We start from the raw sequence: 64,231 nt of genomic DNA on the forward strand, positions 1-64,231 counted from the left end.
AACATAATTTTATTTTATATTTAAATTTTAAAATTTGCTCCTTGAAAAATATCCCTAACATATCCTATAAAAATCCTTAGAATGTTCCACAGGATCTCCCTGGATTCTCCAGAGGTTAATATACGGCTATCATTTACTCTTCCTCAGGACATCCAGAGGAGATCTGAGGATTACAATGGGATATCCTGAGGATATCCTACATGTATGTCCTGGATATCCTTTGGACGTCCTAAGGACATCCTTGTGCTGTCTGGATTAGGTAACTTTTTTTAAAAACCAAGACTTCTTGAGAAGATCAAGAATCTTGATAATTTATCTTGGTATTGTCTTGATAATTAATTTAAAATCTTGTCTTGATTTTGTCTTGAAATTCAAGACAAGACCAAAACTACTATGAATGCTGGCTATTGTCATCTAAAATTAAATTTATATTACCACTTGATGTAGTGTTTGTTATTGCCCTATAATTTTTGTCTGAAAAAGTTTTTTTAAAAATGCTTAGTTTTAAAAATATTTTTTCGCTTCCAGACTGTTGAATAACCTGGCATAGTAAATTCTATATTTTTTATTATAGATGCCTTATGTTAAATATATAAGAATCTAGAAAAAAATTGATTAATGAATTTGTTGCTTCCCATACAGCACAGAAGATTGCAGTAACATTTGCAATATTGCCGCAATGTTGCAATGTTGCTGCAATGTTATTACAACATTCTATACTATATAGGTTATATCTTAATTATTAGAATAATACCAATAAACAACTTTTTTACAATACTATAAATATTGCATTTTTTATTTTATACTATACTACCTTCAGATCCCTTTCAATGTGCGAGGGATAAATTAAAGAGAGCAGAAATGGTCACAGATGTAAATACTGATACCGACGAATTATTTGCAAAGAAGCGAAGAAGAATTACAGCAACTAAATGTTTAAGCAGTAGTGATACAAAGGAAGAAGATGAGTTTGCTAAATTTTTGCCAGCATTCCCGCATCAAACAATTGTGCGACAAAAAAACTGTGAAAATAATTCATCATTATTTGTATATTACAACAAAGGGGATACAAGTTGTAAGAAAATTATATTTACATTAACGTTGCTATTTACAAATTGATTCTAGATTATTTATTAATTAAAAACAAAAATATTACAACCGAAGCACTGGTCAATTAGAATAGATTTGGCAATTTCAAGCATTATATTTTTAAATTGTCATTAATGTTACAGCTAGAACATCATCCCAACAATCACACTATTCATCGCAATCACAATTGCAATCCGAAAAACAGAACTGTTTACCTCATTCCAATTTTTCTCAGAATAATAGATAAATGTCAATAACAAATAAAAAAAGTACCAATAACATCTACTGGTAACTTACATTTTTTAAATAATTTCTAATTTACCGTTCGGAAAGTAGTTGCCAATTGCTTTGGATAATCGAAATATTGAACTGTTTTTACTCTCTTTTTAACCATAATTATAGCTTTAAACATCCAAATATTGATTGAGATTTTTACTACATTTGTTATCAGGTACTTCACAATCGCAGACAATAAAAAAGAATGTTAAAGATCTTTCGCACTTAACCGATTTTATACGACGCAATAACTTTTCTTCAGATTTTGAAAATGAGCCTAGTAATTTGGCGCAATGTGCTAAGAACAATGTAAAGAAAACTGCACATAAATCTTCACCATCCATTGCGCAATATGATAAGCATAGGTAAATTGAAAGTCGGTCATAATTTTTATAATAGGCTCGTATATGTGTATTATATTATCAGTAATTAATAATTTATTTACATGATTGCAAACGATGCTTCATTCAAAAAGTACATTATAAAAGCTTTAACGGATATAAAATATAAAGTAAACATTATTATTGCGAATCAAAATGATGAACGAGACACATGTACAACCTGTAAAAAGAATCAAGCAAACGACGAAAATGAAGAGCGATAGAATCCATTCATTTCTATGTTTCCTATAAAAAACGACGAGGAGTTATAAACATTAGAGAGATTCTTAATGGACGAACAAAATCGCGCAAAATTAGTAAAATATTTGTTAATTTTCATCCATTTATGTTTTTCGTGATGGTTTAGACAAATATATTTAATTATTATAATTTTGCACAGATAAAACAATTACACAAACTTGGTGGCCAAAATATAAAACATACTGTACAAAACATGATGAAAAAATGCTTTGCATTCGAACTAACGCAAACATTCAGTTGGTTTGGAAGAAGGAACAAAAAACAGTTTTCCAAACTGCGCTTTTGCACAATTGTAATAGGTAAATCTGAAATATTTGTTACGTCCGGTGGACTCCACGATTATTTTCTTTCATGTAATATTAAACGTCTACGCTCTGGAACTCTTTGCACTTAGCATAAACAATAAACTAAAGGAATATCTAGCAGGCGAGACTAATATTTCAAAATCTAAACCATGCGTGATAAATATTCGAACAAAGGTCCTCTAGAAGACCAAGAATTTTAAACAGCAACTAAAAGATACTTGAACCATGAGAAAGGTCGAAATCTAAACAGTGCGCATGCAAGAGATAAATAAATAGATCAAATAATATTTTTTTTCTTGGAAGTCGTCTAGTGAAAACGCGTTATAGGAAAAGTCTCGAACAAAGGCCCTTCTAAGAACTAGAGTGATATTTTATAAATGTAACTATGATCCGCGATTGACAATGAGACTGGCGACATTCGACACCACGTGTTCGCCTGCTAGATCACCCTTACGCTTGAGATAAAACTCATGTGAATAATAAAACTGTCAACTTAGCCGATCATGGCGGACTCTGCAGTGGACGAGACTTAATTTTTTAAAACAAAAAGTCTACACCAATAGGCGCAACCTCTTGAATCTTCTTTTGGAAGGGAGACACCCTCAACTCATGAGACGGGCACCATTTAAAAATTGATTGGTTAAAAAAGAACATTGCTTTCCTAATGGAGAGGGTACGCGAAGAGACGCCAAGATTCGATATACGCGAAATCCTGGCTCAGAAAAATCTTTGTCTTCGGCTCTCGATATAAAATACCCTTACATCAAGTCTGGCTACAACTCACTCCGACTTATTGAGTCTTCAAGCCTATTCTCGCAGTTCTATCCGCGATTGTGATAGCCTTAGGAAGTTAAGTTGTGAGTGAGAAAGAAAACTAATCAGTGTATTAAGACTCTTAATTGTGTTGCAAAATCACCTATAACTACAGCGATCTCCATCCAACCTGATAGCACGAACCAAGATCTTCTCGCCCCGCAAACCATTTGTGATTTAGTTTAACAACGCTCTCAATAAATAGTAAGTCATTAAATTTTCCCATCTCTTTTATTTTTATTTTCTTTTTTCTTTTCCTGAAATGATTCTTGGATAATAAATTTAACCCCTTAGCAGAAACATTACTTCAAGTCTCTTCTCTCACATCCTCACTCGTCATCGAGGATCACCTGCATTTTGTGAAGCGATCCGTGACTTTCTTCACTTCACCGAGGGTCATCAGTATTTCGCGGAGCGACCCATGATTTCCTTCACGTCACCGAGGATCACCTGCATTTCCCAGAGCGACCCGTGGCTTCCTTCTCTTTACCAAGACACATATATCTTGCAGAGAGATTCGCTATTTCATTCAGTCCTTCTCTATGGGTTTCATCTCGCCTAACTATATAATAAAAGAGAGATATAATAAATATACTAATAAATAAAAAAAAATATATATATAACAAAATATAAAGCACATCTACTTTTATATACCTAATATTTAAATAACAACTTTTATTACCCGGATATAATCTTTAAAACAGAAACGCCAAGAATTATTTCACATCTCTTTCCTACCATACAATATTATTGTTATTATTACTCATTCACAAATCTTTCCTTAGTGGAAAGAATAAAACGGTCTTCCCGAGCGGCACTAAGTTCACGTAATCGTCGCAATAGGCGGCTTAAGAAGGAATTGGCTCGAGCGTCCGTAGACCCGAATTTTGTTGGAAATTTCATTAAACTTAAGCTAGTTCCGCGAGACTTACACAATATACAAGTACATGATACACAACCTTGCCCTATTTTTTTTGCCCCCTATCCTCTTTTCTCTCTATCTTCCAATTTTCATTTTCCTAATAACTTATATCAGTAATTAAAACTACATATATATATATATATTTTTTTTTAAATAAATGATGTAAAAAAAATAAAATTTAATAAAGGAACATTTAATTCGATTCACGAATTTTTATTTTAACAATACATTTTCTTAAATTCTAATGTGTAGTTGTGTTCGTGTGCGTGAGTGTAGGTGAAGGAAAATTATGTTCTCGCGGGTGTTACAATAAATACGGAGGACATCAACCGGAATTAGACGGGGAAACTAAAGTTTAAATTTCGGTTGGAAATTTACAATATATATTCGTGAATCGAATTAAATGTTCCTTTATTAAATTTTATTTTTTTTAAATCATTTATTTCCATTTTCTTAAATAAATGTAACATTAAAATTTAAATTCGAGTAATTTATTAACCTGATCTCCTTCCTGTTATCCGAAATCGCACAACATCCCGTCCCGGGTAATAAGGATTCAGTTCCTTTACCAGAAAAGGGACCGCCGAGCGAACGGTCTTTTGATAGGGTAAGAGCGGTCCTTCCGATCGTTGACCTATTTGGGGCCCTAGTCTGTTCGTTCGACTCTAGGAGATGCATCGTTTAGCGTTTGACTAGTGGTAAGTAGGTTACGCCCTCCCGCTGATTCTTCCTTTCATTGAGTCTGGATGTAACATATTATAATATACTTCCTTTTATTGAAACAGAGTAATTAGTTTACAAATGTTAATTAATTGGTGATAAATTTAATGTATTTTTTTTATCTCAGATGAAAGAAAATTTTTGTATGTTGAATCCGAATCAGTTAACTGTTTTCCTTTATCATTCACCATTTTCCAGATATTTAGATATTTAAAGCCGATTATGATTAAAAAATGATTCAAATTATTGGTAATCGAAAATATCATCTGGCAAACTCTGGCAAACGCTTTTTAAAATTGATTTTGATTGCTAAATTGAAATGCGTTCCAAGTTTGTTTCAGTATCCATACTTTTGAGTTATGTTGAATTGCATATTTAATTTGTTAAAAAATATTATTAATCCCTTGGAGCAACTCATAAGAATTTAATGAAAATGAAAGCTCTGTGGTCTCTTTGGTCACTGATTTCGAACCTGAATGTCGAAATTTTCAAATTGGAAATGGTGTAATCAATATAGCAAAGTTTTGTAGATTTAGTCAGTATGACAACACTGACTCTGTAATTGTACTATTTAAAATTCTGGCCAAGATTCGAAATCAGTGACCTAAAATACACAAGTCATTCATATTCATGAAATTCACTTGTATACAAAATTTTGCTTCAAAGAATTAATAACATTTTTTAACAAATGTAATGTAATGAAGTGTGTAATTCAACATTATTTAAATAATATAGGTACTTCAAAGAAAATTGAAACGGATTTCGATTCAACATGCAAACTTAAATTTGAAAAATGCTTGCGAAAATCTAATATGTTTTTGATTATCAGTAATTGAAATCGTTTTTACCCTTTATTTAATAAAAATTGATTCTAAACATTGAAAAATATCTCGAAAATTGTGAGTAATGGGAATAAACAAATATCGAATTTGAATTAGTGTGAAAAACTATTTTAGGAAAGTATTGTTTAATTGATGATTTATTCTCTTTATTGAGCAATATTTTAAGATACATTTATTATTAAAAAACTCGACAAACTATTTTGCGCATCTTAATTTGATTACTGAAATCTAGATCTAAAACTCGTTCTCTTATTTTTCAGATGTAGTTCAAAAACATTATCCCGATGCTACAAATACATTTATTTGTACTTTTTTTACATACATTTATTTGGCTAGAAAGTATTTTCAGGCTGTATCTCGACTGTAAAACAATACGTTAGAGCAGACCCATACAGCACCGAAAGATTGCAGAAACGTTGCTTAGACCTTGCATTGAAACATTATAATATTGCATGGAAATTGCGAAATGTTTCTGCAATGTTACTGCAAGTCTGCGGCAACGTTGAAATGTCCGCCCTTAGAAATATTACAACCCAGTCAGCCAGGTCTGTTCTAACAGATATTGCCAAGTGCTTGCTACAAATTATTGTCAGCAAAAAGGCTACAAATTTGGTATAAGAGTTGTTATTACCGATTAAGCTGGCAGATTGCCGGCAAGAATCAAGCAAAGCTTGCTAACATAACTACACAGCAAATTGGCGGCAGAAACCGAGCAAAGCTTGCTGACATGACTGACATCAAATTGTCGGCAAAAACTGAGCAGGATCTAGAGTGCGCAATCTGATGGCAAATTGGCAGCAAAAACCGAACAAAATCTGCAGCTTATTACAAAGTATTATAAAATAGTTCAGTCGCTTATCGCTATGCGGCGCGTTATTCATTATCTATACCCGTATTCAAATTCTTGTCATGAGTGTATATAAAGCCTACAAAATGCTAATAATATTATAATATATATATTTCTATCAGTTCAATTTTTGACACAATTCTTATACAGGAAATTCAGATATTGAATTGATTTTTTGCAAATCGGACAGAAATTGTTCGATTTTCACTTATTCAAACAATTTCTGTCCAAAAAGATCTTTAATTTTATAAATTAAGTTATTTGAATTTACCTATATGTTTTAACATATTAATATATGATTTTATATAATGTCTAATTATCTAATGGTCATTTTATGACCAAAACTTATCATCATTTTGTTACTTAGGGTTAAGGCTTTAAATCTATTTAAATATATACGTTTATATGAATGGCCAAAAGCTGCAGAATTTGTACGGTTTTTGCTGACAATCTGCTATCAGATTGTCTTGCGCAGATCTTGCTCGATTTTTGCCATCAATTTGACGTCAAATCATGTCAAGCTTTGCTCGGTTTTTGCCGTCAATTTGCTGTCAGGTTATGTCAACAAGCTTTGTCACCAAAACACAAGCTTAATGCGGACACAGATGGCACTGGATTTGTTACCAAGTTTTGAGCGAATTTGATGCCAATTTGGCAACAATTTGTTATCAAATTGCTTACTGGGAATGTAATATTACAGTAATGTTACGGTGCAATGTATTTGTATAATATTGAAATGCGTTGCTACAAATATGCAGAACGCTTTAAATTTGATAGATAAACTTTGAAAATATATAAAGATATCCAAGAGAAATAAGAAAAAAAGATTGAGAATTTACGCAATTACGAGTTTTTTCTCTCTTGGATGTCTTTATATATTCTCGAAGTTTATTTATTTAAATCTGAAATATCGTGCATATTAAAAAATTATTATCAAATTTTTGGTTTTATATAGGAATGGAAACTATTTAACAATTTCCTGTTATCTAGTTAACATCGCTATTTTATAAATAATTTACAAGTTTAAGAAAATAGTAATGATTAAATAATTTCATTCATAAAAGTTAAAATTTTACTTATATAGATATTAGACTCTATTTTACATCTTAAGTAGACAATTAACGAATAATTTTAACTTTTTTGCATATTTATGTATCCGATTACTGAACAATCAGTTCAATATCTGAATTCCCTGTGTTGGGATTGTATCGGATAAATTAAACTGATAAAAATAGTTATATCTTTAATCTTATTAGGCGCTCTTTGCAAGCTTTATGTAATCATCGTGACTGAAACTTAAATGCGGGATAGATAACGCAACGCGCGCCGCATAGCGGTAAACAAACGAACTAGCGATTACCGAAAACTGTTTTTTGTAATGTTTTTGAAATATTGCTGTAACATTCTCATAAAATATTACAATTATATGTTCCAATAATGTCTCAACAATATTACATTGCAACTTGCAAGATTGTAATATTACTGCAATGTATTAATTGCAATGTTCTGTGCTGTATGGGGAAGGACAGCACGCGATTGTCGCTCCTTATCTAGATTTATGTCTCAACGATCGCATCCGTGTGCTGAACGTATCGGTGTGTGCTTTCACGGATACTACACACATACGAGATGAAAGAGAGAGAAAGACGGCGCCAACATTTCTCTTTGTCAAGCAATCAGTGTACTACCACCATAGACATAGTATATCTAGATCGAGTGTTGAGAAGTGGGAGCTGAGAGCCGAGGTGCACGTAGGAAAGGACATAGGATCTGTTCTTTGCAGCTGAACTGGCTGCACTGGTTCAGAGTTTATCTTTTTCTGTCCCCATTGGAAGGAGAATGATGGGCTCTGAACTGGTGCAGCCAGTTCAGCTGTAAAGAACAGACCTATACTCTATGTTTCGTCCCGCATGCGTTCTCTCTCGCTCGCACGTAGCATGACACAAAAGAGAGCGCTATGCTTTGTGCGAGCGAGAGAAAACGCAAGGGGCACAAAATAGAGTATGCCCTTTTCTACGTGCATCTTTATCCCCACTCCTTAAATAAAGGCAAACGCTCGGTCTAGATACACTATATCTATGATTATCATTATCGAAAAGATCGAAAAGTGGATGTAGCATGGATATGAACCAAATGACCGACAGTATCGAAAAGTGGATGTATCACGGACATGAACCATATGGAGATTTGATCGACAGTACCGAAAAGTGTAGGTGGGTAAGTGTTTCCAATTCCTAAAAGTAGATGCACGGCGCTGCTTTACGGCCTAGAAAAAGCATCCCACGAAAATCGCCGGCATTGTCTCTTTCAGGCTTCTCTCTGATATCACTTACAGCACTACCACGCATGCACGCCTCTCGGGCGTGTAAAGATGCCTTTACATGGCAGCGTTAAGGTGCCTTTACATTGCAGCGTTAAAGTGCCTTTACATAGCGGCGTTAAGGTGCTTTTACATGGCAGCGTCAAGCATCTGCGCAGAATATTGTTTCCCAGAATTATATTTATTTCATTTATTTCATTATATAATAGATATATGTGTATGTGTTATTATTATTAATCAAAAATATATTATAAAACGTTATTACTCTGGCAGTGTAAATTAAAATAAAATAAAAATATAAATGCAGCAAGAGATTTTGAATGGTTGAAATATTCAAATAAATAAGACACAAGAAGAGATTCACAAAATGACACAGTTTGAAAAACTATTGTTAAAAGTAGGAAATGATTTAAAGCAGTGCTCGGAATTAAATGTCCTTTTCGGGCTGATATCTGAGGCAACGCCTACGATTCCCCCACTATTGTTCGAGGCTCGACAGCCGCCGATCGCGCGGGTAACACTGTGCTTCAAGAGAGTCCCTATATAAAAAATATTCTAGGATCGTATCTTTTGCCAAATTGTCATTAAAATTTTCCTTGTTAGATAATTTTTATTTTCATAAATAATTAAATATCAAAATTTCTATTATTAATATATTACATATATGTAATCTATTATACACTTATACACATATATTATATATGTTATAATAATATATGTTAGATAGTAATATATAATAATTACAATTTTGATAGTTTCCACATCACCCATGAAGTACTAATAGTTGATGCGTTTTTCTTAAAATGGTTTCTCCAGTAGGCCTACTCCTAATGGAAAGATAATAGCTTTTGATGATAGCTTTTAGAACTCTATATAAATCAGTGTAGAGTCCTATATAATCAGAGAAGCGACATCGTTACCCTCTCCATGCTACCCATGATCGCCATGTTGGTCCCGCAGCTGTTCATGTGTAATCTAAAATGTCTTAAAAATGTCTCAGAAATATTCAAATTTTTTTTTTTTTGGAAAATAATATTACAAATATTTTTTCTCATCTACGGTACGCCGGTTGCGATTAGTTTGCACGTAGGATTCACTACATGCAAACTAACCGCCAACATAGGACGCGTTCACTTAACGACCGTAACGCTCGCGAGCATTATCTTTATTTAACTTTCGGTGAACAACAAAGATGAAATGATACGTGAGCGTTGCAGTCGTTAAGTAGAACGGGCCCGTAGTGGTCAGCCAATCAGCAAGCAGAACGCCATTGTCGCTTCTCTGATTATATAGATTATAGATATAGGACTCTAGATCAGTAGACTGACCAGTGAACTCTATACATACTGGAATAAACAATCCTTTTGATTGGTTGTCGCCACTATTTCGGCGAGAGAGAGGTGCCTATGGCCAGTATTCATAGTCAGTTCTTATATTTAAGACCGTCTTAAGCACAATCTTAAAATGCCCTAAATCAACAACAGAGCCGTATTAGCATCTTGAGACATTACTTAAGATGATCTTGAAATAAGAACTGACTATGAATACCGGTCTATGGATTCTGGCATCTCTTTTTAATATTACCTGATTGGTCCATAGCATGCATCATTCTGATGTCACGTGCGCATGTATTGTGTACATACTTTTCGGGGCCATGTATTTCGTAGGAGTTAGCGGTCTAGTAATATAAAGTTTGTGGTATATTATCTGTGCTGATATTTAGTTATCATTATCTTCTTTTTTGCTTACACGTTTAAAGAACGATGTTGTGGAACGATGTCGTGTATGTGTCGCTGCTTTTACTCTCTATGGCGTTCGGATGTTTTTATCGTACAATAAAAGAATCTCAAGTGAAACAATGGATCGCAACCGTTCTTGGCTTTGCCTTAGTGATCTGTGTTTCAGGATCGTCAGCCTTACATCCAATTGTTACTGTTCTTATCAACGCCATTATCATAACCAACTTGTCATGGAAGTACGAATATGTTTTTAAAGTCAATCTCTAAAATTGTTCGATAATTGCTAAATTTAGAGTATTGTTCACTGATTCCACTAAAATTTTACGTAAGTATGTATTTTGAAGCATAGAAATCATATGTATTATATATTAATGTTTATTAGTTAAACTATATTTGACTTAAATTATTATAGTGCGTTAATCTTTTTTTTTTAACTCTCTGCCAGCAACATGTATAATTTAACACCTTCGAGTTGATAACCTAGGACTTTAAAAGCCGCACCGGCCTTTTTACTATTTTTATTGTTTCGTATAAAAATCTGAAAAAATTCTCGTATATTTATGAAACCTTTAATGCCCGTATCAGACTACGCATTCAAGATTGAGATTGAAGATTGAAGCTTGAAATTTGACCAATCATGATAAAAAAATTTTAGTTCCTTTTGTTCTGATTAGCCAAATTCCAATCTTTAATCTTCAATTTTCAATGCTGATACGGGCTTTAGGAGGCGCCATGATACTGCGCTAATGCTGTTCGGGGATCAATCAATTTCCTTATGCTTATGATTATGCGTTTATGCAAAAGTGTGTGCTTCCCGCTTTATTTCAAATATGCATAATAGAAAACGCAATCTTTTGCATTGTGTTCCATATATTGAAATGAGACAATATCACAATATATTTTTACTGTTTTATATACAATAATTAATTAATAAATTACCAAACTTTAATTCATGCATGAGAGAGTAATATACATGTACGCACTAACATTATCGCAATTTCTAATATCTTCTTTGTCTCAATCATACGCTTACTCTGTTTCTCTCTGTATCTCTCTTTCTAATCGCTCGCTTACTACGTACTGCATACCTTCATAGCATATCAACATCCCAATAAGGTTCCAATCATCTTAAATTGTAAGATAATAACATTCTATGGAGATTAATAAATCTGCCATTAACCTCTCAGCAACATGAAAATGTTCGCCCAATCCCATTAACATTCCAAAGACTTTGCGCGTAACGTTGTATTAATATTCATACAACATAACACAAACTTTCTAATATTATTTTCAATAAGGAATCTTTGCAAAAAGATATTATATTAGCAAAAATCGATTAAATACTGTTGGTTTTCAATAGCTTCCAATTGTTTTTCCAATAATAATTTAATAGTTCAAACTCTTTTTTTTATATGTAATCTCGCAAAAACTTCATAAAATTAACTGAAACGAGCTATTTATTAGTGTATTTTTGGGAACATTGAAAAAAAAATATATATATATTGTATGTTCAATATGAGTGATTTAAACTTTTTCAGGCAATTATCTGCCCGTTCTAAGAAACAATCAGTCCAATATCTGAATTCCCTATATTGAGATTGTATCAGTATAATATTGAACTGATAAAAATAATTCTATTTTTAATCTTTTGTCAGTTGCTCTTTGCAAGTTTTATATACTTCTCATGACTAAAATTCAAATACGAGAATGTACGCATCGCGTGTCGCACAAACAAACTAGCGGCTGAATACTATTTTTTGTAAAGTTTCTGAAATATTACGCGCAGTAACATTTCTTATTAAATATTAAATAAATAATAATCTTGGATATATGAAAACGTGCATAACAAATTCAATTACTAATATTAAACGATATTTCATAGTTTTGTAATATTTTCAGCATATGTAAAAAGTGAAATCTTAGCGCGTAAGGTTGCTAAAATATTAAAATAAAGTTCCATTAATCTTCCGACAATATTATAAAGTAAGGTTTTATTATAAGATTAGTGGTATATATCAGTAACATGACCATTAAAATATGTAAGTTTGTAATCTCCCTATAATCTTACTGCAATGTTCGATGCTGTGAGGGTATCGCTTAGCTTTATTCTTCTAGCATATTCGCTTACGCGTTTACTCGCTCTTCTCTCTCTCTCTCTCTCTCTCTCTCTCTCTCTCTCTCTCTCTCTCTCTCTCTCTCTCTCTCTCTCTCTCTCTCTCTCTCTCCCCCCCCCCTCTCTCTCTCTCCCCTCTCCCTCTCTCTCTCTCTCTCTCTCTCTCTCTTTCTCTCTCTCTCTCCTTTTGTTCATTCATTATTCTTTCATTCTCATTATTATACCTTTGTATTTATTCAACATTTATTCTTCTATTTTATTCTTATCTTTCTATACGTAAATAAATAAATTTATTTATTTTTATTTTATATAGCATAAATGAGATATACAATACAAGTTATTTTCTTTTTTTATTTCACTATATATAATTAATACAATACATAATTACGTTTCACTATGGTATAGTTAAATACAACACATGCACATACAAAAATACATACGCACACGCACACATACATAATACTTTTTTTATTTATAAAATATACAATATCTTATTTATGCTTTATAAAATAAAGATGAATAAATTAATTTATTATCATGTAGGAAAACAAGAACAGAAAGAAAAGTCGAAGAAATAAAAGATTATAATAATGGGAATGAAAGAATACAATAAAGAACAAGCAGAGAAAGAGAGAGAGAGAGAGAGAGAGAGAGAGAGAGAGAGAGAGAACGAATGAGGAGCAAGCGAGACAGCTAACATGAAAGACTTCCGAAGTCTCGCTCGTAAGGCTCGCTTTATCTATAATCCCTCGCGTTATATATCTTATTATTATTGTAAAATTTTTGTTTTTCGCGCTTATTGATCCGAAAATAATTACAATGAGTTAATGATATTTTACCGATTAAAATGATACCAAACACGATATAAATCGGATAATTTTTAATCAATTATATAATTAAAATTATAATTACTTATTTCATTAAAAATAATCCGATTTATGTCATATTTAGTGTCATTTTAATCGCAAAAATGTAATTAATCCATTACAATTCTTTTCAGATATATAAAATGCGAAATACAGAGATTTTATTTTCTATAATAAGATGGCATATACACGTCAAAGATTACAGATAAAGAGAGCCTGGCGAGAGAGACTTCGGAAATCTTTGATGTTTCCCAGACAGCACAAGGATGTCCTTAGGACGTCCAAAGGGCATCCAGGACATACATGTAGGATATCCTCAGGATATCCCATTGTAATCCTCAGATCTTCTCTGGATGTCCTGAGGAAGAGTAAATGATAGCCGTATATTAACCTCTGGAGAATCCAGGGAGATCCTGTGGAACATCCTAAGGATTTTTATAGGATATGTTAGGGATATTTTTCGTATGTTTCAAGGAGCAAATTTGAAAATTTAAATATAAATTAAAATTATGTTTTGTTATTTACTGCCAATATTAAAAATCTATTATTAAAAATAGTTCACCGTTCTTTAATATTTGAGGCTTTCGTGCTGTACATGAATATTTTAGGTTTGGCTCCCTGGTTTGAGGTGTGTAATATTTTCTAAACAATCCAATATCTGAATTCCCTATGTTGGGATTGCATCAGAAATTGAACTGATAGAAAATAATTACATTTGTAATTTCCTGTCAGTTGCTCTTTGCAAGCTTTATATAATTCTCATGACCAAATCTCAAATACGAGTTCGCGTGTCGCATAGCGGTAAACAAACGAACTAGCGGTTGAATACTATTGTTTGTAAAGTTTTTGGAATGTTGCGAACAGTAACATTTCTCATGAAATATTAAATAAATAATAATTTTGGATATATGAAAATGTGCACATTAAATTCAATTATTAATATTAAATGAAATTAATGTTAACAATTAATTGCACATGTATATGTCCTCTGGAAATCCAAAAGACATCCAATATAATAGACAGGGCAGATATATCCTACAGACATCCAGGGGTTATCCAATGGACATTTATAGGACATTAATACTTATTATAATATTTAAGATTTCTAAATTGTATAAAATAGCCGACACAACTAAAAATAATTATGTATGCATATTAAATTTTTATAAATATATTTATAATAATATCTTAAAACATCCTACAAATGTCCTAAACCGTCCTGGACATATTCAGGATGATCCTGAGGATGTTTTGTGCTGTCTGGGTTGTCATCTCGCCTGCTTCTTCATTCTTTTTTGCTCTCGCTTTTATCGATTCTTCAGCATCGGGGATTTTTCGTTATGTACAAAATATAAACATTTTATAAAATAAAAACTGAAACTTACATTTTTGATTTTATTAGTATGAATATAAATATAATGGGATTAATGAGATTCTTGCGATTAAAATGATACCAAACATGACATAAATTAGATTATTTTTAATCAATTATGTATTATATAATTATGATTATTCATTTCATTAAAAATTGTACGTTTTATGTCGTGTTTAGTATCATTTTTATCGCAAGAATCTCATTAATCCATTATAATTATATTCATACTAATAAAATCCAAAATGTAAGTTTCAATTTTTATTTCATAAAATGTTTATATTTTGTACATAAAGAAAAAAGATCCCCAAAGCAGACGAATCGATAAAAGCGAGAGCAAAAAAGAATGAAGAAGCAAGCGAGATGACAAACATCAAAGTTCCGAAGTCTCTCTCGCCAGGCTCCCTTTATCTGTAATCTGTGACGTGTATATATCATCTTATAATAGAAAATAAAATCTCTGTATATCGCATTTTATATATCTGAAAATAATTGTAATGGATTAATTACATTTTTGCGATTAAAATGACACTAAATATGACATAAATCGGATTATTTTTAATGAAATAAGTAATCATAATTTTAATTATATAATTGATTAAAAATTATCCGATTTATATCGTGTTTAGTATCATTTTAATCGGTAAAAAATCATTAATTCATTGTAATTATTTTAGGATCAATAAGCGCAAAAAACAAAAATTTTACAGTAATAATAAGATATACAGGGTGTCCTAGACCACACGTACACCCTTTTCTTTCAAAAACTAAGCATTTTAGAGAAAAATGTTTTGAACAAAAATTGTATGGTTTTGAAGGGAACATAAGATGGTGTCATTGGTTTGACCTTGGATGGCATCGTTAAGGTCAAGTCAAGGGCACCTTTAATTTCTTAAATGAAACCCCCTATTGTTTATTGCATATTTTTATAGCTTACCTCGAGAGCTTTCCAAAGCACTATAATAAAGTATTTTTTCATTAAATACTTTTTGAGTTATTTTATATTTTAATCTGACATATTTTGATATAAAAAATTAAATATCTTGTAAAATATTTAGTTTTCAATAATCTTACCTTAATACTTCTATATACAGAATAATGAGACAAATCAATTAGTGCAAAAAAAACAAATAATTGTTTAAAAAGATACATTGTAAATAATTTTCTTAAAAACAATTATTTTTTATACTAATTGATTTGTCTCGTTATTCTGTACATAAAAGTATTATGGTAAGATTATCAAAAACTAAATATTTTACAAGATATTTAATTTTTTATATCAAAATATATCCTCATGTTATTACTGAAACACATTTTCAAAATCGATTTTCAGTGAATATCTAGTGCGGTATAATCGGTAATCATCTAATAGGGCCCATCATTATTGAAGATCATTTAAATGTTGAACGATACTTGCATTTATTATAAGAACAGTTGCCCGAACATCTTGAAGATCTGCCTTTAAACATCAGAACATAAATGTGGTTTCAACAAGATGGAGCACCACCTCACTTTAACAGAATTGTTATGAGATATCTAAATGAAAAATTTCCTGAGCGCTGGATTGGCGGGGGAGATCCAATAAATTGGCTTGCAAGATCTCTTGATCTATCTCCTCTGGATTATTTTTTGTGGGGGCACATGAAATCTCTAGTCTATGCGGATAAGCCAGTCAATCGGCAGTAATTATTAAATAAAATTAGAGACGCTTGTAATAATATACGTAACGATGCGGAACTTCTTTTGTGTTCTACAACATCAATAAGTCAAAGAGCAGAAGTGTGTGTAGACCAAAATGGTGATCACTTTGAACAATTTATAAAGTAATTTATAAAGTAAATTATTGTTTAATTATCGTTTAATTATTGTTTAATTATCAATAAATAATATTATCTTTAATAAATAATATTGTTCTTATTTTATGCAATTTTGTTTTTTCGCTATAATTTTGAAACAATCGATTAGGGCATATGTGTATTAAGATTTTTTGATTTAGAATAACAAAAAGAATACACAGTTTCAGTGTGGACATCACATTGCGGGACACTGCAAAAAAAACAAATGTTTAAAAAAATACATTGTAAATAATTTTCTTAAAAACAATTATTGTTTTATACTAGTTGATTTGTCTCATTATTCTGTACATAAAAGTATTACGGTAAGATTATCGAAAACTAAATATTTTAAAATATCTCGTAAAATATTTAGTTTTTTATATCAAAATATGTCAGATTAAAATATAAAATAACTCAAAAAGTACTTAATGAAAAAATACTTTATTATAGTGTTTTGGGAAGCTCTCGATATAAGCTATAAGAATATGTAATAAAAAATAGGGGGTTTCATTTAAGAAATTAAAGGTGTCCTTGACTTGACTTTAACGATGCCATCCAAGGTCAAACCAATGACACTATCTTATGTTCCCCTCAAAACCATACAATTTTTGTTGAAAACGTTTTTCTCTAAAATGCTTAGTTTTTGAAAGAAAAGAGGTGTACGGGTGGTCTAGGACACCCTGTATAACGCGAGAGATTATAGATAAAGCGAGCCTCGCGAGCGAGACTTCGAAAGTCTTTCATGTTTGCTATCTCGCTTGCTCCTCATTCGTTCTCTCTCTCTCTCTCTCTCTCTCTCTCTCTCTCTCATTTCCATTATTATAATCTTTTATTAGTTCGACTTTTATTCTTGTTTTCCTACGTGATAATAAATTTATTTATTCATCTTTATTTTATAAAGCATAAGTAAGATATTGTATATTTTATAAATAAAAAAAGTATTATATATGTGTGCGTGTGTGCATGTGTATTTTTGTATGTGCATGTGTTGTATTTAACTATAGTGAAACATAATTATGTATTGTATTAATTGTAGTAAAATAAAAAAAGAAAATAATAACTTTTATTGTATATCTCATTTATGCGGTATAAAATAAAAATAAATAAATAAATTTATTTATTTTTATGTAGGGAGACGAGAGTAGAAAGAATAAAAGTTGAGCAAATAAAAGAATATAATAATGGGAACAAAAGAATATAATAATGAACAAGCAGAGAGAGAGAGAGAGAGAGAAAAAGAGAGAGAGAGAGAGAGAGAGAGAGGGTGGGAGGGAGGGAGGGAGAAACGCGAGTAAACGCGTAAAGGCTCGTACACACTTGCAACAATACATCGTAACTGCCACGCCGTCGCGTAACACCGACGCAATGTATGGACGATACCCTGTAACCTCGCACCGAACATTTAAGCGCAACATAAATGTTCGCGGTGGAGTTACACTGCGTCCCGTCACTTGTCGGTATTTCTGCGCCGCATCAAAAGATGTTACGCAGTGAGATTACGCGTCGTTTGGACGGGCTTCAAAACAAATGAGCGTAACACAGCTTGCATCGGTGATCAGTCTGCATCAGTCGCCACTATCGCCAGTATGTAGTTTGAGTATATACTAGCGTTCAGCATGGAATGGAACGAAGAAACTACTCTACGATTTATTGATATTTACAAAGAAAAAGATTTGCTCTGGAATCCAAAAAATCAGAATTATTATCACAAAATAATGAGAAATGATGCTTGGCTTGATATAAGCAAACAAATGAATAAATATATAAATATATAAATATATGCTGCTGCAGCTACGACACTTCTGTCCATTTTGAGTGTTATCTCACGACTGCCACGAACATAGTGGGACGCAAGAATGTTCTTGTTTGCGACGACGTTCGGTTCGGGTGACAACTTTTCTCAAACATGTACGCGTAACATCACCCCTATCCGATCTTGTTTACGATTATGTTGCAGTTACGATGTTTTGTTGCAAGTGTGTACGAGCCTTAAGAGAATATACGAGGAACATGAAACTAAGCGATACGTAGTACATAGCGAGTGAGCGATTAGAAAGAGACAGAGCGTATGATCGAGAGAAAAAAGATACTGCAATAATGTTAGTGCGTACATGTATATTACTCTCACACACATGAAAGAGACAAAAATAGTACGATTATGTCTGGCTTTGTCATGTTAGAGTCCCTACAGATAGAGTCTAGCCACTCAATTAGTTTTGGAAAAATATGGCGGCGGTATATACATGAATGCGTGTAGTTCAGTGTAGTTGCAATTGCATTGTAAAAATTTTGTTTGGCTACAAATTGATAATAAAAGTAAGTAAAATTATTCTGTATATGATTTCCAAACAAAATAAAAAATCAATACAGTGAAAAGTTATGATGTTATAAAAAAGTGTATTTATTATAAAAATTGTCATCTTAACCTCACATTGTTCTTAACAGTAAAAAACTAAAAAAAGACAATCTTATAAAATAGTGCAATGAAATATGAATTTTCAGATTTCAAAATGCCAACTTGTTGTATTCCACAATGCAAGAATTATTATCAGAAAGGCTTTTCACTCTACTTGCTTCCCGCAGATCCCACCAGAAAAGCATTATGGATTGCCAATATTCTTATTTAAATAAATAAAAATTGTTTGTTTTCTTATTTCATTTCTTTTTAAATTCTTATGCTTCCTATAACCATTTCTATTGGTTCCGCTATGTTTTTCCAAACTTCGTTTTAACCGATAAAAAGGAACACGCACCGTGGCCAGATTCTATCTATAGGGATTCTTTGTCATGTAAGATTGCAGCTCTGCCTATCGCGACATCACGCAACTAATCTACTGCTCTGTTTTAAGCGGGGAGCATACAGTTTTGCATAAGCGTATAATCATAAGCATAAGGAATTTGATTGGTTAATTTCCTTATACATGAGGAAATTGACCAATTAAATTCCTTATGCTTACGATTATGCGCTTATGCAAAAGTATGTGCTCCCCGCTTTACTCTTGAGCCTCGATCTCGCACACACACACATGCACAAAATTTTTGCAGACAATAATCTTTTTTACTAGGCTTTTAAACACGTTTCTAAACGTTTCTATATTCTTTCATGCATTTCCGAGCAGACAGATATCTTATTTTGCACGTACACAGTGCAAAACTTTTATATTACATAAGTATTGTTCCGATCTGACGCCAGAAGCTGATAAAAAACTATAATTTTTTAGTTTCTTTCTGTTTTTAACATAAACTCGTGAAGTCTCATCTTTGTTTCGATGTGTACTTAAATCGTGGAAAAGGATTTATTATCCTAATCAACTAAAAAAAAGATTTCGGTGTGCAAAATAATAATCGTTTTGATCGGTAAAACAGACGAGCTTGTGCATCCCCTTAATAAGAAGTCTTTATCATCATAGAGGGATTGGATTATATTCTACTTATTTTATATAGATTTAAATCGGAGCACACCCAGATAGCCAAGAATGTTAAAATCACGTTTTGCCAAAGCTTTGCGACAAGATGGGCTTTAATTTTGACAACAATTGTGCAGCAAACATTTATCTTCTTTTGGTTTGTCTAAAAGTTTAAAGCAAATTGACGGCAAAATTTTTCGTCTGACGATGCTGTAAATAATAGAAAAAGGCTTGTCCGTAAATTTTACGCATAGAAGAACACCTATGATGCTATTCACAGTGTAACACAAACGTTATGTCAATTAGTGGCAAATCTTGTTATACACGCTATAATAGCAAATTTACGACAAGAACAGAACAAACATTATTGTACATGATATGATAACATATTTACGAAAGAACAGAACAAAGTATACTCTGGCACAACGAGACGCAAAATTCACGTAAATAACAGAGCAAACCTTGCCATGCACGGCATGACAGCAAATTTACAACTTTACTTTATTACAAACTTTACAAAACTATAGTATTCTGCCAATAGTTTGTTTGTTCATCGCTATGTGACGCGCTATGTGCATCCATCTCATATTTGATTTTTAGTCATATTTAGTCATATTTGATTTTTAGTCATATTTAGTCATATTTGATTTTTAGAAATATATAAAGCTTGCAAAAATCAACTGGCAGAAGATTAAAAATATAATTATTTCTATCAGTTCAATTACTGATACAATCCCAAACATAGAGAATTCAAATATTGGACTGATTGTTTCTTTTAGATCGGGCAGAAAAATGTTTGAAAAACTTTAAATCATCCATTTATTGTTTACTTAAGCCGGGATTACGATGAACTTTACGTAACGGGACGCGACGGGACGTAATGTAACGTGACGTTAACGTAAACCGTAAACGATTGAATACGAAAAATGAATTCTATCGTGAGGCAGTATTATCAATTTTTTAATTTAATTTTGGCCGGATATTTGTATCCGAAACTGCGTAAGAAAAAACGAATACGAACTATTGGTATGAGGGAGATTTTTCGGAGAAGAATCCAGTTTGGTGATTGATTTAACCTATTAAAGGAACTCCATTTTCATGATCCATTTCTTTTGAAGCATTCATTTCTTTTGGCATTTTTGAATCCTGCATTTTCTTTATCATATATTTCGGGATGCGCCCTCACACACTCTAATAAAACGTCGTTAATCGACAGACCGACTTGACAGAACGCGACGTCAAAGCTTAACATTGGCAAGCTTTCGCGTCACGTTAAGTTCTAATATTTATTTTACGTTACGTTGAAGTCAGTCGTAATTGACAACATAGAAAACATTGTGTTTAGGTTTTACGTTACTTTACATCCCGTCGCATCCCGTTACGTAAAGTTCCTCGTAATCCCGGCTTTAAAATGTAAATATATATATATAATTCATATATTCATCATATTATGAATTCATTTTCAATTATTCATATATTATCATTATCTCATAATTATAATAAATGTCACCTAAGACTCTTATCTGCGCGGTCGTATTCTTGAACGACGCGTCAGAAAACATGATGGTTTACTTCACAAAAAATATTTCTCTCTGTGAGATTTATCGTTTCTCAGAGTTTGTCGCAGAGTTTCTGAATCACCTTCTACAGAAAATTACCACAAATTTGCTGTCATGCCGTGCACGGCAAGATTTGCCCTATTTTTACCATAAATTTGCTGTCATCCCGTGCATGGCAAGGTTTGCTCTATTATTTGCGTAAAATGTGCATCACACTATTGCGACAAGCTTTGCCAGCAAAAGCTAAGCTTTTTGCAAACACATCTTGTCACAATTTTGCTATGAAGGCATGCCCGAGTTTGCTGCAAACTTTGCGCAAAATTTGCATCATTTTGCTTGCTGGGCAAACGTTGAAAAAACGTGATTTTTATTAAAAATTTATAACTTTTATGAGTATAATAATATTGATTCCAAAAGGTTAAGTTATTTGACCATCAGAAAAGGAAGACTTTTGTAAGAAAGAAAAGTTTCATTCAAGAAAAAAACAAGATTATTTTTGCAGCAGATTGATCATGAACTTCAATTTATTTGTATCAAAATAAGTATATACGAAATACAAAACTACAAAGAATAAAAATATTTATGGCACAGTCCTTACAATAATACGTGTAGTATTCTTCGTTGGCTTAGCATATAACGCACAACAAAACATCAAAAAATCTATTTGCGAAAATCTATTTATCAAAAAATCAAAAAACAAAATACCAAAAATCTATGAAACAAATCTTTTATACATACCCAGTCAGCCATGTCTGTTCTAACAGATATTGTCAAGTGCTTGCTACAAATTATTGTCAGCAAAAAGATTACAAATTTGGTATAAGAGTTGTTATTACCGATTAAACTGGCAGATTGCCGGCAAGAACCAAGCAAAGCTTGCTAACATAACTACACAACAAATTGGCGACAGAAACCGAGCAAAGCTTGCTGACATGACTGACATCAGATTGTCTGCAAAAACTGAGCAAGATCTGGAGTGCGCAATCTGATGGGAAATTGGCAGCAAAAACCGAACAGAATCTGCAGCTTATTACAAAGTATTATAAAATAGTTCAGTCGCTTATCGCTATGCGGCGTGTTATTCATTATCTATACTCGTATTCAAATTCTTGTCATGAGTGTATATAAAGCCTGCAAAATGCTAATAATATTATAATATATATATTTCTATCAGTTCAATTTTTGACACAATTCTTATACAGGAAATTCAGATATTGAATTGATTTTTTGCAAATCGGACAGATAATTGTTCGATTTTCACTTATTCAAACAATTTCTGTCCAAAAAGATCTTTAATTTTATAAATTAAAGATCTTTTTGAACAGAAATTGTTCTAATAATAATTATTAAATATATTATTTAAATTCATCTATATGTTTTACCACATTAATATATGATTCTATATAATGTCTAATTATCTAATGGTCATTTTATGACCAAAACTTATCATTATTTTATTACTTAGGGTTGAGACTTTATCCATTTAAATATACTATTTTATATGAATGGCCAAAAGCTGCAGAATTTGTTCGGTTTTTGCTGACAATCTGCTGTCAGATTGTCTTGCGCAGATCTTGCTCGATTTTTGCCATCAATTTGACGACAAGTCATGTCAAGTTTTGCTCGGTTTTTGTCGTCAATTTGCTATCAGGTTATGTCAGCAAGCTTTGTTACCAAAACACAAGCTTAATGCGGACACAGATGGCACTGGATTTGTTACCAAATTTTAAACAAATTTGATGCCAATTTGGCAACAATTTGTTATCAAATTGCTTACTGGGTATATTTATTGAAATCAGTAAAAAGATTTGTGTAAAACATTGAAAAATCTCTTTTAAAACCAAAATCTTTATATATTCATTGAAATTAGCATAAAAAACATATAAAACACGAAAAGAAATCTAAATTATTGATTTACAAAAATATTTCTGTGGTCGGCAACCATGAGGCCACAGACGCATTTTCTAACTGTCCTTACTACTAAAAAACAAATAATTGAATACTAGTATCCTCTTACACATATAACCTCACTATTAATAAGTCTTTTAGGAGGATATATCGAATCCCACTATCTACTAGTTATTCTAAAATTCACAATGAAAAAAATTGACTGTTTCAAATCCCCACATTGCCGGTGGAGAGTTAATTTTCCGAGAAATTTTTTTATACTTTACTTTTAAAACTTTTACATTTAATATATATCTTATATTTAATTTATCATATATAATATTTTGCGTGTATATAGGATATTACATAACTTAACCATTTTAAATTGCTTTTAAACTATTTTATGAAAAAATGGTTCAAACCAAAATTTTATGGTATCAAAAAGTACATGCAGTATAGCAATCAGTTTTTTGTTATCTTACTTTTTTTATCGAAATATAAAAATTATCTTATGATTTTTAAATGAAACGTTTCACTTCAAAATTCGAAAGCCTATTGAATATTGAATTGAAAAATTATTTTCAAAACACTATAATAAAGTATTCTTTCATTAAGTACTTTTTAATTATTTTATATTTTAATCTGATATATTTTGATATAAAAATTAAAATATCTCGGAAAATATTTAGTTTTCGATAATCTTATCGTAATACTTTTATGTACAGAATAATGAGGCAAATCAATTAATATAAAAAGAATTATTGTTTTTAAGAAAAAGTATTTAATTATTTACAATGTATTTTTTAAACAATTATTTGTTTTTTTTTTTACACTAATTAAATTTATCTGATAAATTTGTCTCATTTATCTCTTAAATTTGTCTTATTATTCTGTATATAAAAGTATTACGGTAAGATTATCAACAATTACATAATTTTTTTAAATATTTAATCACAATAAAATTGTATATATAATATTTGAATTACTTTTATAGTTTAATATTAAAATTATATTCGGAAGTTTTTACACTTTTTGTCAATCAAATATAAATTTAATTTATAAAAGAACTCAAAAATATAATTTTTCAGAATGAAACTCCTATTGCTTCAAGTAAGTAGTAAAACAGACAATTTTCCATTCCTGTTAGTTCTAAACAATTAACTTAGTATTCTAAATCTTCTGTTTTGAGATTGTATTTTAGATATGATTAGAAATTAAACTGATGGAAACAATAACTATATGTATATATATTTAAGCGTAGTAACTAGTAGCCGCGGCTTGCAGGTTTCATTTATTTCTAACATAAATTTGAAAACGGGAAAGTACGCATAGCAGTTAGTAAGGGGATTATTGAATTAAATATTAAAAATAATAGTAAATATATTTAAAAAAAACCTATCACGATGACTTTGACCTTGACATATGTTACTAAGGTTGTGTCCATGAATAATATTTGAAAAGTTTTAACCGTCATTCATTGTTTATTAAAAAGTTATCAACAACAAAAAATTTATAAATGGAATGTAATTCTTCGTTTTTTAGAAAATTGAAATGTAGAAAAAATTGTATGAATAAGTAGAAATATATGTATAATTTTCTATAGGAAATGAATAATCGGGGGAGGAACTCCTTCCCGTGCGCTCTACCTCTAAAAAAACTCATCTAACCCATATCTAATCTTACATATCTTATAACTTAACTTTAAATTAGAAACAGATTTGGATTATATTAGTTTTTTGGAGGGGTCGGGCTACCTTAGGTTGCGCCGGGGAGAGACGGAACTTATCCTCCACCCACGCATTTCTTATAGGATTATTATAGTTACATATTATACAGTTATACAGTTACATATTTCCAATTTTCCACGCGAAACGAAGTCCATCCCTACCCTATATACATGGTTGTCTTATTTTAAAAGTTCCACCCTCATAACTTTTCAGGATCAACGTTTGAAGGAAAACGACTCCGATAAAAGTTGTAGGGAACAAAGGGGGCTATCTAATAATGACCTTAGATTTGACATTAAAGGTCATTTTCAAGGTCATTTGAAGGTCAACTTCCGTTTCTTAAATGGAACACCCTATTTTTCATTACATATTCTTGTAGCTTATCTCGAGAGCTTTCCAAAACACTGTAATAAACTATTTTTTATTAAGTACTTTTTAAGTTATTTTATATTTTAATCTGATATATTTTGATATAAAAAATTAAATATCGTAAAATATTTAGTTTTTGAAAATTACAACAAGTAATTACGACAAGTATATCATCCGAATAATTGTAACCGATCTGTAGAGAATGTTGATGTTAGTGATAATAAGGATGAATAAGTTTTGACACATTTGTTTGTAATTTTGTATTAAATTATAACTATATTCAGATAGTGGCGTTTTATTTGCTTCATTTTATATCGAGTAGAATACATAAAATAATAAGTTTGTAAGTTTAACAAAAATTATGCCCAGTTTCGTGAATAAATTAAAAGAAAATTGCCTTCCGAAAGTGCAAACTAAAAAAAATTTAATTTAATTAACTTTATTTTACATGAATAAATATTCGTTGTTAGATTATATGAAAAAAGAATGAGAAAAAGAGTGGCAGGGACAAGAATTGAACCCGGGTTGGATGCGTGACAGTCACGCGCTTAATGTCCGAGCTACACCGCCTTTTCGCTAATTGATATAACGGAGCCAGATATATGGAAAGCCATATTGTTTAAATCATTTTCTTGGAAATGGCTGAGCATTGCGCTCTATCCCTTTGCTCAAGTATTCTTCTAATAGAGTACTACACTATAAAAGCCTTTTTCAATTCGGTGATCTTAAAGTCGCGCCCTCCCCTGCTAGTCGCAGGAACGTGCGCATCATAAATATAATAGCACAATACTCTAGTAGTAGAGGTTCTCATTAAAATTTTCTATTCAATATTTTATTTTGTATTAATAACAAAAATAATTATTATTCTATTATTAATTACGTATATGTACGTTCTATAACAATTCAAAATATTTATGTTTTATGGTTATCAAAGTATTGTGCTATCACATTTGTGATACGTACGTTCTTGAGACTAACAAGTAACACTACCCAACTGATACTCACCGATTTGAATGAAACTTAACATACTTATTAAACACCGAAAAACATTAAATACGTGTTTTTTTGTTTCGGCTAAACACGATTTTTAGGGGTAGAAAGCACCCCTCAACCCCTGGAGGTGGAAACAGTTATGACTAATTATTTCTGAAATGATACATTTTCTGAAAAAAGTGCTTAGGACCAGTGTAGAGTTCAAAGTAATGCACTTGATGGCGACCTTGAAGTCGACCTTGAGGTCGATTTTCAAAGTCAATTAAATTTGGAAATAATTAGCCGTTGCCGGACTTTGACCACATCCTGTATCTATAATCAGTAATTTTATGCGTTGACTAAATCTGTCTTCAGAATTGATTTGTTGCGTTATTTTCCTAAAAAAAGAAAAAAACCTGACGTAATGGGAAAATAGGCGCAAATTTATAGAAAAAATAAGAAGGAGAAAAAAGTTTTGTAAGTAACTTCAGAATAGAAGTAAAGATAAAAAAACATAATATGTCACTCTAATTATAAGTTAAACATTACCTTCATGCTATATTAGAAACTTTAAAATTTTTTTAAATTTTTATTGCTACTCTGGAGTTATCCACAATATCTTTTACTCTTTATTTTGTATTAGGATTTCATTCGGACATATGATCAATTATTATTTTCCCGACTGTCGTTAAGCAAGCATTTTCCAAAATTACTTCTTGATCAGTTATTTGCTATGAGCTATCTTGCTCGTGAATTTGTTTGAATATACCTTCAATTATCATTTTCACATCTGTACTTGGGCGAGTGTTCATTGTTTATAGTTTTACGTCAATTGTTCTTACGACTGCTGTTTCTCGTGAATATTTTCAAAATTCTTTCGGAAAGTATTTACTGCAAGTACTTTTCCATCATTTGTTCCCACGACTATTTCTTGTGTTAATTTCATTTAGGCTTACAATCATAAACTCTGCTTTCTATGAATTTACTTTGAATCTCTGTTATAATATTATTAAAACATTGTTAATCTGTAAAATTTCATGTCATTAAACCCAAAAAATATTTTAAAGTTATTATGCCTCACTTTCGAGGACCCAGTGTACAATATAGAATCTAGAATAACAGATGAAGAAAGATTATTCGCTTCTCAACTTGCAGATTTGATAAAAGACGCTATCAATTTTGATATATTTAAAGAGACTTATGATACTTTGAACTGTACTGATGCTAGTGTGATTCCTGATGCTGTTTTAGTTGAAGACAATCCAGAAGATGTTTCGGAAGTTATGCAAGACGATACAAAATTCAGAGAAATTGTAGACATTGATTATAAGAAGAGAGTAATTGAATTTTGGCGATCTGAAAAGAAAAGAAGGAATATAGAATCAGTTAAAAACCGATTTAAAAAAGTTATAAATGTAACACAATTGTACCGATGGGAAGCACAAGTTGCTGAGGGTGGGTCAAGGATTGATAAATTGTTATATCTCTCAATACGTTCTAGAACAATTTAACAGCGCATCTGATCGAAATTTATCCATTCACGATTTAGATCTAAAGAGATGGGCCTTGAAAGCAAAAGAGGTAGTTCATTTGCCTTCTCAATTATTTACGGCTTCATCAAAATGGATACACAACTTTAAAATACAACATGGTATTGTTTCAAGAAAAATAAATAAATTCGTGACACAAGCGCATATTTTAAATAAAGCAGAACTATTGGAACAATCTTCCAATTATGTGAGTCAAGTTAAACTAGAGATAGACTTGCTAGGAACAGCAAACGTTTACAATTCAGATCAATCAAGGTTCAATTTGGAAACACATGCTGGTCGTACATTAGCCTCAAAGGGTTCTTTGAAAGTGGAGTGTCTTGCTCAATCTTTGAATTCCTTGACTCACAGTTACACAATACAATCTTTAATATCTGCCGATGGTATCTTGAAATCCCCTTTATTAATAGTTCTGCAAGAAACAAGTGGCCGTTTCGGACCAATAATACAGAAGTCAATATACAAAGCAGATAATATCCTCGTTTTTGCCACAAAATCTGGAAAATTGACATCCGACATTGGGTTATAAATGGTTTGAAGATGTCTTCTTGCCAGCATTAGGCAAGAAGTCTATTTTGTGTTTGGACCCTTGGTCAGGACAAACAAAAAAGAAATTTGAAAATATAGACAAGGGTAATAAAGAAGTAAAAATTTTTACAATTCCTGCGGGAACAACTGGCTTCACTCAACCATTGGATGTCTACATATTCAGACCGTGGAAAAACTTCCTGAAACAATTTTCGGACTTAATTCTCTTATACAACTATGATATTAACCTACATTTGAGGAATAACATTCTCAAAATTCAATCATTAATCCACAATCAATTCTCATCACCCCGATTCCAAAACATGATTAAATATGCCTGGTGGAAAAGTGGATATATTGAAGAAAAACCAGATAGATGTGAAACGCCTGTTGATTTCTGTTTAAAGAATTGCGGTACAGTCTGCAAAATCTGCAATAACAGTAATAAAATGTGCGTGGTGTACTAACTCTCTGTGTATGGTGCATTTTTTTGCGATAGAAGATAAAGTTATTCCTCATTATTGCCATGAATATAAAGAATAATGCCAATTATCATGGAATTTATACTCATAGACTATGAAAAGAAATTATGAAATCTTGCCTTCACTGGCTGGATCTCGACCATATCTTGCCTTTACTGGCTGGATTTCGCTCACATCTTGCCTTCACTGGCTGGATCTCGACCATATCTTGCCTTTACTGGCTGGATTTTGCTCACATCTTGCCTTCACTGGCTGGATCTCGATCACATCTTGCCTTATTTGAATGAATAATTAACTTTTAATTCCTTTATTGATCGAATCATTGACTGATCTTGCCTTAATTGGTTGGATCAATGAACAATTTTAAATTGCAGAAGCTTGTTTTATTTACAAATCACCAACGTTCTGAATGTAAAATTTTACGCTCTATCGATTCTCGGGATGAAAAGTAAACTACTCCCTTTGAAAAACATGAAATGATTTTCAAATGACTTCAAGGTCGACTTCAAGGTCGCCATCAAGTGCATCACTTTGAACTCTACAACTTTGGTCCTAAGCACTTTTTTCAGAAAATGTATCGTTTCAAAAATAATTAGCCATAACTGTTTCCATCTCCAGGAGTTGAGGGGTGCTTTCTACCCCTAAAAATCGTGTTTAGCCGAAACAAAAAAACACGTATTTAATGTTTTTCGGTGTTTAATAAGTATGTTAAGTTTCATTCAAATCGGTGAGTATCAGTTGGGTAGTGTTACTTATAAGTGATGCGCTCCTTAGTTACGATTTACGATGCAGTGATGCGTTGCTAAGGAGCGAGGGATAAGAGGGGAGCAGCGAGCAATAGGCGTGAGCTAAAAAATCCAGCCGAAAGTTACAAATAAATCTCAGTTCGCGTATATGATAAATCGTTGGATCTTCTTATTCCTACCGTAGCATCTTTATTCCCATGCCACCATCAACTCGGAGTTTCACGGCGACTACTTGGGAGCCTTAATTTTTGCAGCATTTCTGCCGTTACGCCGTGCTTGCAGATGAACTCGATTTCTAACGATATTCTACCAATATAGCATGATGTGTCATGTTATGTTCAGTTTTTATTTAGCTTCTGTTAACATATTATGCCAACACGCAACCCAGATAGCCAAGAATGTTAAAATCACGTTTTGCCAAAGCTTTGCGACAAGGTATGCTTTAATTTTGACAACAATTGTCTAGGAAACATTTGTCTTGTTTTGGTTTGTCAAAAAGTTTGAAGCAAATTGACAGCAAAATGTTTTGTCTCACGATGCTGTAAATAATAGAAAAAGGATTGCTCGTAAATTTTACGCAAAGAAGAACACGTATGATGCTATTCACGGTGTAACACAAACTTTACATCAATTAGTAGCAAATTTTGTTATACACGCTATAATAGCAAATTTACGACAAGAACAGAGCAAACCTTATTGTACACCAGTGCTGGGATTTACTTGCACATTTCGGCCCGATTCCGTGGCTCACGCCTATTGCCCCCCACTCACCGCTCGTGCGTTAGCAACGAGTCGCCAGATATGCGTAACTAAGGACCGCGACGCTTCGTCTCAGGAGCGTTTATATGTAAGAATGCCCAAATATAATAATAAGACAATACTTTTCTAAATACAGCGCGAAAATTCTTCGAATTAAAAGTTTTTCTTCAATATTCTATAATTCATTGATATAAAATATTGAAGAAAAACTTTTAATTATAGAAAAGTATTGTCTTATTATTATATTTGGGCATTCTTATATACGGACGCTCCTGAGACAAAGCGTCGCGTTCCTTAGTTACGCGTATCTGGCGACTCGCTGCTAACGCACGAGCGGTGAGTGGGGGGGCAATAGGCGTGAGTCACGGAATCGGGCCGAAATGTGCAAGTAAATCCCAGCACTGTTGTACACAATATGATAACATATTTATGAAAAAAACAGAACAAAGTATACTCTGACACAACGAGATGCAAAATTCACACAAATAACAGAGCAAACCTTGCCATGCATGGCATGACAGCAAATTTACAATTTTACTTTATTACAAACTTTACAAAAATATAGTATTCAGCCGATAGTTCGCTTGTTCATCGTTATGCGACGCGCTATATGCATCCATCTCGTATTTGATTTTTAGTCATGAGAAGTATATAAAGCTTGCAAAAAGCAACTGACAGAAGATCAAAAATATAATTATTTCTATCAGTTCAATTACTGATACAATCCTAAACATAGGGAATTAAGATATTGGACTGATTGTCTCTCTTAGATCGGGCACATAAATGTTTAAAAAAGTTTAAATCCGTTTATTGTTTACTTAAAATGTAAATATATATATATATATAAAATTCATATATTCATTATATTATGAATTCATTTCCTATTATTCATATATTATCATCATCTCATAATTATAATAAATGCCACCTAAGACTCTTGTCTGCTCGGTCGCATATTCTTAAACGAAAACATGATGGATTGCTTCACAAAAAATATTCTTCTCTGCGAGATTTATCGTTCCTCAGAGTTTGTCGCAGAGTTTTTGAATCATCCTATACATAGAATGATCACAAATTTGCTATCATGCCGTACACGGCAAGGTTTGGCCTATTCTTGTCACAAATTTGTTGTCATTCCGTGCACGGCAAGGTTTGCTCTATTCTTGCCATAAATTTGTTATCATGCCGTACACGACAAGGTTTGCCCTATTTTTGCCACAAATTTGTTGTCATCCCGTGCACAGCAAGGTTCGTCCTGTTCTTGCCACAAATTTGCTGTCATCCCGTGCACAGCAAGGTTTGTCCTGTTCTTGCCACAAATTTGCTGTCATGCCGTGCACGGCAAGGTTTACTCTATTATTTGCGTAAAATGTGCATCACACTATTGCGACAAGCCTTGCCAGCAAAAACTAAGCTTTTTCCGGACACACCTTGTTACAATTTTGCTGTAAAGGCATACTCGGGTTTGCTGCAAACTTTGCGCAAAGTTTGCATCATTTTGCTTGCTGGGAATTCTTTAAATTTATTATTTTTATATCAAAAACTTCTGCTTAAATTTTGCAGCATTTTTTGTAGTATACATATAATGATGCAAAGATTGTTTGTTTTTTGTTATATTTTTGCCGGCACTGATTGAACTAGCAAATCATGCGCAACTCCTGTCAGACTTCTAACGATATAATATGTAATGCATAATTTGCAATACATGATCGGGCAAACTTGGCTATCTGGGTAAGTGGCGATTAAATCGGTGAGGTGTGATCTTTTATGCATATTTACCTATTGTACAATTTAATTGTTAATAATTTTCAATAAACAAAGAGCTAAAACCTTTTGGATGTTACTCAGGATCATGATCTTGATATTTGTTGTCAACATTAAGGTCATTGGAGGTGAGTCTCCTAAAGGTACAATTATTTCACGTGCCGCTAAAACGAGCAATTGAAATGACAGATTTGTTGCCTGTTGTCCAGTGGCTACTATTTTGTAGTTCAAACAGGTTCAATTACAAAGCATTATCGCTCAAACATTATGTGAAACTGATGCTGCCATGTTGATTGTGTGTACCGAGAACACATAACCTTGCAAAATAAGACCCTGCGCATAATAGAGAAAATATTATAAATAGAAATAAATATTTAGAATTATTTTCAAACAAGGGAACGGAATGGATTAACATGTAATAAATTAAAAATTAGAAATAATTAATCCATTCCGTTTCCTTATTTGAAGTAAAATAATTCCAAATTGTTTTTTCTAATATTTAACATTTTATTCCTATGCCTAATATTTTCTCTATTGCCTAACTAAAGAATATTAAAGATGAATCATAAAAAATAGAAATAAAAATAAATAATTATAAATAATTCATGCATCTTGCACTTTCTAACTTTACACACGGAAAAGTAGCTTTATAAAATGCTCATTATGATTTTGAAACAGTAGTGCAATCCAAAATTTTTTTAGGATAGTTTTTTTTGTGTTTGACATGTCAACAGTATTACAATAACAGCAAAAACAATATTAATATGAAATTTGATTTCATGTTCTGGAATCATTCGATTACAATTTAATATCAATTATAATATTTATTTTTTCTGGTACAATACCACAACTGTTTATAACATGTTAATATTGAAAGTGCTAATAAAACCAAAAAACGTCTCTCAACTTTTAACTTTGTTGCTTTTATCCTGTTTCATGTACAAAAATTATTGTTGTAGTAGTTCAGTGACAAAAATCGTCACGTGATCCTTTTTGTCGCTCAAACGATCGGTTTCAGCGGCTCATGAAAATGCATCTTAATATGCACATTTACCATTAATTCTTTCCGAAGCCAAAATAATTAATACTAATTAATACTAGTACTTTACAAAAATGAAACTTTATTCTGTTTCTTGTTACTTAATCTAAACATGAAAATAATATCTGAAATGATCGGAATGTTTCACACTTTGTGAATGAGTGGAAACCCAATTCCGATTGGCACGAGATTATGAAAATTATCTTTGATAACGGAAATGATTAGCTCGGATTCATAATTCGCTAGTTAAAAACTCATATTTTCGATTGAAATCGTAAATAGTTACCAAATAGTCCCCTCTCTATATTTTCTAGCATTTTGGTATTTAAAGATTTTGATAAACATATCAAAAAGAGAATCGACCACTGATGACCTTGACCTTAATGGCATAAGATATCACCCATACTCCCATATAGTACAGAACATTGCAGCAATATTGCAATATTGTAGCAACATTGCGGCAATATTGCTGCAACGTTCTATGCTGTATGGGCATAGTTATGTTCCTGAGTAACATTCGAAAAGTTTTAACCGTCGTTTATTGTTTATTAAAGTTATTAACAAAAGAATGATTGAAGAACATACCAATTAATATCAGTGTTTAAAAATTTGCCGATATATCTGTAGAAAAATACATATATATGGGCGGGCAAAGAGCGAAGCCCCTTGTCACGATATAAGAAAAAGTCAATAGAATATAACAAGAATTTTATTCATTATTTGGCTGCCTAAGTTAAAATGGGTCACCCTGTATATATATACCGGGTGTTAAATTTCAAACGTAACAGGTGGAATATCTCGTAAACAATGCATTTTAGAAAAAAATGTTTCGTACCAAAGTTGTAGGGTTTCGAGGGGGACATAACATAGTAATATTCATATGACCTTGGGCGGCGTCTCCAAGATCAAGTGGAGGTAAGAATAAATTTTTTAAATGGAAACCTATATTTTTTATTATAACATCTTTTTCTACTAATTAACTTGAACAACTTTTTATCTGAAGCATTTTTTTATTTACCTAATATTTTTTAAGATATTCAAGAAAAACTTGGTAACTCTTCAGCTTACGATATTGAAGATCAAATAATGGAACAAAAGGACTCAAAAAATAAAAAAGAAAATAATTAATGAAGCAAATAAGAAATAAACTTTATTCATAAATCTTCACATTTAAAAATAAAAGAATTTTTACAAAAAGAATTTTTAGAAAGAGTATCGAAGTCAACCAAATTCTTTTTTTTTTTTTTTTAAATTCCATTAATCTAAGTGTTCAAAATGTTGTCCTCTTACATCTATGCAAGCTTGTAATTTTCGTTGGAAACCATTATGCACACTTTGTAATTCGTCTCTTGAAATTCTTCCGCACGCTTCGCGTATTCGTTCTATCATATTTTCTCTTGTAGTTGGAGGATTAACATAAACAATTTCCCGGATTCTACCCCACAAATAATAATCTAGGCAAGTCAGATCAGGTGATCTGGGAGGCCAAGACACTGGACCTCCCCGACCTATCCATCGGTCAGGAAAAATAACATTCATGTGTTGTCTGACGATTACACTAAAGTGGCAAGGTGCTCCGTCAAGTTGCATCCACATGTTCTGTCGAAGGTTTAGAGGCAAATCTTCCAGAAGAGGAGGTAGTTCCTCAACCAGAAAGTTCAAAAAAATTCGTCCGTTAACGATATTATCGAAGAAAAATGGGCCGATAATTGTGTCACCAATAATGGCACACCACACATTCAACGACCATACATGTTGATGATCAATTTGTCTTAACCATCTAGGATTTTGGTCGCTCCAATAATGAAGATTATGACGATTCACATGGCCACTGTTATGAAATGTAGCTTCATCGCTCCACAATATTTTAGAAAAGAACATTTCATCTTCTTCATAGCGCTGTAAGGCCCATCGGCAAAATTCTAATCTTCTATTATAATCTTCCTGCGTTAATGCTTGGTGTAAGTGGATATGATATGGATGTTGGTGTTGACGACACAAAATATTCCAAACATTTACGTTGGATGTTCCAAGTTCCCGTGACAATTGTCGTGTACTGTAATGAGGGTTCACAGTAATTGCTGCTAAAACGTTTATTGTCATTCCCTCATTACAAACTGGACGAGGCCGATTTATATTGCGGTGAGCGGCAAAAGTTTCGTGCTCTCCTGAACGATAAAATACACGAATGAAGACCATGGGAGATGGATAATGGAGCCTATTATAGTATCTTTGACGGTAAACTCTAGCAGCTTCTCTAGCATTTCGTCTACATTCACCATAAATTAAAAGCATGTCACGATATTCCACATCAGTATAACGCACCATAACGGCAAGTGAAAAAAGAATAGAAAATGGAAACACAATTTACTCTAATGACCACATTAGTCGCACTACTGTAACTGATTTAAAAAGTTACACATTCCCACCTTCTTCCGTAAATATGAAAGTCCGTGCATTGGCGCTGACGATACAACAAAAAATGTAAACACACTGAGTGCTCAGTCTATCTGTTATGTGTTTTTTCTGATCGACTACAATACATCTGCTTGAAAGTCAAATGACAGAAGGAAAAGATTCAGAAAAGAAAAAATGCTTTATTAATAAATCTTTAAATAAAAAAGACAGAATTTTTACATAGAAAAACATGTTGAAAGAATTACCAAGTTTTTCTTGAATATCTTAAAAAATATTAGGTAAATAAAAAAATGCTTCAGATAAAAGTTGTTCAAGTTAATTAGTAGAAAAAGATGTTATAATAAAAAATATAGGTTTCCATTTAAAAAATTTATTCTTACCTCCACTTGATCTTGGAGACGCCGCCCAAGGTCATATGAATATTACTATGTTATGTCCCCCTCGAAACCCTACAACTTTGGTAGGAAACATTTTTTTCTAAAATGCATTGTTTACGAGATATTCCACCTGTTACGTTTGAAATTTAACACCCGGTATATATATATACCCAGTCAGCCAGGTCTGTTCTAACAGATATTGTCAAGTGCTTGCTACAAATTATTGTCAGCAAAAAGGCTACAAATTTGGTACAAGAGTTGTTATTACCGATTAAGCTGGCAGATTGCCGGCAAGAATCAAGCAATGCTTGCTAATATAACTACACAGCAAATTGGCGGCAGAAACCGAGCAAAGCTTGCTGACATGACTGACATCAGATTGTCGGCAAAAACTGAGCAGGATCTAGAGTGCGCAATCTGATGGCAAATTGGCAGCAAAAACCGAACAAAATCTGCAGCTTATTACAAAGTATTATAAAATAGTTCAGTCGCTTATCGCTATGCGGCGCGTTATTCATTATCTATACCCGTATTCAAATTCTTGTCATGAGTGTATATAAAGCCTACAAAATGCTAATAATATTATAATATATATATTTCTATCAGTTCAATTTTTGACACAATTCTTATACAGGAAATTCAGATATTGAATTGATTTTTTGCAAATCGGACAGATAATTGTTCGATTTTCACTTATTCAAACAATTTCTGTCCAAAAAGATCTTTAATTTTATAAATTAAGTTATTTGAATTTACCTATATGTTTTAACATATTAATATATGATTTTGTATAATGTCTAATTATCTAATGGTCATTTTATGACCATAACTTATCATCATTTTGTTACTTAGGGTTAAGGCTTTAAATCTATTTAAATATATACTTTTATATGAATGGCCAAAAGCTGCAGAATTTGTTCGGTTTTTGCTGACAATCTGCTATCAGATTGTCTTGCGCAGATCTTGCTCGATTTTTGCCATCAATTTGACGTCAAATCATGTCAAGCTTTGCTCGGTTTTTGCCGTCAATTTGCTGTCAGGGTATGTCAACAAGCTTTGTCACCAAAACACAAGCTTAATGCGGACACAGATGGCACTGGATTTGTTACCAAGTTTTGAGCGAATTTGATGCCAATTTGGCAACAATTTGTTATCAAATTGCTTACTGGGTATATATATATAGTCTATATTTTAATATAATTGTAAAACTCACAAAAAAATATATACATATATATATATGTATATATAAATAATATATGATACTCAATTGTATTCTTATCTGGACAATTCTTGTATAGATACACCATCAGTTTCGCTATTGTTGGCGCGTAACTTAGTACGAGATATTACAATGTTTTTTGTACATTATAAAGTTATGAAATGTTAAATAAAAAAAGATTTTCTGTGTAAAGCATGTTATTTATCAAACCTTTAGTTTCTTTCCAACTATTGTATCCTAAGTTTTGTTTTTAATATAAACAACACATTTTTTAATGGGAACAAATTCTGTCATTCATTTTTACAATGAAAGAGTTAAAATGCGTTCAATTGCATATATAACAATTATATATAATAAGAATATATAAAGAATCCTAAAGGAGAGAAATACATATTTAAGTAAAATATTTTAAAATTGGTGAGTACAATACTCAAAATCGAACAATTAATACATGTAATCTAATTAAGCAGTAATAATCTGGAATAAAAAAAATCAGGGCTAATATATTTTCACAATAAAATATTTACATTTTAACTTACAAATATATCCTTGGAAAAAGATTGATAATCTTTAAAATAATATAACAGAATATAAGAAATAGAATTATCGAATCCATAATAGCTGTCCATTAAAATAGATTTTAATTTTACAGAAAATGTCACCTAGTCAGCTTATATTTTTCCTTTTTCTACTTATTGGTGATCTTTCGATTCAGTGATTATTTTGGATTACCGAATCCATCAACTCACACGAATCTCGTTGTAATGGTTCTCACATTAAAATTACCTGGATTAGCATTCGAAATCAATTCGGCGGCTACAGCACCAAGCAATGATATTCAAGGAGCAAATTCAGATGCATTCAAGAAAATTGCCTTTATGGATGTGATACATTATAGTTTTAGTTATATGGGTGTTTTAACAGGTAAGATCTGATAAACAAGTTTAGATGAACTATACTTGTTTGGAAATGTTTTAAATAATAAGATAAATTACATTTAAAATTTTTATAGGTCCATACTACCGTTACAGGACATATTGGGATTCTCTACATAGACCATTCTCTAATTATGTTGATCCGTGGCCGCTCACTTATTACAAACTAAAACAGATTGTAGCGTTTATTGCACTCTTTCTAATAATGAGTCATCTATTTCCCAGCGATGTAATATTCATTACGTTCATTATATTCACATTACAATATAAAAAGAGTCGAAATATATATAACTCTAGAATAATTGGAAACTAAATGATCTAAATTTTATTATATAAAAAATAAGATATATTTATACATCCTTTTTTTCTAAAATATAAAAATTATTTGATTTGATCGGAAAATATGAAGAAAGAAGAAATGGGCAAGATGATAGCAGATCTTTTGACTCAAAGATAATTTTAGAGATTTACGATGTCAAAAGAGCTAAATCTATTAATATTTCATATAATAAAATTAATAAATCTCTCTCTCTTTTAATATTTCTTTTAATAACATTGAAAAAAATGTTTATTTCTAATAGACATTTTTATCTATAGCAGATCTCAGATGCAACAAAAATTACTTAAAATAATTTTGTTGTCAAAATCTAAAACTTTTATTTGAGTCATATATTTTGCAAAATGGGGTCTAGAAACTCATCAAGAATGGACATTCTTCTTAATTTCTCAATTGCGAATAATGATAATATGATACATTAATAGATATAATAAGTTTAATAATATGTACTTCTCTTCCAATTTCAGTATACACAAAAGATAGAATTTGAAGAACTCAGTTTTCTGTATAGATTTCTTTATATGTATCCCACTTTCGCCTGTTTTCGATTGAGAATGTATATTGGTATGGCTCTGGCTGAATGCGTCTGTCAAATGTCAGGACTAGGAGCTTACCCAGTTTGCTGTCAATCTGCACCTGGTCTGGGTCCGCGCGATTATAAAACAGTTGAAAAGCTGTAAGATAATTTTCTTTTTATATACATATATATTTCTTTCTCTCTTCTTCTCTCTCGCGTTTTTATCACTCTTTTCTTTTCCCTGTCTCATCCATTTTTCATTTCCGTATTATCTCATTTTCAATATATTCAGATAGTTGTTCTTTCATTAGCTAATTAATCATCGACTTTATTACATTTATATGCAGATATTCCTAATTATTAAAGTTAATTAAATCTTCTAAAAATAAATAATTATAGGCATTTTATTTTAAGATTTGAGAATAAAAACTGTTTACTATATATGTGAACATATATGTGATACAAAATATTTAATAAATAATGATATTTATTCAATTAACTTTGCTATAGATGAGAAATATTTATCAAAACAGAATATTTATACCAAATAATATCATTAAAGCCATTTTAATTACAAAGATAATAATTTTCTATTATCTCATTATTATTATATTATTAATAAGATATAATCTAAATTATATCATTGGTAAATTCCTACAATATTATGTCTTTTTACATCTTACAGAATACTAAGATTGACTTAAGGAAAAATAATAGATTTAAAAATAATTTATTAGGTCCTTTGATCATAAAAGAGCGAAAATGGAAGTGCAAGATTTTGAAACGGTGCATAACATGAACATATGGCAAGTGGAATCTTCTCCATTTGTTAGACATACAATGAAAATATGGAATACGTGTATACAATATTGGATGGCTGTATGCATTTACAAAAGATTCCCCTATAAAAGTTTAAGAACTGTCGTTACATTGACTCTCTCCGCTCTGTGGCACGGTTATGCTGCAGGCTATTATTTTTGCATCTGTCAAGTTCCGCTCTATTTATCCTTTGAGGATATCTGCGTTAAATTTTACAACCAATGTGAAGAAAACGGATTTGTGAGTTACTCATATATAATAATTTTAGATATATCATATATAGGGGAAAGTAGGGTAAAACCAGATACTTCTTTGGATTACTCTTCCTACAAAAAATCAGAGGGCAAAAAAAGTCTACTGAGTAGTAGTAATGTTTAGTGGACCTTGAACTATGAGGAAATGAGGCTAGTTGCTGAAAAAAAAAATTTAATTACCAAGGATAACAAGATTTTTTGAAGAAGTCAAAATACCCGGTTTTGTCCCACTGGTAGGGTAAAATCGGATACCTATTTGAAAGCATGTAAAGCAATTACGAAATCTTGATTTATTTTGATTAAAATACAATACAGAAATGTATTCTATAAACAAAAATCACAAATAAAGATATCCTCTTGCTCTACATTGTTGCAAGACTTTTTTTATTTAATTTCTTAACTTTAGGAGTCTCAAAAAGCTTTTTTTAGTAGTTTCTTTTTTTGAGTGGCAATCTCCATTTCCAATTGCTTTTTGGAAAAAGACAAAATCAGGATAGCAATTTTTCTTCTTTTCATTATATGAGATGTGTAGGTACTCGGTTTTGCCCCAACACGAAGAAAATAACACGCGGTGGCTGTATATTCTAGTAGCGTATAAAGTGACGATCGAATCTAGTGTGATATACTCTCTAATACGTACAGAATGCAATGCTGCATTTACCGAAATATAAGCTCTGTGGACAAAAAGTTCACGACGATTCGATTGCCCCGATATCGATTTTTTTTTGGCCTGAAAATTTTGGACTTCTTTTAAAAAAGAAATATCGTTCGTACATGGGCATGGTTCATCTTAAAATAATAATGGCGTTAATCTACAACTAATAGCACGAGTTGATCAAAGATAGTAGCACTCATCACGAAGAAATAGAGGTATCCGATTTGACCCATCTACCCGGTTTTACCTTACTTTGCTCTATACACACACACACATACACGCACGCGCGCACACATGTGCGCGCGTGCACACACTCACGTACACACATAAGGTGTCTAATAGTAATTGTATCACTTCTCATGTGCAAGTAGAGTCTGTTATATACTGAGTGAGAAAATCTACCATTTTGCGATTTTCGCAATAATAAAAAATAAATAAAAAATTAACCAATTCACGCGAATATTAGTGCGTGGCGAGAAGCGACAGCCTACTATTACAATTGTTAAATATGCAGCTGCTCGATGCAAATTCATATCTTTTCTTAAAAACAACTATGTGTTATTTTATACTAATTGATTCCTTTCATTATTTTGTGCATAAAAGTATTGAGGTAAGATAATAAAAAAATGAATATTTTATGACATATTTTGGTAAATGGTTAGATCCAGATAGCTAAGAATGTTAAAAACACGTTTTGCGACAAGGTGTGCTTTAATTTTGACAACAATCGTCTAGCAAACATTTGTCTTGTTTTGGTTTGTCAAAAAGTTTGAAGCAAATTGACGGCAAAATTTTTCATCTCGGTGCTGTAAATAATAGAAAAAAGTTTGCCTGTAAATTTTACGCATAGAAAAACACGTATGATGCTATTCACGGTGTAACACAAACTTTAAGTCAATTAGTAGCAAATCTTGTTATACACGCTGTAATAACAAATTTACGACAAGAACAGAGCAAACCTTATTTATATTAAACCTTATATTGTACAGAATATGATAATATATTTATGAAAAGAACGGAGCAAAGTATACTCTGGCACAACGAGATGCAAAATTCACGGAAATAACAGAGCAAACCTTGCCATGCACGGTATGACAGCAAATTTACAACTTTACTTTATTATAAACTTTACAAAAATATAGTATTCAATAGTTCGTTTGTTTATCGTTATGCGACACGCTATATGCATCCATCTTGTATTTGATTTTTAGTCATGAGAAGTATATAAAGCTTGCAAAAAGCAACTGGCAGAAGATTAAAAATATAATTATTTCTATCAGTTCAATTACTGATACAATCCCAAACATAGAGAATTCAGATATTGGACTGATTGTTTCGCTTAGATCGGGCAGATAAATGTCTAAAAAAGTTTAAATCATCCGTTTATTGTTTACTTAAAATGTAAATATGTATTTATATATATATATATATTGTTGCGTCCGCGGATCGAAATCGATATAACTCGAATCCGCGTGACACAACCGACACTCGCGTACCGCAAGTAAATAATTAACACTCCTTTGAAAGAACGAAAGGAACTTTAATATAATAACACAGAACACTATTATACAAGGAACACAGAACAATAACGGTTATCGTAATCTCGAATACGTCCGCCCGGAGTGACATCCGTCGCGAGACTCTAAGATGGCCGATCTCTCTTCAGATGAACGCCGTTGTTTAACAACAACCCTTAGCAACGTTCTCCCGGAGACGGGTACAGCAGATTCAGGAATAACGGTCACAGACGACCCGCAGGGACGCAACAATATATATAAAATTCATATATTCATCACATATTATGAATTCATTTTCAATTATTCATATATTATCATCATCTCATAATTATAATAAATGTCACCTAAGACTCTTGTCTACGCGGTCGCATATTCTTAAACGACGCATCAAAAAAAAAGGTGGATTGCTTCACAAAAAATATTCCTCTCTGCGAGATTTATTGTTCCTCAGAATTTGTCGCAGAGTTTCTGAATCATCTTATACAGAAAATTACCTATCAAATTTGCTATCATGCCGTGCACGGCAAGGTTTGCTCTATTCTTGCTACAAATTTGCTGTCATGCCGTGCACAGCAAGGTTTGCTCTATTCTTGCCACAAATTTGCTGTCATGCCGTGCACGGCAAGGTTTGCTCTATTCTTGCCACAAATTTGCTGTCATTCTGTGTACAGCAAGGTTTGTCCTGTTCTTACTATAAATTTGCTATCATCCCGTGCATGGCAAAATTTGCTCTACTCTTGCCACAAATTTTCTTTCATGCCATGCACAGCAAAGTTTGCTCTATTATTTGCGTAAAATGTGCATCACGCTATTGCGACAAGCCTTGCCAGTAAAAGCTAAACTTTTTGCGGACATATCTTGTCACAATTTTGCTGTAAAGGCATGCTCGAGTTTGCTGCAAAGTTTGCATCATTTTGCTTGCTGGGATTAACTTACAGATCGCTTTCCTTTTGTTTTATATTGTAGAGAGTATATTACGTTAAAGTGCGAATTCATGGGACGCTCGTTTCAGCGTTGCATGTGGTCACGTCTTTCGACTCGATGCTAGTGTCAAGAAAAGAAAGCTGGATTTCCTCAGCTTCAGCGTCAAGCCGTGCTGTTAACCATAAACATTGCTTAAAAAAATCCTTTTTACTTATCCTACTTTTTACTACAATTTTACTAAAATTGTATGGTTTTGAGGGGAACATAAGATAGTGTCATTGGTTTGACCTTGGATGGCATCGTTAAAGTCAAGTCAAGGACATCTTTAATTTCTTAAATGAAACCCCCTATTTTTTATTACATATTCTTATAGCTTATGTCGAGAGCTTCCCAAAACACTATAATAAAGTATTTTTTCATTGAGTACTTTTTGAGTTATTTTATATTTTAATCTGACATATTTTAATATAAAAAACTAAATATTTTATGAGATATTTTAAAATATTTAGTTTTCGATAATCTTACCGTAATACTTTTATGTACAGAATAATGAGACAAATCAATTAGTATAAAACAATAATTGTTTTTAAGAAAATTACTTACAATGTATTTTTTTAAACATTTGTTTTTCTTGCAGTGTCCCGCAATGTGATGTCCACACTGAAACTATGTATTCTTTTTGTTATTCTAAGTCAAAAAGTCTTAATACACATATGCCCTAACCGATTGTTTCAAAGTTATAGCGAAAAAACAAAATTGCATAAAATAAGAACAATATTATTTATTAAAGATAATATTATTTATTGATAATTAAACAATAATTAAACGATAATTAAACAATAATTTACTTTATAAATTACTTTATAAATTGTTCAAAGTGATCACCATTTTGGTCTACACACACTTCTGCTCTTTGACTTATTGATGTTGTAGAACACAAAAGAAGTTCCGCATCGTTACGTATATTATTACAAGCGTCTCTAATTTTATTTAATAATTGCTGCCGATTGACTGGCTTATCCGCATAGACTAGAGATTTCATGTGCCCCCACAAAAAATAATCCAGAAGAGATAGATCAAGAGATCTTGCAAGCCAATTTATTGGATCTCCCCTGCCAATCCAGCGCTCAGGAAATTTTTCATTTAGATATCTCATAACAATTCTGTTAAAGTGAGGTGGTGCTCCATCTTGTTGAAACCACATTTATGTTCTGATGTTTAAAGGCAGATCTTCAAGATGTTCGGGCAACTGTTCTTATAATAAATGCAAGTATCGTTCAACATTTAAATGATCTTCAATAATGATGGGCCCTATTAGATGATTACCGATTATACCGCACTAGATATTCACTGAAAATCGATTTTGAAAATGTGTTTCAGTAATAACATGAGGATTTTCTTCTCGTGATGACCAAACGTGTGAGTTTCTATTATTTGTAATGCCGTCTCTCGTAAAAGTAGCTTCGTCGGTAAATAAAATTTTTGTATGTATTTGCCGATTTCTTAAAAGCCAATGACAAAAATTGACATGTGCAGGGTAATCATTTGGTTAAAGAGCTTGAACATTCATAAAATGAAATGGATATAAATCAGAATCACGCAGTATTTTCCAAATTGTTGTTTTAGAGACGTTAGTTTGCGCCGAAAGTCGTCTGATACTAATAGTAGGAGTTTTGTCCACCGTTGCTAGTATCGCATCCTCGATTGGACGATGTCGCCTTAATGGTCTCTCAAGATTTTTATTTGGGACCTTACCAATAGATTTGATGCTTCGGTGGACATTGCTAAAAACTCTTCGATTAGGAAACCGTCGGTGATATTCTGTTACTGCTGCACGTGCGTTATCATTATAGAAACCGTAAATAAAATGAATATCGGCATATTCTTCATTGGATAATGTACTCATGATTGGTAGGTAAGAGAAATTTCTAAGCTATGTTTATGCGATGTTTTCATTTAAAACGACAGTCAATTTATTAATATTATCTTGCGTGGCAAGTATGGAAAACAATTAATTATATCGAGTATGAAGTTGCCGCATTTGCTTCAGCTCATCAACTTCATGCGCGACATATACTCTATTCAAAGAGAGAATAATATTGGTCTGCGCATAGGCGGGTAAAGTGGGGAGAACATGGCGACATACTCAATACCGTATACCAATATAGCCTTATTTAAACCATTCATTAAATTTCAACATATTTTTCTCGCAGTGAACTCATACTAAAAAGGACACTTTAAACTTTAAAACTACAACCTCCGATATATTACAAATAGATTAATAATTTGTATTCATCATTGTTTACCTGGCCTCGTTTATTTTTCTTCACAGGAGATGATATTAGTGGCACTACTACAATATTCAATTCTTCCATCGCACTTTTTTAGCAGAAAAACACTAAAAATACTCGCTGACGCTGCACCAAACCGTTCGAGGGTTATTTTGAAAAAATAATTGCAACTGTCAATATGTTAAATGGTCGGGGGGACTTGTTACTCGTTGCTAGCACTGGCAAACTGTATGAGCGATACGGCGATGTAGTGGGGGCTTTTTAGGCATTCTGAAAGTGGAGACTTACGCGAAACGGACGAGTTTTCGTCCGACCCGATATTATTCTCTCTTTGAATAAAGTATAGTTCGTTGTCTTCCGCATATGCCATACATACAATATTTTTTGTAATGCCTGTTATTTCCGCACTAGTGCGGTAAGGTGAGTCATAAAGATGCTTTTCTCGCATTAGTGTGAGAAATAACTACTTTTGCATTTTTTCGTTATAACTTCAAAACAAGCGACTTTAGGACATATATGTATTAAGATTTTTTGATTTAGAATGACGCAAAGAATACACAGTTTCAGTGTGGACATCACGTTGCGGGACACCCTGTATATAATATATATATATATAATATTGAAAATATTACTTTATGTCAATAACATTTTTTGAATAATTAATAAAAAAGAGGATAAGTAAAAAGGATTTTTTTAAGCGATATTTTTTTATACAGTTATTGCAGCGCCATAGCAATATTTTTTAGATCTTTTAAATTGGATTTATAAATATTTCTAAATAATAAAACATACACAAACTTTTTTAGAGCGATACTTTCAAACATTACAATATTGATACATTTATTCTGTTCTCATAATGAAATACAGGCTGGGAAAGTCTGGAGATTCTTCCTTTGGTGGGCAAAACTTACGTGCATGGCATATCTTGGCGTGCCCTTCCAATTGCTGCGCTTCCAAGAAATAATACATTTTTACAAGAGTCTGTATTTCTCCGGACATATCTTAGGACTTGGACTTTATCTGATTGTACGAATTCTGAAGCCTTATCTTCTCAAACGACGACAAACAGAAGAGCATAAGAACAAATAATTTTTTTGTTATTTTAAAAGTGCATTGACTTATTTAAAGTGAAGGTTTCTACACTAATACAAAATAAAATAGGTTATTTTGAGATTTAGCCATATTTAATTTTTTTAATCACTGATATATTAATGTAATCTCTTATAATATAAGCCTGAGATAGTTTTTGAATAGTAATTTTTCAATAGACATTACCTATATTTTTATATAATTTCCTAGTATTCCTCTTACATTTATAAACAATTCTGTAAGACTAAATATGTATTTTTTTGTATATTAAACAATACTTTAATTATATTTTAAGGCTCTCCCTAACTGTATCATATTAAATTCTGATATCCAAACCGAAAAATCATATAAATTTTCTTCTTGAAAAATAAATTAGTATTCTTTTCATATGCTATTACTTATATGTTCGATAGTATAGATTGTAAAATATACCAGAAATATACTTTTTCTACAATTCTGCATTAATTTCTACTTTGCAATAAAAATATTTACATATAGTTTCTCAAACATCCAATATCATAATTTAATATAGCGCTACAATGAGGATATAATTCTTAATTGAAAATCGATATTTAGATTAATATAGTTTGTCAACTGTGTGATGAATATAACAGTAATTTTCTCAATAATAATTAGCTTTAATATAAAACTGTATATAAGAGACAATAAAAATCTCTGTTTAATGTCTCGATTGTTAACGACGTCCGATTTTTTATTTTTTATTTTCTGTTATATAATAATTCTTGCATAGATATTATAATTTTTAATGTCGATTAATCATATATTTCTTCTGAATTTATTATTTATATAATATGTATATTATTTTTAAAGGTTTATGATAAAGGAAAAACTTGAGACTTGTATTACCCACAGAGTATTGTAACGTTCCGCTTTCTCGAGGCAGGCTAGGACAGCTCAGTCGGGATCTTGGGCTCGTGAAAGGAGTATCGAGATACAAACACGAAGTTATATATTTGTAATAAACAAGATTTATTGTATCTTTTAAGAGGTGTGTGTGTGTGGTATACAATGAGTGTGTGAATGTTCAAGATATGTGTGAGATCGCATAAGTATAAAATATACGGAGGTGCGCGTGTGTACGTTGAATGTAAGCCTGTGTACATGTATTATGCAAGTATGTACGTGCGTGAATCTATACTGGTAGGTGAGGAATTCGGGTGCGGACGGTGTTGCATACAATGCAGCGCGGTCACCTTTCTGCGTTCTTCGAGATCCGAACTATCGATTACAAATCACGCGGCGCGAATTCGGCAGGAGCCGCTAGCTATCGGGTCGTGGACCGTGCGGGCGATAATTTCGGTAGCTTCGGTGGGCGGTCCTTTGACGCATATGTGCGATGATATCGATTTCCGCGCGTCGATCGGTGTCGCGGTAGGGATGCGGGTCGTCCCTCGGCGCGGGCCTTATATCTCCGTATCTATGGCGAGTTCGGTTTGACGATGGCGGTCGACGGTGAGTCTCTTAATTCGAGCAGATATTAATTCGAGCGGATATTAAGAGCGTCGTTTAGCGGGATCGTGATGTCGATTTCTTCGGATTCAGAAGTGTTGCGGCCGACGAGTACATCCGTCCGTGGGGGAGAACTCCTCTTCACGTGAATACTGCCAGTACACGTAGATGGTCGGAAATCTGCGATGTACCAAGAACGCTCGGCAGGGTCGAGTACGTCCGATCCCGTTTTGCCTCTAACGATGATTCGGAAGGATTGCTCATTTGAGATGCCGCAAACTCTCGGCGGAGGCTGGGTACGCCCAACCCCGTTTTCCCTCTCGTAGGAGCTTTCTAAGGATCTAGGATATTCTCCAGGCGTCTTACTGACTCTGGCGGATCGAAAGATTTGGTCTCGATAAACGAAAGCGCGCTCTATTTATACGGGTTCTCGGCACGCGTCTGCGTAATTCGCCTATTGTTCTAACGGTATTTTCGTCATAGAACCGGCGCCCGCGACTCGGGTGTTTCCGGTATCGGTCTGTCGGTACCCGAGCGCATCACCGGCTCTTGACGGTTACGCGCGCCTAACAGTGATTCGATATTTACGCGCTTTGTCTCTCGTTTAAAAAATGGGCGCTCAGCGCCACCACATTTTGCCCGATCGGTGTTCGTCGGACGGTGGACTTCCGGCGGATGGCGGCCGGGTAATAATGGAGGGTAACGGTGGAGTGCATCGTTACAGTATAATGATATTAATGATCTTATATTATGATGAATGAATGATTCCACGTCGTCTTACTAGACATATAGGACTGAACCCTTCCCATAATATTAGCAACATAGGGCTGAACAAGAGAAAATTCCTGCAAAACAATTGTTACGGGATGTCTTCACTATGAAAGTACCCAATTGTTGTACACTTTTGCTTATGTTTTAGGTGTGTAATTAAATATAACTGTGTAATCTATTCATTATGAAATGGAGATGGCATAACATTAGTATTGGTAAAAAGACATATGAAAAGACTACAAAAGAAGTACCAGGAATTACTAAATTAAACACAAAGCCTTACTTACAATTAGTAAACCAAACTTATTATTAAAGGAGTTCTCTTATAAAACATAAAAGTAGTAAAGATGTGTATAGCGTAATTTTAACATCTTGGAAAACTAGTTGCATAAAATTTCATGTAGTTTTAAGAATAATTTCTTTGATATTATATACAGGCTGTAAATAAATCCCTCTCCTCCTCTCTGAGATATTTCCGTTTATGAATTATCTTTAAATAAAAAAAGTATCCTTAACAGCACATGATATCATACGAATATTCTATATTTATACTGAATGTACTGTGATCATACGTAATTTACTGAGAACATTCATATAATATCTCTGTAAACGTTATTTATCGTATATTCTCAAGATATACTCAGAGTATACCCAGCAAGCAAAATGATGCAAACTTTGCGCAAAGTTTGCAGCAAACCCGAACATGCCTTTACAGCAAAATTGTAACAAGGTGTATCCGGAAAAAGCTTAGCTTTTGCTGGCAAGGCTTGTCGCAATAGTGTGATGCACATTTTACGCAAATAATAGAGCAAACCTTGCCGTGCACGGCATGACAGCAAAGAACCCCGCACTAATCATATGGAAAATCTGTCCCGGTCAAATCAATTGGTTTTTACATATGTTGTAGCTTATGACCTACTGAACAAAAGATGTAATGGGCACAAAGCTCAATAATGGACAGTTATCGAGTTATAACCAGTCAAACATGAAAAATTCGGACTGCCGAATAGTCAAATCTCGAAAGGTATTGATTTTTTTGAAAAATGTTTGAAACAAACATAGTAGGGTTTTACAAAATCTGTTAGTTGGTGACATTATTTGTGAATTTTGAATGACCTTGAAAAGCTCCGTGAACAAAAATCTTCCACAAAAATGCCTATTTTTTATTATATTCGTGTAGCTAAATTCGAGACGTTTTCAAAATATTTTTGATGAACCTTTTTTCTACTAAAACTTCTTGAGAACTAATATACACGATTTACCATCTCTGGTTATGAGCGTAGAGTTATGTGTAGAGCGCTCGGTTCACGATTCCGTAATGCTACAAAACATCAAATATTTATAGCTTACAACATAAGAGATGCAGATAATATAGAATCTATATTATAGATGATGAGAGGGAGGCGATTTTTGGTTATTACTGCACCTGTAAGTCAGGCGCACGGACTGTGGGTACATGTGCACATGTAACCAGCGTATTGTGGTATTTAGGATATGCACGACACCAGCCCAATGTTCGTTATCCCTCTTCATCATTATTGAACACAATATTAGATGCCGCTCAGAGACCACCACAGCAGGATCCAAATAATGAGTAATATACAATAAAATCATTTATTTTATTACCCCACACATACACACACACACACATACACATACAGCAGAGAGGGTTTGGAGTCAAAAAATACTACGGGAGTGACGAACCGTGGGGTCCTTATCTCTGCTGTGACACATAAAGATTTTTGTTCACGGAGCTTTTCGTCATTCAAAATTCACAAATAATGTCACCAACTAACAGATTTTGTAAAACCCTACTATGTTTGTTTCAAACATTTTTCAAAAAAATCAATACCTTCCGAGATTTGATTATTCGGCAGCCCGAATTTTTCATGTTTGACTGGTTATAACTCGATAACTGTCCATTATTGAGCTTTGTGCCCATTACATCTTTTGTTCAGTACATCATAAGCTACAACATATGTAAAAACCAATTGATTTGACCGGGACAGATTTTCCATATGATTAGTGCGGGGTTCTTTGTGGCAAGAACAGGACAAACCTTGCTGTGCACGGGATGACAGCAAATTTGTGGCAAGAACAGGACAAACCTTGCTGTGCACGGGATGACAGCAAATTTGTGACAAGAATAGGGCAAACCTTGCCGGGTACGGCATGATAACAAATTTATGGCAAGAATAGAGCAAACCTTGCCGTGCACGAGATGACAGCAAATTTGTGACAAGAATAGGGCAAACCTTGCCGTGTACGGCATGATAGCAAATTTGTGATAATTCTCTGTATAGGATGATTCAGAAACTCTGCGACAAACTCTGAGGAACGATAAATCTCGCAGAGAAGAATATTTTTTGTGAAGCAATCCATCATGTTTTCTGACGCGTCATTTAAGAATATGCGACCGAGGAGACAAGAGTCTTAGGTGGCATTTATTATAATTATGAGATGGGGGACTTGGTTAGAGGGCGTGTGAGCGAGTGAATGCGTGTTGGGTATGTGAGATAGTTTTAGTTGTATTTAAGTGTAAAGCGAGTAAGTAGGAGCGTGTAAGTTAAGTAGGATAAGAGAGCGGAAGGAAAGGAAGGGTAGCGAAGGAAGGAAAGTGTAGCAGTACAAGAGAAAGGAAGATCTTTGGAGATAAAGAGTAGCGACGAAGTTTTGGGGTTAGGATGGCAAAGAGAACGGGCAACATGGAGAGTGCCGGTAAGGAAGGAATGAATAGGAACGGGAAATTATTACCAGAGGTAGGTAAAACAAAAAGGAGAGTTACGTTTAGGGAAGAAAAACAGGAAGGTAATATAGAGTTAGAATTAAGAAAATTAAAAGAATGGGTAAAAGAGGAAATTAATGGAATAAAGGAGAGTATAAAGGAGAGTTTAAAGGAAGGTATAAGAAATATGGAGAGGAATGAGAAAGTCTGGGAGGTTAGATTGAGCAATATCGAAGAAGGAATAGGAAGAATGGAAAGAGATGTGGAATATCTAAAGCGGGAATACAATATTGCAAGTGAAGAGGGGGAGGTATCAGATAGTTATGTAGGAGAAAGTAGGGAAAGTAGAAGTAGGAAAAGCAGTTTCAGAGGTTCGGGGAGCTCGGCAATAAGTGAAGATAGATTGAGTAGTAAGGAAGTAGAGAGGTTGAGAAGAATGGTGACAGAGAAAGAAAGGGAAGGGAGGAGGAATAATATAGTAATAAAAGGGATAGATGTAAAGGAATTAGATAAAGATAGGAGGGAATGGGCGAAAGATTTCCTGAAGAGCAGACTGGGAGTAGCGTGTGGAATAATAAGCGTGAGAATAAGTGGGCCTGTGATAATAGTCAAAATAGATAAAGAGGAGGACAAGAAATGGGTGATGAGAAATAAAAATAGGTTAAAAGGGGGAAAGATTTTTATAGAAAATGATTTAACGTGGGAGGAAAGGAAAAGACAAGAAAGGATAGGCAGATGGATTAAAGAACAGAGAAACAAAGGGGAGGACGTGAAAGTGGGATATGCTAGAGTTAGGATAAAGGGGGTGTGGAAAGCGTGGGTGGATATAGAACGAGATTTGAATAAGGAGGATATGAGGGAAAGAGAAGGTGGGGTGGATGAGAGAGAGAAAGGAGATGTAAAGGATAATGAGGATTTTTCATAAGCCAAGGAGTGGAAAGGAATAAAAAGAGTAGTAGGATAGGTAATAGGGACAAAAGAGTCATATTTTGGAATGTCGCAGGAATAGGAAATAAGGGGGTAGATTTTTGGAGATACATTGGGAAGTATGATTTTATTAGTTTAAGTGAGACTTGGATAGATGAGGTGGGTTGGAGTAAGTGGAAGGATAGGCTGCCCAAGACACATGAATGGGGTTGTAAATACGCAGTTAAAGAAAAAAGAAAGGGAAGAGCGAAAGGAGGTTTTATAATAGGTAAGAGAAGGAAGTGGGGAAATAGAACCGATAGGATAATAGGTAAAGATGAAGAGGATTTTGTGGTTTCAGAAATTGAAGAAGGTAAGGATACACTATATATTATCTCTGTGTATAATAAGGAGAATTGGAAGAGGAGAAAATAGAGAAATGGATGGGGGGAAAGGAAAATGGGCAAATAATAGTAGGAGGCGATTTTAATATTAGAACAGGGGAATTAGGAGGAGGAGAAGAAGAGGAAGGAGGAATAGAGAGGAAAAGTAAGGATAAGACGATAGGGAATGGAGGAAGGAATTTGATAGAATATATTAAAGAAAAGAAATGATATATATTGAATGGGTCAACGAAAGGAGATTGGGAAGGGGAATATACGTATGTAGGTGCGAGGGGCAATACAGTGATTGATTACATGTTGAGCAGCGAAAGAGTGTACGAGAGAGTAGTAGATTTCAGGGTAGGCGACAGAGTGGACTCTGATCACATGCCGGTTATAGTAACGCTGGAAGATAAAGACAGAAGAGGAAGAAGAAGGGAAGAAGAAGAGGAGGACAAGAAGGAAGAAGAGGAGAAATGGAGGATTTGTTGGGATAAAGAATCCATACAATGGTATAAAGAAAACTTGGAGATGACACCATGGGAAGCAGACAGGCAGGACACAATTGAGGAAAAATGGGATAGACTTAAGTGTATGATACATGAGGCTATGATAAAGAAAAAGGTAATAACGTAAAGAAAAGAGTTGGGCCACAAAGACTGGTGGGATAAGCAATGCTCAAGGAAGAAGAGGGAGGTGCAAAGATGTTACAAGAGATGGAGGAAAGGAAGAGTAACAAGAGAGAAATATCTGGAAGAAAAGAAGAGGCTGAGAGATCTGGCAGAAAAGAAGCAAAGAGAGAACAGAGAAAGGGAAGAAAAGGAGTTGAGGAATTTAAAGAATACAACGCAAGTTTGGAGTTTTATAAATAAAAGGAGGAAGAAGAAGGAATGGAAAGCAGCAGACATAAGTAAGGAAATGTGGAGAAAGCATTTCATGAACTTGTTGGAGGGAGAAACAATAGGACAAGAGGATGAGCCCAGAATGTCTAGGGAAACTGAAGAGGAGACAATAAGGAGAGAAGGAAAGCAGACAGAAGGACAGGTGGAGGAAGAGGAAATAAGGGATGCGATAAGGAAATTAAAAAAGAGGAAGGCAGTAGGCGTAGACGGGATACCTATGGAGGCTTGGAAATTTGGTGGGGACGTAGTGAGGAAAGGCTTGGTGGAACTTATGAGACAGATTTGGAAGGAGGGGTACATACTTAAGGACTGGAGAATGTCGATAATAGTTCCATTATACAAGAGGGGAGATGCAAACATAGTAGGCAATTATAGAGGTATATCCTTGCTGTGCGCGGCATATAAGATCTACGCTGAGATTTTGAGAAACAGACTGGAGGAGGAAACAGAAAGGTTGGGTTTGCTACCAGAGAGTCAAGCAGGTTTCAGAAAAGGAAGAGCAACGAAAGATAATGTGTTTGTGTTGAACCACATAGTTCAGAGGGAAAAGATGAAAGAAAGTAAGGAAAGAAGAATCTATGCCTTGTTCGTGGACTTAAAAGCAGCCTTCGATAATGTGGAGAGAGAACAGTTATGGAATGTACTAAAAGGAAAAAAGGTAGCGGCGGACCTTGTCTGGAGGATGGAAAGGATATATGAGGAAACAAAGGTGGCGGTAAGAGTAAAGAAAGAGGTCACAGCGAAGTTTAGAACAACGAAGGGAGTGCGTCAGGGATGTGTGATGAGCCCACTTCTGTTTAATCTGTATATAGCGGATATAGGTAAGGTGCTGGAAATGCGGAACGTAGGAGGTGTACATATAGGTAATAAAAGATTATGGTCGTTAGAGTATGCGGATGATATGGTGTTTTTGGCAAAGAACAGGGAGGCATTATTAGATATGATGCAGACAGTGAGGAGGTTTTTAAATAAAAGGAATTTGATTTTATGTACAGTGAAGACGAAAGTGTTAGTTTTCAATAGAGGAAACAGAGAAAGGAAGGAAAGTTGGAAATGGGGAGGAAAAGAAATAGGAGAGGTAAATATTTTCAAATATTTAGGCTTCGTGTTTAACAATAAGGGTAATTATAAGAATCATATAAGGGATATAAGTAATAAGGGAAGGTTGGCAGCTAATAAAACATGGGGGTTGGGAGAGCGGATATGCAGGGACGATTTTACCAGAAGGTGGGGGTTGTTTAGGTATTTGGTACATAGCGTAATGTCCTACGGAGTGGAAATATGGGGGTGGGAAGAGAAGAAAGAATTAGAGAGAATAATGCTGGATATGTAAGATGGATTTTCAGGTTAGATTTTTGTACACCAAGGTACCTAATGACAAGAGAATTAAGACTGAATAAACTAAGAATTGAATGGGGACTGAGGGCAGTTAAATATGAGGAAAAGATAGGAGAGATGGATGAAAATAGATGGATGAAAAGGTGCTGGATCGAAAAAGAAAAGAATGGATGGAAAGATATGTATAGTAGGGAGAGGGAGAAATATTATAATAGGAATGGATGGGGTATAGAAGCACTAGAAGACCTAAGACAGAGGGGGATCGATTTAAGGAAGGAACTAGGAGAGAGAGATTGGGTGGTGCAAAGGCAAGCAGAGGAAGGTAAAATTAGAGAAGCCAGATATAACAAGAAATATAAGGAATTGGAAACAGGAGATGAAGGACCAAGTTATCTGAGGAAAGGTAGTATAGACGAAGGCAACATAGGAGATATGATAAGGGCATTGTTAAAAGTAAGGTGCGGAAATATGGAAGAGGGGAATAAATATTGGTTGGAGGAAGAAGAGACATTGTGTTTATTTTGCGGCAATGGGAGATTGTATGAGTCACTATGTAAAAGAATGCGAACGGATAAAAGATTGGTTTAAAGACTTAGGGAAAAATTGTAAGGAAATAGAAGATAGTATTTGGAGTGATGAGTTAAATAATAAGAAGGGTAGGATACTGCGGAAATTGTGGTTGGAAAAGGAATTAATAATAAAAAATAGGAAAAGAAAGTAGAGAGGTGAAAAGAAAAGGAGATAAGATAAAATAATATGAAATGGAATAAATAAATAAGCTAGTCCTAGCTAGTCTTAGAATTGTAAAAGGTATGAATGTGTATGCGTGAGGTATGTGTGGATAAGGAGAATTTGTAAACCAAGTCCACTTCTTGGCTATATGGCTGAAGTTAAATAAATAATTATATAATTATGAGATGGTGATAATATATGAATAATTGAAAATGAATTCATAATATAATGAAAATATGAATTTTATTATATATATATATATATATATATATATATATATATATATATATATTTAACGGATGATTTAAACTTTTTTAGACATTTATCTGCCCGATCTAAGAGAGACAATCAGTCCAATATCTTAATTCCCTATGTTTGGGATTGTATCAGTAATTGAACTGATAGAAATAATTATATTTTTAATCTTGTCAGTTGCTTTTTGCAAGCTTTATATACTTCTCATGACTAAAAATCAAATACGAAATGGATGCATATAGCGCGTCGCATAACGATAAACAAACGAACTATCGGCTGAATACTATATTTTTGTAAAGTTTGTAATAAAGTAAAGTTGTAAATTTGCTGTCATGCCATGCATGGCCAGGTTTGCTCTGTTATTTGCGTGAATTTTGCATCTCGTTGTGCCAGAGGTACTTTGTTCTATTCTTTTCGTAAATATGTTATCATATTGTGTACAATAAGGTTTGCTCTGTTCTTGTCGTAAATTTGCTACTATAGCGTGTATAACAAAATTTGCTACTAATTGATGTAAAGTTTGTGTTACACCGTGAATAGCATCATACGTGTTCTTCTTTGCGTAAAATTTACGAGCAAGCCTTTTTCTATTATTTACAGCATCGTGAGACAAAAAATTTTGCCGTCAATTTGCTTCAAACTTTTTGACAAATCAAAACAAGACAAATGTTTGCTAGACAATTGTTGTCAAAATTAAAGCATACCTTGTCGCAAAGCTTTGGCAAAATGTGATTTTAACATTCTTGGCTATTTGGGATCTTACTGTCATGTTTGGTGCTGTGAAGGTATTGTCAGCAAAAAAGCTACAAATTTGGTACAAGAGTTGTTATTACCGATTAAGCTGGCAGATTGCCGGCAAAAACCAAGCAAAGCTTGCTAACATAACTACACAACAAATTGGCGGCAGAAACCGCAAAGCTTGCTGACATGATTGACATCAGATTGTCGGCAAAAACTGAGCAAAATCTGAAGTGCGCAATCTGAATTGGCAGCAAAAACCGAACAAAATCTGCAGCTTATTACAAAGTATTATAAAATAGTTCAGTCGCTTATCGCTATGCGGCGTGTTATTCATTACCTTTATCCGTATTCAAATTCTTATTATGAGTGTATATAAAGCCTGTAAAATACTAATAATATTATAATATATATATTTATATCAGTTCAATTTTTGACACAATTCTTATACAGGAAATTCAGATATTGAACTGATTTTTGGCAAATCAGATAATTGTTCGATTTTCACTTATTCAAACAATTTCTGTTCAAAAAAGATTTTTAATTTTATAAATCAAATTATTTAAATTTATCTATATGTTTTAACACATTAATATATGATTTTATATAATGTCTAATTACCTAATGGTGATTTTATGATCAAAACTTATCATCATTTTGTTATTTAGGGTTGAGACTTTAAATCCATTTAAATATACTATTTTATATGAATGGCCAAAAGCTGCAGAATTTCTTCGGTTTTTGCTGACAATCTGCTGTCAGATTGTCTTGCGCAGATCTTACTTAATTTTTGCCATCAATTTGACGTCAAATCATGTCAAGTTTTGCTCGGCTTTTGCCGTCAATTTGCTGTCAGGTTATGTCAGCAAGCTTTGTCACCAAAACACGAGTTTAGTGCGGACACAGATGGCACTGGATTTGTTACCAAGTCTTGAGCGAATTGAATGCCAATTTGGCAACAATTTGTTATCAAATTGCTTATTGGGTAGCCTCAAACATCAAAGAACGTGAACTATTTTCAGTATTAGATTTTCAGTATTGGCAGTAAATAACAGAACGCAATTTTATAAAGAAATTAATTTATAAACTTCTATATTATATTTAAAATATTCTATTTTATCTTCTATTAATATATATATTTTATATAAATTATATTCAGTATGTTATCAAAAAAATATATTATCCTTAAAATATAATATAAAGTACTTTGATAATATATTCTGGATTAATTTTGAATGCATTATGGAGGTTTCAAGAATTACGATGTCTTAAGGACATTTTATGGACATCCGTAAAACTTTGAAATGAAATATCCTGAGAATATTTCTAGTATAGTATAAGGCGCTCATTTGCTATTCCTCAGGACATCCTGAGTATATCCCGGGATAAAATTTGGATATCCACAGGATATCCATAATGTCCGTCCTGGATGTCCTTCGGATTTCCCGATGATGTCCTAGTGCTGTCTGGGAAGTTAATGTTACATTTACTAAAAATATTTTACATATAAATATACTTACATTAATTCGTTACTTACTTGTAAGTAGACGAGTTAACATCTATATCTGAAAAAAGACACGAAAGAAAGTAGACGAAAATTGTCCAAATTAGGTCTCCATTTCCTTTGACTTCCTTTTCGGTCGATGTGGCGCTTAAGAAAATTAAATCTTTCATAGTCAACCGATGTATGTTGATTGTCCAGGACTAATTTAAATTTTTTAAAACTTGTTTCCTTATCGACAGTATGATTTATAACAGAAAAAAGATTTGTTGGGATTCATGATTACTTAACGGATGAAAGAAAATACAAACAAGATTTATTGTAGTAAAAAATATGTACGAGATATCAAGCGGTAGAGTCGCGACGCCAAATATATAAAAAATTCTTTCCGATTTGTCGACAATTTTGTCTATGTACAGGGGCCGCGGCGCTACCAAGTAGCTTATCCGGAGTTTTATGTCTATCTAATAAACTTTAAAATTTATTCTAAATTTATGCTATACCTAGATTAAAATTCCTCAGGAACTAAAGCCATAATCAAAAATTTAACGGCACTTTTCTTATACAATATAGATGCAAGTTTTCGGATGCGACCAGTTTGAATAAGATTGGTGCAATCAATACTGAGGAATAATAATCGTATACCAGAAATGTGATATTTTAATTCCCCAACTTTCAGCCTCTCACGTACTCAATCATACATTGCACGCACACACGCAAAGCAATTTTGTCTCTCAAGATGCGTTTGCAGCGCTCATGTACGATTATTCGCTTGAATGTGCAAATACGTCTTGAGAGACGATTTTGTATATGTGCGTACATACGTATAAAATAATAATATAAGATTATAAGAGTACCCAGTCAGCCAGGTCTGTTCTAACAGATATTGCCAAGTGCTTGCTACAAATTATTGTCAGCAAAAAGGCTACAAATTTGGTACAAGAGTTGTTATTACCGATTAAGCTGGCAGATTGCCGGCAAGAATCAAGCAAAGCTTGCTAACATAACTACACAGCAAATTGGCGGCAGAAACCGAGCAAAGCTTGCTGACATGACTGACATCAAATTGTCGGCAAAAACTGAGCAAGATCTAGAGTGCGCAATCTGATGGCAAATTGGCAGCAAAAACCGAACAAAATCTGCAGCTTATTACAAAGTATTATAAAATAGTTCAGTCGCTTATCGCTATGCGGCGCGTTATTCATTATCTATACCCGTATTCAAATTCTTGTCATGAGTGTATATAATGCCTGCAAAATGCGGCTAATAACATCGTAATTATTTCTATCAATTTAATTTCTAATACGACTCCCGTACCGGGAATTCAGATATTTAACTGATTTTTAGAAAATCAGACAGATAAATATCCGATTTTCACTTATTTGGAAAAAAATTATCCAAATAAGTGAAAATCATTCGTTATTATATCTATTTCAGATATAAAATAGAAATTAACTTCCATATAAATAAAATATTTTAATTTTGATTTAATTTCATAAATTAATTATTCAAATTTTCATATATATATTATATTATACATATTATTAATATTATAAATTTATGTTATTAATACAAACGTCAGAAAATGACATCCTGTGAATGTGACATATCAACTATTGACGTCATTTTTTAATCTTATGAGACCTAACTTTAGGATTAACTCTAATTGGTTATTTTGTGACCAAAATTTACTGTCATTTTGCTACTTGGACTCGAGACCCTTTAAATGTTTAAATCCATTTAAATGTACTATTTTATATAAAAGTCTAGAAATTGCTCGATTTCTGCTGTCAATCTGCCGTCAGATTGCGCGCAGGCTCTGCGTGATTTCTGCTGCCAATCTGCTCACATTGCCTGTCAGCAGGCTCTGTCGACAAAACCTGAGCTTAATGTGGTCACAGATGGCTATGATTTTGGCATGAAATTCTGATTAAATTTGCTGCCAATCTGCGCGCATGCTGCTAGCATTTTGCTATCTGGGTAAATTCCTTGCATAGCCATTTGTAATTTAACCTACAAATAATATAAAGTATAAATAAATATATATGCGCTATGAATGCGCGTTTACGTGTATAATTACCAGCTTATCAAAAACATGGCCAGCCAAAATCTCCAAATATTCCTTCAATACTTCTATTAATCATTTTCTAACAATCTATTTATCACAAATATGTTAATTGATAATGCACAGATCCCAGTATTGCGTGTAAAACATTCGTTCAATTTCGCTAATATAATCTGACTTTGCTCAATACGATTAAAAGAAATTATTTTTCTTTCTTGCACTATTCCGCGTTAATAATTTCTTTTCACTTTATCACTTTTCTTCCTTGTGTTGCACTACCGCGATATTCTCATAACCATTAAGGCCCTGCGCACAATAGAGAAAATATTAGGAATAGGAATAAAATATCAAATTTAAGAGGAGCAATTTGGAATTATTTTACTTTAAACAAGAAAACGAAATGGATTAATTATTTCTAATTTTTATTTTTTTATTTCATTATGCGTTAATCTATTCCGTTCTCTTGTTTGAAGTAAAATAATTCCAGATTGCTCCTAATCATATTTAATATTTTATTCTTATTTCTAATATTTTCTCTATTTTCTCTCTTCCATCGCATATGTGTGTAGCGTCCGTGAAGGCACACATCGATTTTTGTGAATTTTATATTTGCGTATATGCATATGTGCATATACAATGTGTAAATTATAGTTAAAATTATATGCAATTAAATATTGTATGATGATCAATAATATAATAATAGGATAATAGATATCCAGATTGCAATTTGATAGCAAATTGTCGCCAAATTGGCATCAATTTCGGTCAAAACTTGGTAACAAATCCGGTGCCATCTGTGTCTGCAATAAGCTCATGTTTTGCCAGCAAAGCCTGTGAACATAACCGGACAACAAATTGATGGCAAAAACCGAGCAAAACTTGCTGACATGATTTGATGTCAAATTAGCGGCAGAAATCGAGCAAGATCTGCGCAGGGCAATCTGACGGCAGATTGGTAGCAGAAACCGAGCAGAATCTGCAACTTTTGGCCATTCATATAAAATGGTACATTTAAATGAATTTAAAGGATCTCAATCCCAAGTGGCAAAGTGACAGTGAATTTTGATCACAAAATGATCAATTAGATGTCCTAAGTTAGGTCTCATGAAAGCCAAAAATGACGTTAATAGTTGATATGTCACATTCACGAAACGTCATTTTCTGACATTTATATTAATAACATATTAAATATATAATATTAATAACATATTAATGTAATATATATAGAAAAATTTAAAATTTATAAAATTTAAGATTTATATCTGGAACTTAATTTTTATTTTGTATCTAAGTAGATAATACCATAATGATTTTTATTTATTCAGACAATTTCTGTCCAAATAAGTAAAAATCGGACATTTATCTGTCCGATTTTCCAAAAATCTGTTTAATAGCTGAATTTCCCTGTAAGAGAATCGTATCAGAAATTAAACTGATGGAAATAATTACAATGTCGTTAATCGCATTTTGCAGACTTTATATACGCTCATGACAAGAACTTGAATACGGGAATAGAAAGTAAATAGATCGCCGCATAGCGGTAAGCGAATAAACTATACTATCTCAATAAATTATATAAGTGGTTAAAAGCTACAAATTCTGCTCGGTTTCTGCTGCCAATTTGCTGTCAACTTGCACGCGCGCAAATGTTGCTCGGTTTCTGCCGACGATCTGACGTCAAGCCAAGTTAGCAGATCCTGCTCGATTTCTGCTATTAATCTACCGTAAAATTACACGCGCGCAGATCCTGCTCAGTTTTTGCTATCAATCTGCCATCAGATTGCGCGCGCACAGATCTTGCTCGGTTTTTGCCACCAATCTGACGTCAAGTCATATTAGCAAATCCTACTCGTTTTCTGCTGTCAGATTCTGTGAGCATACTCTGCTTTGTTTTTGGCATTAATCTGTCAATTTAATCCGTAATAACAACTTCTGTACCAAATTTGTATCCTTTTTGCTAACAACAGTCGATAGCAGGTACTTGACATGATCTGTTTTCGACAGACTTGGCTATCTTGGGAACATTCAAAAAGTTTTAACCGTTGCTCATTGTTTACGAAAGAACTATAAACAAGAAATGATTCTTAAAAAACTGCAATTCTTAATCTTTAAAAAAATTCTTTACTTTTTCTTGGAATTAAGTTGAGGACATACTCAACCTAATTTATCTATCAACCATACTTAATCCAAAACTAACTTAAACTAAACTTTATTTTTTGTTTCTTTTTCTTATTTTGGAAGTTAAGAACATATTTACACATCTAACCTAATTAAAACTAGCCTAAACTAATTTTTTTTAGATGTATATGAAGCACCGGGCAATATGGATAAATCTCCTTTTGCGCTAAAAGTTTCGATCTCATATGAAACCGTATAATCATAAATCTTTCACCTTTAAAGCACTCGACAATATGAATTGAACCCCGCTTTGCGTTGCAAGTTGCAAACCTCAATTACAATCTTGAAAGATCAAAATTAGATGTAAAATGAACTTCGTTTTGTCTTCCAAAGTACATACGTGGACAGAGTCCACTACCAAAAAACTAGACACATAAATTTGGGTTAAATCTCGCTTCGCGTCGAAAGTTGCAAGCCCATGTGGAACCTCATTTTGCAATTAAAAAATATACGCGTAGAAACAGTGTTCCGCCTCCCTGCGGAGGGCTCCACTACCAAAAACCTCGACACATAGGTTTGAGTTGAATCTCGCTTCGCGTGAAAAGTTGTAAACCCATGTGGAACTTCGCTTTGCGTTGAAAAGTGCATGCGTGAAGGCAGTGTGTTCCGCCTTCCTGCAGAGAGCTCCACTAGTAAAACATTAGACACATAGATTTGGGTTAAACCTCGCTTCGCGTCGAAAGTTGCAAACCCATGTGAAACCTCATTTCGCATTAAAAAGTGTACGCGCGGAGGCAGTGTGTTTCGCCCCCCCGGGGGGCTCCATTATCACAAAACTAGAGATAATTTTGAGTTAAATCACGCTTCACACATGTTCAATTAATTAAACATGAGTATCTGAGTAAATAAATGGATAAATTAATAGTAACTTCGGCAACATATATCAAAATCAAGATCATTGAAGCTTGATTTTCTTAAATCGATTTTAACGATTTTTAATGATATTTTTGTTTATAACTTCTGAATTATTGAAAAGCCACGATTACGACTTTGATAGCTGACCTTAATTTGATCTCTTGAAGTTACCTGAAAAGGTTGGACCCCATCGGAGATGTGCCCCATTTGGGAGAACAGCCATATATATGCATATATGTATTGTATATATGCAAATATAAAATTTACAAAAAGTGGGCGCTCCTTAGTCTTGTTGCATTACTGGTTTCTGCCATGAGAGGCCAGAAAGCATTTTTAGGCCGTATCTCGGCTGTAAAGCGATACGCTAGAGGAACAAGGATAGCGTGATCGTTGATCCTTTTCTATCTTTCCTCTCTACAGTGCGTCCATACTAGCAATGCGATCGTGTGTGTACGTATATAGACATACACTTCTACATACCAGGTATATAAATATGAAACCGGAATTTTTGTATAGAAAATACACGTTTATTGTATGAAAATGATAAAAAATATTTTATCCGAAGTATTGC

General features: G+C 33.0%; 1 protein-coding gene, 3 long non-coding RNA genes and 1 pseudogene across 5 annotated transcripts; 4 read left to right on the forward strand and 1 right to left on the reverse strand.

Moving 5' to 3' along the window:
• Positions 1-3,142: 3,142 nt before the first annotated feature.
• LOC138936782 (uncharacterized) lies at positions 3,143-8,806 on the reverse strand. 2 transcript variants are annotated; one of them, XR_011447426.1, is made up of 3 exons: positions 8,657-8,806; positions 4,546-4,788; positions 3,143-3,682 (listed from the first exon to the last, which is right to left on the reverse strand). It is a non-coding gene; the product is annotated as an uncharacterized lncRNA (long non-coding RNA). The 2 variants fall into 2 exon arrangements; XR_011447427.1 differs by having other exon boundaries at positions 3,143-3,686.
• Positions 8,807-10,502: 1,696 nt separating this feature from the next.
• Frj (membrane bound O-acyltransferase domain containing farjavit) lies at positions 10,503-47,003 on the forward strand. Its single transcript, XM_070303545.1, has 6 exons — positions 10,503-10,750; positions 38,156-38,427; positions 38,516-38,667; positions 39,243-39,451; positions 40,030-40,351; positions 46,620-47,003. Exons 1-6 carry the CDS (start codon positions 10,539-10,541, stop codon positions 46,839-46,841), a joined length of 1,389 nt encoding a protein of 462 aa, XP_070159646.1. The 5' UTR covers positions 10,503-10,538; the 3' UTR covers positions 46,842-47,003.
• Positions 10,757-25,868, forward strand: LOC138937356 (uncharacterized). Its single transcript, XR_011447498.1, has 3 exons — positions 10,757-10,839; positions 24,642-24,663; positions 25,494-25,868. It is a non-coding gene; the product is annotated as an uncharacterized lncRNA (long non-coding RNA).
• Positions 17,985-19,353, forward strand: LOC138937357 (uncharacterized). Its single transcript, XR_011447499.1, has 2 exons — positions 17,985-19,016; positions 19,203-19,353. It is a non-coding gene; the product is annotated as an uncharacterized lncRNA (long non-coding RNA).
• On the forward strand, positions 27,434-29,771 carry LOC138936947 (uncharacterized; annotated as a pseudogene).
• Positions 47,004-64,231: the final 17,228 nt, after the last annotated feature.

Source organism: Polyergus mexicanus, unplaced genomic scaffold (assembly GCF_030449975.1).
Source record: "Polyergus mexicanus isolate NDT 795.1 unplaced genomic scaffold, iyPolMexi1.0 SCAF_10, whole genome shotgun sequence".
Lineage (NCBI taxonomy): Eukaryota > Metazoa > Arthropoda > Insecta > Hymenoptera > Formicidae > Polyergus > Polyergus mexicanus.

Bases quoted from the DNA above. Each gene is read 5' to 3' on its own strand.
- Frj (XM_070303545.1), top strand. From the start codon at position 10,539: ATGTTGTGGAACGATGTCGTGTATGTGTCGCTGCTTTTACTCTCTATG. The intron at 10,751-38,155 runs GTACGAATATGT...TTAATTTTACAG, and splicing joins ATAACCAACTTGTCATGGAA to AAAATGTCACCTAGTCAGCT. The intron at 38,428-38,515 runs GTAAGATCTGAT...AAATTTTTATAG, and splicing joins TTATATGGGTGTTTTAACAG to GTCCATACTACCGTTACAGG.